Here is a 72,089-nt window from a genome sequence, read left to right as displayed (position 1 = left end):
GATATTCAATGGTGAAAAACTGAAAGTTTTTCCTCGAAGATTAGGTTCAATACAAAGATATTCACTTTCAACACTATTGTTGAGTATAGTATTGGAAGTCCTGCGCAGAGCAATTAGCCATCAGAAAGATATAAAATGAATTCAAACTGGGAAAGAAGCAAAACTATCACTAGAAGAGGAAAAATTAACATTGTTAAAACAGTTATATTACCTGAAGCAATATACAGATTCAATACAATCCCTGTCAAAATTTTAATGGGATTATTTAAACAAATAGAACAAACATTACTGAAATTAATTAGCTAAAGCAATCCTGACAAAAAAGATGAATAATGGTATACTCCCAGACTTCAAACTATATAGCAAAACTATTGAAATCAAAAACAGTATGGTATTTGACTAAAACTAGACACACAGACCATTGGAATAGAATTGAGAGCCCAGAAATAAACCCATACTTATACGATCAGGTAATCTAAGACAAAGAAGCCAGTAATATTTATTGGAGAAAGGGAAGTGTCTTCAACAAAACAGTGTTGGGCAACCTGGACAGTTATATGCCAAAGAATGAAACTAGACCACTATCTCACACCATATACATAAAATGACTTAAAATGGTTAAAAAACATGGAATTAGGACCTGAAACCCTAAAATAAATAGAAGAAAACAATGGCAAAACACCTCAAAACATTGACTTCATGCATGTCTTTGTTGACGTCACCCAACAGCAATGGAAACAAAAGCAAAAATAAATGAATGGGACTATTTCAAACTTAAAAGCTGCTGCACAGCAGAAGAAACTATCACTGAAATGAAAAGATACTTTATTGAATGGGAGAAAATATTTCACATTATACATCTAAGAAGGGGCTAATACACAATATCTACAAAAATCTATACAACTCAATAACCCAAAAACCATAATCATATACTGAGCAGAAGAGCTAAATAGATAATTCTCCAAAGAAGACATTTAGATGGCCAACAGGCACATGAAAAAAAATGCTCATCATCACTTATCATCAAGGAAATGAAAATCAAAACTATCAGGAGATACTACTGCATACATCTGAGTAGGGCCCATATCAAAAATGTCACAAGAAACAAGTGTTGGCAAGGGTATAGAGAAAAAGGAAAACTTTATACTCTTGGTTAGAATGTGGACTGGTTCAGCCCCTATGGAAAACAGTATTTATGTTTCTCAAAACAGTAAAAATAGATCTACTGTACACTTTAGCAATTCTACTCTTAGGTATCTACTCAAAGAACGTAAAACACTAACTCAAAGGGATATATGCACTTCTATGTTCACTGCAGCAATATTTATACTTGCCAACTTAAAAAAACAATCTAAGTGGGCCTCCCCAGTGGCGCAGCGGTTGAGCGCTGGGTTGCGAAGCTGCCCGCAGCCTCTGCAGCGCCGGTTTGATGCCCGGCTGTTCCCCGGCCACCAGAGGAGGGTCTCACATGGCGCGCAGAACTCTCCTGCCGCCCGCTGCTCCCCTCAGCAGTGTACTTCGGTCCTTCTGCCTGCTCTGCTCCCCGCCCTGGCTCTGGTGAATTCTCTCACCCTCCCGCGCTTCTGACTGTACCCAGTGCATGTATAAATAAATACATCTTTAAAAAAAGAACCAATCTAAGTATGCAAGGACCAATGAGTGGATTAAGAAGCCATGGTAAATACACAAAATGTCATAAGAAAATACCACACACTTAAAAGAAAAGATGAACTCTTGCTATTTTGGAATATCATGGATGGAACTCAAAGGGACTGTGCTAAGCAATGACTGAGGAGAAAGACAAATAATGGATGGTGTCACTCACATGTGGGATATTATAGAGGAACAAAACATGTGGGCTAAGGAGTCACACACAACAAAACCAAAACCAAACCCTAGAAATATGACTCTAAAATTCATGCTACCAGAGCAAGAGGTAAAGAGTGGAGAACAATGTGTGGAAGGGGCTAATGCACACTAGTGGAAAACCATGAGAACCTTGCTGTGGGTGCAGTTTGGTCTGAAGAGGTATGACCTATGGCTCTCAACATATACAGTATGATAAACCACTATTATTGTAAATAAATAAATTAAAAAAATATCCTTTATTTTATGTTGAGGAATGTAACTAAAAACTATACAAGTTACTTATGACAGGTTGTCACTGGTCATGAGCATCCATGAAAACATGAGCTTGTAAGGTCAGTTAATATACCCAATATTATTGCTGATAAGGAGCTGTAATGAATATTTGGTCTTCTGGGCTAATTTTTAAAGAAAACTTCAGAAAAATTTAAGTTTGGAATTATTACTGCCATTCTTCAAAGAATCAATATTAAATATGACAAGAGAAAGAGATATTTAAAAGATATGATATCTGGATAGGAAACTTGTTCAAAAGGAAGACATGGCCTTCAGTCACTGACCTATCTTCTGTCTACTAACCTCTCTAAGGACCCTTTGCTATAGCCCTCCCCCATCACCTAAGCAATGTGTGTTTGTTCTATGGTAATGGTTAATGGAAAGCTTTGTTTCCCAAGTATTTTAAATGTTATTTTCCTAATATTTTATGAGTGTACACTGTATCAGTGGCCACATCTTACAGTAAAGATAATTAATACATTCTGAAAACCATAATTTTAGACATTCCACAATGTCTGTAACTTCCTTTCTGCAGATACAATCAGTTCTGTGGGTAGCAAATAGTGTTTTGGTCATTAAGAGTATGAGAACCAAAAGAAAAAAAAGCGTGCTTAATTGAAGCCCAAGGTGTTAAGCCCATCAAAATATCATTCTGAAGCTCATTAAAATATCTAGAAAAATTTATTTCTCCAGAGGAAAATAACCAAATGAAATGCCCATTCTCCACACTATCCTGGGCATCTATTCGGGTAACCACAGATTGATTGCACAAGAAGGGGAAGTGCTAACAGTCCTGTAGAACTTTGTTGGTTAATCTGCATATCAGATGCCAAAAACTAGGAATGTTACATTAAAAATCAACTTCATGAATTTTATAAATTCATTTTAGAGAGTGTTTATGACAGGAAGCACCATCTCATGAATGTAAAGTATTTAGATAGGCAGAGGCAACAGAAACAATAATGACTGTGCTTAGAGGTGCAGATATAATTTTCTCATATATTCCTTTTTCTCATTGCCCAACCTCATTTTTTAAGATAAAATGACCCACAAGTCTGGGTAAAAACCAAGAAAATCAGGCAAAAAACTAAATAATGACTTACCCAAGTAGCCATACAGAGTTACAACTCACTCAGGAGAGTAACATATATTAATTTTTTCACCAATCACCCTGAACATTGGAGTTTTACATTCTTTCACTGCTGCAGGGAATATTTTGATTACTTTTTTCTGCATTTCAGCTGGAATACACTAAGACTCAGAGATATAAAATGACTTTCCTTTCTCACCATTCAGCACAGAGCTGGGTCCCAAACCCAGGTAGGTTAGTTCCCAAACCCATGCTTTCCCTGCCTTCAGCAATACCTATGTTGTGGAGGGGTATGACCCACTCATATCAAGCCACAGAAAGGAACACAAAGAGAAAAGACTGTGAGTTCCTCACTCTGACGACATATTTGACTATCAGTAGCCTGTTTTGAAGCAACCCCGAAACTAGCTTGAAGCATTCTTACAGGCTTTATATAGTGATATACCAACATGAAAAATGCTGTTACATATATCTGTAAAAAATGTATTGATTTCATCTGAAAGAATGCTTCAATTCCCATGTCACTTGTTGCTGACATATGCACCCCAGTGTGGATAAAGATTCTTTAGACTCCTTTGGTACCGGCTGTTCACTTCAAAGTGTACAGAAACCTTGTAACTCTCCCTTTCTCATGCAGCCACCTCTTGTATTTTTTATTTATTAAAATGCTTAAAATAGAGTATTCAAAAGAATCCCCCTCCTGCCCATGTTTGGAAACTTTGCTGAGTGTTCTCTGAACTTGGAATTTAGACTTTCGGAGACAGTTTCCAGGAGTATCATTGTTCTTTCATGCATTTTTCTAAAAGGTGTACAAATTGGTCCTCAAACACTCAACCAAAAGAATGAAGAGGTTTTCTAGGTGACTCCTTCAGCCCATTCCAAATTATTTTTTAGGGGAAGACATAATTCTTCTTTTCCTTGTAATAAATGCCAGCTATTGAATCATTGTTTCTAAACCATGATTAGAGCTGTCCCAAGAGCCTCATGCCAGGTTCTTTTGGTTTTCTACATTAGCATAGAGTTACATGGTTTCTTTTCTCCAAGAAAAAGTCCTGAGATAACTCTACTGTCAAAAAAATATGTTTTTCCCTAAGTGGGAGGTCAACGCCATCTCCACATCCCCGGCCGGGAAAAAGAAATGAGATGCCAAGTATGACGCCCACTAATCATCTGCCTTTCAGAGCTTGATTGGGTAATTTTCTCCAAGGATGAAGAAGCTGACAGAAATGCTTTCAAGATGGAAAGGGAGCTTGTAAACCTGCCTGACTTATTATTTTCTGCCTGAGAGCAATAAACATCTGTTTTCTTGATAAAGTAACCAGGTTCATATTTGAGGGGAACAAGGCTATTTAGTTGACCTCCAATTATTGATTCTTCTTAAGAACATTACCCTGAGGGCTCTATGCAGTGAAACAGTGAACATTACCCCAAGTCCTCTTGATTTCCTTATATAGTCCAAACTCCATGCTATGAGATATTTTTTTTTCATGCTATAAAAGGTTGGCAACTTTGGTGAGCAGAGAAAGTGGGTAATAGCCATTCACTTTGATTAAGATATTGAAATAGATCAAAGTTGAAGAAATATAATCTTTCTCACATAGGAAAAAGTTCCACTCTTGAATAGCCAGTCATTACTTTGGACTTAAATAATCAAATAGATCTAGAGATGGAATTCCTTTATCTCACCCCCACCCCGACACACACTCTGTGTGTGTGTGTTGTGTGTGTGTGTGTGTGTGTGTGTGAGAGAGAGAGAGAGAGAGAGAGAGAGACAGAGAGACAGAGAGTCAGAGATACAGAGAGAGAAAGAGACAGAGAGAGAGACAGAGAGACAGAGATATCTGAGTCTTATTACCAAGCTTACAATACTTAGCTTCTTGGTCTGGACTAACAAAAGTTTATTCTGTAACCTAGCATATGAAAACTATAACCAAAAAACTATCCTCTTATTCATTCACGTATTCAGCAAAACTTTTGGGTATATTTATGTGTCACACATTCTTTTAGGTACTTAAAACATGAGGAAACAAAAGACAATAATTTCTGTCTTCCTAGAAAATTATATTTCAGGCAACAAGAGGGGGCATGAACAGTGTAATGAAAATTAGAAAAGTCAGAATAAGGTAATATGTAAAAGCCCATTGCAATTCTTAAAAGCATGATCAGGGTAAGACTTACTGAAAAGGTGACATCTGAGTGAAAGCTTGACAGAGATGAGAAAGCTATCCATACATATGCTCAATGAAGAACATTCTATGGTGAAGGAAAGCCAGTAGAAGGATTAGAAGGCAAGATAATGCCTAGGAAGTTTAGAGAACATCAAGAAATCCAAAATGCCTGGAGAGGAATGATGGAACAGGAAGGAAGATGAATATAATTTTGGAGAAATAATATTAGAGAGCAAGAAGGAGGATGGATTATACAGACCCTTTTGAGTGTAGGTAAGGGTTTTGGCTCGCACTCAAGTTAAATGAAGTATTCTACAGGCTATTAAGCAATGAAGTCATAATCTGACTTGCATCCTATAAGGATCACTCTACTTGCTTTGTTGAAGGATACTGTGGATGTAGGGTAACAAGAAGGGTAACAATGAAGGAGTTGTTTCAGAGGACCATTGGAGAGCACCAAACAAGAAGCTCAGTGAAGGGTGGTAGAAGTAGAAGTGGTGAGAAGTCTGGGACTCTGAATATATTTTGAGGAGTCAATAGGATTTCATGTTATGTTGGATGTGGTTTAAAAATGGAACCAGCATAGTCTCTAGGCCCCAGGTGTACCTCGTAGATTTTTGATAATTATAGTCTATAATCTCATTGATGAAACAACTTAACCTTGTCCTAATGACCCTGTTTTATAACTTGTTATAGGAAAACATGATACAGAAAGACACATTGAGTCCCAATTCACAGATCTTTCTGGAATTCAAAGACCCACTGCACATGAACTACATGAAGAAGTCTACAAGACCAGCTATATTCATAAGTTCTTTTGTTCTCTACTGTAAGACATCTTTTTAAATAATCGACAATAGTTTTGATAACAGTAAGTTCTGGGATAACAGTATAATAAAATGAGCAGGCGAGGTTAACTGATAGGAAGAGTCCCATCAGGCAAAGATAGGTAGACAAAGGGTAATCTGGGTTGTGCTTTACAACTATTGGTTAACAATTAGACAATAACACTTAAAAGAATTTCCTATTCCAAAGATGGATATTTATTTATTTTTACCCAGAGGGGTGCTAAAATCAAAATTTATTTGGATTCCCAGTTGACTCTAAAGACATAGTAGATGGGAATATAAGCAGCATTAGAATAGATAATATGTCAGGCAGGGCTCATCTCTGGCATCAACCACTTTCCTCTGCAGTCATCCTGATCTACTCATGAGTCCAAATGATGTACTGAGGAAAGTAAGGAATGGGATTGGACACTTGGGTTGGGAGCAGAGCTAAGCTATCAATCAGAAGGAGCACAAGAACATTTTATCTTGGCTCCTACCTTCCGTCTTACTTCCTCTGACTCCATTTATTCATCTTGTCATTGTCTTACCAGAGGATTACATCAACTTATCACCTTTAAAATTTGTTGTAAATCATCAATTTTGGAGAATGTGCATCACTTTTGGAGAGATCATACTTCTTTAAAATAATCTCCTTATATGTCTGTTTGTTGAATGCAGGTTTCCCAGAGGTCTAATAAATTTCATTCCAAGACCTAGTTTCCAGACCTTATTGAGCAAATCATCTTAAAAGTGTTGGCATATCACTTTGTTGGAGGTTCTAGAGAAAAGAAAAGCCTTCTTGACTCACAAAAATACTTCCTTACTTTTGGAATCCAAACCCTATAACATGACTACGGGAAAGAGAAATTGTTCTCAAACTCTGCCATATCCAAAACTCCTTAGACTGCTTTCTCATCCAGATATTTTACTAAAGAGTGCATGAAGACTATGTCTCAGATCTGGTGATATTTATTTAACATGTGCTATAATCTCAGCTGACACTTCCTAATGAGTTTATTGCTGTTGTGGAGTTAAAGCTCCCACACTCAGTAAGCATAAACTGGAGTGTCAAAAATGAAATACTCAGTCCTGCTGCTAAAATGGCTTGTATTGATTCTGTGGCAATCTAACTGCTGGAGTCTGGTGCCAGTCCTCTAATTTGTGCCCTGAACTGTATGGCCTCACTTGATTTAGATGTCAGAAAAAGGCAGCACTTCAGTTTGAAAAATAAAACTGAAACATTCTAAAGATTGGTCTGGATATCTTCACCTTGCATTGTAAAAATCATTGTTCTCACATAAACTAGGAGATAAATAATATTCCCATAGACTTTTTTGAGTGTGTTTTATCAAAGGAAATGTCCTCAGAGTCAAAACTTGCTGTGTTTTGTACTTTATCTGTACAGCAAATTCCATTTAGAGAAATTTAATGCCAAAGCTGTAAGCTCTGCATTCCTAGAGAATGACTAGAGCATTGTCTTTGAATATGAAGTAAACACACACTCAGAGTGTTTGCATGAAACTTTCAATGGCCAAGACATGCTCACTATTCCTAGGAGTCAAAAAGACTCAGATCTTGAATATGCTGACCATAGCATATTCAGAGGCATATTCTCTGCTCAGAGAAATAACCTACCATTTCCAAAAGAGTCAAAGATGGTGGTTGAAGAACTAGCAGTGTGGATGTCGGCCAAATTTCTACTTATTGCTGGCAAAACACAAGAAAAGCTAATGATCGCCTTCAAACTTGAAGTGAACAATTTAAATACTTAAAGTTATGATCTAGACTTTAGGCACTTTTAAGAGCTAGAGCAAATTTAAAGATCAAGTACACTTTATAACAGTAGAAGAAAATTTTTTTTAAAAAGTGAGGTGATCTGTTCAAGTTACAGAGTTTGCCAAAAGATATGAAAAGCATTAGAATCCAAACCATATTCCCCCAAATTATTTCTCTGGTAGGCTGACTTTTTGCTAGAAGTGAGATTTACATTAATCTTATAATTTCCAAGGGAAGGGTCTTCACTTCCTTTCTGCTGAAGTTTGATATTACAGAGACAACCTTGATATTCTGAAAAAGTCATTAACAAAATAACTTCAGATTTCATGTCCTTAGAAAGCAATCTCTTCCAGTTTTTCAATCTACAGAATTTATTTAGCTTTTGCTAAGGCATGTGCTATTTGGATGACTGTTCTTCACTGAAATATTTTATCATATATAGTGGCATATAAATGCATTGTGTTACCGTCTTTTTTTATTGAGGTAACATTGATTTACAAAACTATATATGATTTAGGGGAATATTTTCACACCTCCTCAGAAGTGTATCATCACACCCCACCTACCACCAAAACACCCTTGTCACTTTTCTATAGACCACTAGACCCTCTCTCCTTGTTCCCCTGCCCCCTACAGTAGCCTCAATTCTGAAATCACAGTTCTAGAATTTGCTTTTGTTTAGTTTCATCAGTTCCTTGTCTTCCCCACATATTCCATATATGAGTTTAATTTTAATCCATGCTCTAGCTGTTGGAAAACATATCCAGAAAACCAGAGCTGCTACAATTTAGTGATCAATAGTAGATTTTTCTCAGAACTGAACAATAAGTATTAGAAATGAAGCTTCTTTGCTTAAAGCAATGGCTAATCAACTGGCTAAGTTATCAGAAATGCATTCTCTATGGTGAAATAAGTGGCTTTAAAATGGCTAAGCTAAAATATTTCAGAGATACTCCACACCTGTACAGGAATATTGTACAGGAAAAGGGTACAGGAATATTGCAGATTCTTCAAAATTTCCCTTAATAATAGCCCCTGGGGCTGCACTCCTAAATTGACCTGTGTCCAATCAATAGTCAGAGGATTAGACTCACAACATGTCAACTATAAGCTTGACTGCATCTCACTTCAGAATTCCTTCACTACTGTCATTAAATCTTTCATTTAGAGTATGGTAAGGACATCTGAACAAGAGACTATACTAGGATGACTGAAGTTCCTCATGTGCTCAGAAATGAAGGATTTTTTGAACTTGGGACTTTAGTGTTAAAACTGGAACAGATCTGAGCAAAATGGAACAGGTGACCACTCCATATACCCCACAATGCATTGAGTGTGATATACTTGCTTGCCAATAAATGATGACCTGAGTATAAAAAGTTGTTCTGAACATTTGTTTTAATTTTATAAATTATTGGACAACAAAGTTGTTATGGAAAACTCTGTAGTGTTCACCTATTCCTAATTGCTGGGGAATCAGTATTTTTTTAACTATAGATTTTATGGTTGAACTGGCTGAGATGTATATAGAACACATGGAGAGGAGTGGGAAAAAGATTTTTTTGGGGGGGTCATGTTAGTCTAGATATTTGTGTGTGTGTGTTTCACTAAATTTTGAGCATGGAATACTTAGTCCCACTGAATCACAGGACTTTTGCTTAAACTCAGTGCTATCAAATTATTATGGAAAAGATATCATGTTAAAACTGAAAGACAGCTGCATCTACTCTCCTTGCAAATTAAAATTCTAACAGTGAATTTCAATAAATTAGATGAATTTAGCTAATTGTCTCTACAGTTCATTACTGATGAGTCACATACATTGGCATATTTCTGGCAATTTCAGACACAAGGGTGTATCTTTAATGGGTACCTGCTGGGGCCAGACTTTATTTTCAGTCTCCTTTGCTAAGCAGATCATAACAATTCTTGGACAGACATCTTATTCTGGGACATCTTGTCCAACTATACTATGAAAAACAAAGTTAACACCTGAATCACTTATCTGATCTTTCTCTTTTTAATTTTAATAACTTCTTTCTTTTTTTTTTCTTTTTTGCTTTCTTTTTTTAAATTTTCTTTTCTTTTTTCATAGAGGTAACACTGGTTTACAACACTGTATAGATGGTATCACACCCCTCAGATGCATGTCACCACGCCTGCCACAAAAGCACCAAATCTTCTTCCTTTTAAGTATTGTATAATATATCCTTTATCATGAATTCAGCTTCACCATAAGGTCATAGTCTGAATTATGTACATGATCATCTAATTTTTTCAATCATTTGGGATTTAAAGAAGAAAAAAGCTATTCTGTGATTGTCAGAATTAGGCTCTTAGGATTTCTCATCTCAGAAAAAGCATGTAGGTTAAGAAATAAAATCAAGAATAAGTAGTCAGTGATTGAGTTGGAAAGCTTATTTTAAGATACAAATACCTGAGGCTATTAGAGATTTCTCACCCTGCAGAACAACAGTTTGACTACATTCTTAGTCTTGGTTTTCAGTGGCAAATCAGAGAAATAAACTCTGGCTTCTGCAGGACCAGAAAGTGGAAATTTAAAGTGACATGCAAAACGATAAATGGGAGGAAATTGACCCCACCACGCAGTTTCTGTTTCCCTCAACCTCCCAAATCCCGCAGCACAAGATGGAACTAGGACTATCCATTGCACAACTTTCTACCTCCTTTTCTATTTACACTACTCATGAGATTTATTTCCTCCTCCATCCCCATTAGTTGCCTGGGAAGTTCATTTTAACCAGATATTAATAGATTTTAAATATGGGATGAGACCTATCACTCCAGGTGACTTGCTTGGAACCCTTCGTCCAGATATGACCTTCTACATTTTGGATTTAACAAAAAAAACATTGAGCCACCCCATAAACATTTCAGAAAGATTATCTTATTCTTTATATTTGCGACTCCCTAAAACATACCAGGCCAAAAAATAAAAATAATAATAAAAAAAAAAGAATCCCCCATCAACTAAATAACTGCTTCTCATCAACTGAGTCTTTTCTCACTCTGGAGGACTTAGCTAAATTGAGAACCATATGTAAATACACTATCAGGTAGAAGCTCTGAGATCTAATTTAATAAAACTCAAATTTATTTTTGTGAATGAGCTGAGTTGAATAGTTCAGGGGTTACTTCAAGAATGCTTTCATTTTTTTTTTTTTTACGGTTACAAAAGATGGGTTTATTGTAGGACGTGCAGCCGTGACAGGGGTCCGGGTGGGACGGGAATGTCGCTCGCGATCAGCGTTCAGAGCCACAGCTGAGGACCTGCACTCACGAGGCTTTCTTTTGTTTTTTCTTTTCATTTTCTTCTTTCTCTTTTTCAATTTCAGCAACACACTTCTCAATCTCTTCAGGATTCAAAATCTTGAGCAGCTGATCCCGCCGCACCACAGCCAGCTCGATGTTCTTGCCTCCTGACTGGACCACTTCCAGGAGGGCCTTGATGACCAGTTTCACGGTCAGGTCGTCTGTTTCGATGGCCTCGTCAGTGTAATTCTTCTCAAGAAACTCCCGCACCGACTTGGCGCCCCTACCGATGGCATTGGCCTTCCAGGCGTGGTAGGTGCCCGAGGGATCAGTCTGATAGAGACGGGGGGGGTACCATCGAAGTCGAAGCCCACGATGAGGGCAGAGATGCCAAACGGCCGGCGCCCGTTGCTCTCCGTGTAGCGCTGCTTCAGGCTGGCGATGTAGCGGGTGATGTACTCCACGGTGACTGGGTCCTCCACAGTCAGCCGGTGGCTCTGGCACTCCACCCGGGCTCGGTTGATGACCATCCTGGCATCAGCAGTGAGGCCCGCAAAGGCCATGCAAACGTTGTCTTCCAGGGCACAGATCTTGCGCACCGTCCGCTCATCCTGTAGCTTGGCCACCCACTTCTTCTCTACCCTGAGGACGACGATGTCTCTTCCCCTCACGCCCACCGCGGTGGAGCCCTTCTTCACGGCCTCCTGCGCGTACCCCACTTGGAAGAGGTGGCCGTTGGGCGGGAAGATGGTGATTGCCCGGTTGTAGCTCATCGCCGCGGAGGCGCGCCCGCCCGAGCTCCCGCCGCCCTGCTTTCATTTTTTTAATTTGGTAAGATGTGTTTATTCAGGATTGATATCTAAAATATTTACAACTTACAATTATAACAGATTCAATCCTGCGTAAGCAAAGCTGCTCGCTTTAATTACCCAGCAGACTGCAGTGTGTTGGTCAGCAAATCAGTTCTGCCTCCTCTGTGAGGACTGTACTAGATCTGGGATACAGAAAACTTGACTCAGTTTTTATTCCATAATCTGATTCATCCTAACATGTTTGTTTTCCCATAGAGGAGTTAGAGAACACAGAGTCCTGTGGGGCTGTGGGTAGCTCCTATATTAGATGTCCCATAGACTGAGCTTTTATCTATAAACTGCCATGGATGACCTGGTTTCTTTTAGAGCGTCTGGGAGAGTGGAGATTGAAAATTTTCTTTTCAAAGTTCACTCAGTCTATTTTACAGATCCCACAAAAGTTAGATATTATGATACCCATTACATTGGTATATACCGTCCACAATAAAGATTGCTTCTTCACAGTTTGAAGAAGGTTCATGAAATACTATGACAAGCTCCAAGTCACTTTTGAGTCAGCTCCAGATATAAAAAGAAAAAAAAATACCCAAAATAAAACCCTTCTTTTTCGGAAACTGCCCTTCTCGGCTAGTAGTGAGAGACAATAGACAGGGAGCCTGCATTGACTATATTAAAGCATAAACCACCTCACCAAGCCACTGATACTTTTCCTTTGCCCAGTAGACACATTCCACGGAAAGTATGTAGCTAGTTCATCTCACTCCCCATCCTTTATTCTTAAAAATTCCATGGTCAGTACAATTGACCATTTTCTTTGCTCAGTTCGGAGGCTTTTCCTAAGAATATTACAAATGGAAGCAGGTGTATTCCCCCAGACTCTACAACATTTACAGAAAATAAAATATGCAAAAATGCAACAGATTAGTTAGGGAGTTGCTATTCATTGTTAAAAAGAGTTTCTTTACTTCTCAAGAAAGTCTGTACAGAGATTATTTTATGCATCCAGCTCCTCTGGTGTATTTTTTAAAACTTCACATTAAAAATTCAATTTTTATAAAGTGTTTAAAGAAAAGAGCTATTATTTATGTTGTGATATAGCTGGAATGACATATCTCTAAATTCATGGACTCAACCAAGTAATAATACAATCAGAATAAAGCAGAAGTTAAGTATTTTCTCATTTCTGAATTCTGCGCTTAGGTTAAATGTGACTCTCCCAGAATAAGGGAAGAATATTGATAAACATTACAGAATTAATGGATTGGCAAGCAATGCAACAGAGGCCAATGGAATGTTGACCAAATGGAGCAAAAAAAGAGAAAAATCTCTTTTAAAGAGTCTTTGATAAGTTTCCATGGAATCCTGAATACAAGCCTGGGCACAAAGATGCCAGAACAACACAGATTAACTCAAGGGAGTTAAAAGAAATAGGGACATATATGATTAGAAAGTGGGAGAGTGATTTATGGGCAAAGACCCACAGAACAAAATACTGTCCATATAGGTTACTCAAGCAGGAGACCAGGCTTGGATATGACAGCTCAGTAATTGAAGAATGCAGGAGGGAGAAGAATCTTTTAAGGGGGTAGAAAAAAAGGTTAAGTAGGGGCAGTGGAATGGAATAAAATGCCCTTGTTTATGTATTTAAAAGACCCTCAGAGAAAACCTTCTGAATTCCAAATTAGCTGAGTCATCACAGCGGTTCCGCAAACTTAAAAAGATCAAATACCTAGCCATAAACTCTTGAAATGATTGTGTTTGCAGCTCAGAGAGGAAAATGTGAAGAATAAAAATTCTGGTTAGATGTTGGGAAAGTCTTTCCCTTTCCAGATGGTGAGAAATATTAGATCATGAGGGAGATCCCTGAGGGAATTGACAGAAATCACTGTGAACCTCTTAAAAATCATACTCCCCAAAGCAATAGAAAATGCAGCAAGGAGAAAATGCCTGTATTAACAGAAAGATGAAAGCAGACGCAATATTATCCATCATCTCTCCCCTTTTCTAAACCATTAGCTCTCTGCTTTACTCTTACTGGTACCAACATGTCCCCAGAAACCAGGTTTTCTCTGAGATCAGCAGAATAGTTGCCTACTCCAGTTTCATGAAATTCTCTTTTTTTTTGGTCATTTTCTTCCCTCTTATTATTACTTTTTTCAGGTCATCCTGATTTCCTCTTCGCCCCCACATCTCACCTTCCTACCCATTTTTCATGTTATTATCAGACTTACTCTTCTTAAGTACAAATTTGATTGTTGATGTCATCTCCTCATTCAAAGTCTTTATCTTAATAGTAGTATTCCAGTTAATACATTATGAAAGTAATATAAAGCATCACTACTTTGTAATCCTTAATGAAATACCGGTATCTATACATTACTATTAGATAAAAATCAGAAAGGGAGCTTGGAGCTTAATAATGAAACTTGCAGACTGATATATGAACCCATTGATCAATTTTAACATCACAAAACAGACAGACAGCAAATCCTCCTGACAGAAGTACACAATTCAACTTAGGAAAAATTCTTGCCAAGAAGTCAAAGCAAAATCTAATCAAATATCTAACATGTCAAGTATCTACAGCTTACTAATGGTTAACGACAATATAGTAGACAGCCAACTGTGTTAAACAAATCAGCAAAATTTTAAATATAGAAAATTTTAAGAATCAATGACCCAGTTTCTTCAACAAACAAAAGGCAAGGGGGGAAAAAAAAAACAGAAAAAGATGAATCAATAGATTCAATGAAACTTCAGAGATGAAACAACCAAATAAAAGGTGTAGATATAGTTTAAATTCTGATGTAAGGAAAATATCGATAGAATATAGTAGTAAGCCAACTAGTGACTCTTAAAGCCTGTCTGGAAACTTGATAATATAAAGGGTTTCTAATAAACTATAGGGACAAGGATGACATTCAGTAATAGTGTTATGATTTTTTTTTTACCAATAAACATTGGGATATGAAATATTTAGAGAAAAAGAAATATCATATACAAGATTTACTGCAAAATAATCAAAAGGAAGGAAAAGTAGGTGTGATTTTAAATGTAAGAAATTGACATGAGTGACAGTTGTTAAAGTTCAGTGACAGTTACATGGATTTCATTATACTATTCTTTTTATATTGCATATGTTTAAAGTGCTCTGCCATGAAAACTTTTTAAAAAGTATTTTTAAAAAGACAAATACATTTAGTACACCAAATTTGTTGTGTGAAGATAACCAAAAAAAAACCTCTCTGGATAGAGTCAAATTAATGTACTGCTAGGAAAATGGGCTGTTTAAGCACAGAAAGTGAACTTTTTAGCTCCTTCCAGGTGGTAACAGATCTTTATATTTGTTGGTTCTCCAGATTTTCCCTCCACTTTCCATTAGTTTTGTGATTTTGTTTTTTTTCTTGACCACACACAACTGATAATCACTATTTGGTGGCAGTAGTGATGGAAATTTGGTTTTATGTTTGTTGTTTTATGTTCTAGCTATTTGGATGGAAGATACAGAGAGAAATATGAGAAATGACATGAAGTCCAATATGTTAGTGATTTCCTCTTTCCAAGGGGTTTGATAAATTAGAGTATAATGTATCTTAATTTAAAGGAATTCTATTTGCATTGATTTATAATGATAAGATTTCTAAAAGTTGCAGAAAATAAGGAATTGAACTTGTAAAGCTTTAATGTCCATACTTCAAGAAAAAAAACTCTTACAGAAATTATCAGATCAAAAGTATTTTTATATAAGAATACAATTTCAGCCAAGTAAGTTGTATCTTTGATTTAATAACTTGGGTTTTATAAAGAAAAAAATGCAGTTATATCTTATTCTCAAATTTTATCAGCATGGAAAACAAATACAAACTTAATTTTTCTAAGAGTATTTTCTCATAAAGAAACATCTGAGCACTCTAAATATTTTATATTGAATTACTTATCTAGAAAAAGCTAATGTTACTCCTACATAGTACTTAAGACTATGAAAATGTTGATTTGTGTTCAATTAATTGAGTTTTTATTCTGAAAATATTTTTAATTATAACTAATCATATTTTATAGTGTACCTGTTTAAACATAGTATACAAGACTCTTAGGTAACTTAAAATCTTGGGCTAATATTAAATTAAGTTAGCTAATGAATAATCACTGACTACCCGATAATGTTTAAATATGATTACATTTTAAAACAGATTATTAAGCATAATTTTAAGTGCACAAAACTTTGCTTCTATCTTTACATGCTATGTCACATTAACAAATGTATTTAATTCTTCCACCTTAAGAATGTGAGGACGTGAGTGGCTATAGGAAGTTATTTTATTTGTAAGTTTTGCTAGTCTGCTAAACTGCTTATATATGACAGATAGTTCTCATCATCTACCTCCCAGTTTTCTCTGTAAAGTAGAAGTAAGTTTCTTTGGCAAAGCTATAACTGCTGTGAGTTTTGATGCTATGCTGGAAACAATGGTGGCACAGAAGTATGAATATACAGTGAAAGAAATGAAATGTGATTTTGTTTAGCAAGATAAAAAGAGTTTTGTCTTAAATTGTCTGGTTGTTTTAGAACATCCAATCTGAAGAGGGTAGTGAAAAAACAAGTCCTTCAGGGATACAGACAGGTCCGTAAGTTTGCAGAAAGGAAGGATACTTATATTTCCTCTAGTTTCCAATGTTCAGTTTCAAAAACAAATAGTAAAATGTGCTAAATATTTATCAGAGTTGGTTTGTTTGGATGAGTTTAGTCATAGGAAAAAAATTCTGTGATCTTTAACATTAAATACTATGTTTATGAAACTTCAGAATTTTATTTTCTATTAAAATGATAAATTAGGGGCCTCCCTGCTGGCGCAATGGGTTAAGATGTGACCTATGAAGCTACCTCAGCCACTGCAACATGAGTGAGTCACGAGTGAGTTGGATTCCCCTGCCAAGCAGGGAGCTACTCACATGGCACAGCAGACCTCTCCTGACTCGCCCACTGCTCCCCTCAGCAGTGTATTTCAGTCAATCTGTCTGTTCTGTTCCCCACTCTGTCTCTGGTGAATCCTCTCACCCCCCACAACTCTGGTCTGTATCCCAGCTCTTGTATGCATAAATAAAAAAATCTTAAAAAAATAAAATGATAAATTAGTTTTAAATTTCTTTTTTTTTTTTTTTTTTTTTAAAGATTTATTTATTTATTTATACAAGCACTGGGTACAGTCAGAAGCACGGGAGGGTGAGAGAATTCACCAGAGCCAGAGCGGGGAGCAGAGCAGGCAGAAGGACCAAAGTACACTGCTGAGGGGAGCAGCGGGCGGCAGGAGAGGTCTACGCGCCATGTGGGACCCTCCTCTGGTGGCCGGGGAGCAGCCGGGGATCGAACTGGCGCTGCAAAGGCTGCGGGCAGCTTCGCAACCCAGCGCTCAACCGCTGCGCCACCGGGGAGGCCCAGTTTTAAATTTCTTAACAAGAGGCTAATCTTTGCTTTTTATGTGACCTCTCCACAGTGTAGATCCTGTATCTTACCAGAGTGTCTCCTTTGAATATATTTTGAAGATAGTTATTAAATGAGCTTTAGCTAAGTTCTACTCTTGTCTAGTTTTCATATTTGCATATCTTTGAACATTGATCCAGTACCACCAGTGCAAATACTTCTTAGATGGAAAATAAGAAATAAAAAACAAAAGAAAAATAGATTAGGAAACAAAAAAACAAAGGGGGGTAATAGGAAGGGAGAAATCGAAGCAATAATTACTAGCTTTGGGAAAGACATCTTAAAGAAAAATAATTATTATAATGGAAGAAAACACACTTGCAACTTGAAAGAGAGATTAAAAACAATAATATACTAAATCTGTATAATAGTCTGTTGTACTGACTACCTGATGCAAATTAAAGGCAAATTTCATTACAGACCAAGAAATATAAATGAAAAAGTTTTTTCATGGACATTAAATTAAAAATATACCAAATTTCTAAACAAACTCATCAGACTTAGTTACATGAAGGATGTTATGTCAATGTCACGGCCACTACTAGAAACACTTGTTTGATAAATTCAGCTATTTTACAATAATTTATTACGTTTGCCATAATAACCCCCCCACCTCCCGAATGACACATAAAGAACAAATAAGTTTTCTCTGGGAGCTCGAGAGATCTTGAAAATTCTCCTCAACCGCTCATTTTATAGAAAAGGAAAATGAAGCAAAGAAAATATAAGTGAGTTATATAAGGCCTTAGCTAGTTTTTAATAAACTTCAGTGCACTGTTCATTTCATCCAGCCAAAATATGGAAGTATGAATTATGCACGTTTTTGCATTTGGGAAAGACATTGTAAAGAAAATAATTATTTTATCCGGGCTGTTTAATCAAAAAACTTATTTTACTTTTTCCCTTTTGAGAAATTAAAAAGATTTGACATAATATAGCAATCATCTTTAGCCTCATACTTAGCAACTATCAACATGTTTTTCATATTTGCTTCCTGCATTTCTTTAATACAATTGAAGTTTACCAAAATAAAGATCCTGTTAAATACCCCAAATGCCACTTCCATCCCCTTTCCTAAAGGTTCCTGTGCCCTGGGCTGCGATGCAAACCTCTAGCCCAGCACTGTCCACCAGAAATGTGATGTGAGCCACAATTACAATTTTAAATGTCTACTGGCCACATTAAAAAAACAGGCAGAATTGATTTTTTTTCCAAAAACTGTTTTTTTTTTTTTTTTGTCCTGGTCAACTTTATATCCATATTCTATGTGAAAGAATAACTTATGACCTCTATGTGGTTGTTCTTACCTATTCAGTGGGATGTGCAGAAGGGAACTGCTGGATGGGGACCGATTTGTGACCTCAGGTTGAGTACTGTAAAGTCATTCATCCTGAGCTTCCTTCTTGATCACTACCTTTCCTTCAGCGGCCTGCTGTCCCTCTGCAGCTGCTAAACTCCAGGGACAACCTCTTCAGGGTCTCCTGAAGAGAGAGACCCTCCACCCTCAGTGGACGCGGAGACAGGCAGGACCTCCCGCGAGTGCTCACGGGAGATGGTGCCGCACATGCGCAGAACGTCGGCCAGCGTCCACGGCCTGTGCCGCTGAGCTCCCTGTTGTGTGGGGTGAGGACCCACTTAGTGCAAAGGAGAGCCCACCTCCGGCAGAGCAAAGGTAGGTAGGTTAACAGAAGACACCTCTGTGAGAGGCGGGTGGTCAGCCCCGGGGTTGGTGACGGGAATAGCAGCTCCTGGAAGGCCTGGACCTGATTAGTGGTGATTCCAGGAGTGAAGCGACCTCAACAGAGTGACCCCGGTGGCAGCAGCAAACTTCAGCATGGCTTGCCGGCCAGTATTCCTGGAGCATATCACTCTGACATCCATCAGGTTTTCAGTGGCAGCAATGCCACAAGCTGCCACAGCAGTTTTCCTAGGTTTTTTTTTTTTTTTTCATGTATAATGTAGATGCCAACACTTTCCATTTGGAGATGTTTTTCCAATTGGACATCAAGGGTAGTGCCTGCCCCCTAAGTGGGTTTCTGCTGCAAGGAATTTGAGAGCACCCTCCTCCTTCATTTGCAGGATATCCAGGTTTCAAAACTTGTGAAAGTTACCTTTTAAATTATGATGGGAACCCAGAACAATACCATGGACCCCTCTCCTGGTAGCAAGGAAAAAGTGTTGTATTTTGGAAGTATAGGATCCCCTCCTTCCAGGGCTGTTACCATAGCACTCCCACCACTAAAGCACCCTTAGTTAACCACCATAGTCCACTGTACTCCCTCCCCACTTGTGCTTTCCTATCCTGTCCCCTACTGAATGTCTCAGTCCTGTAGTCTGTTTTCAAGGGCTAAGTTTTGAATGTGGTTTTATCTGACTCTTTCTGATTTCTCTATATCAGTCTTTTTTTCTTAAGGATAAATATGCAATAAAGGGCTTCCCCCAGTGACTCAGCGGTTGAGTGCTGGGCTGCGAAGCTGCCCGCAGCCTCTGCAGTGCCGGTTCGATCCCCGGCCCCCAGCGAGGGTCCCACATGGCGCGCAGACCTCTCCTGCTGCACCCCCTGCTCCCCTCAGCAGTGTATTTCGTCAGTCTGCCTGTTCTGTTCCCCGCTCTGGCTCTAGTGAATCCTCTCACCCTCCCGTACTTCTGACTGTACCCAGTGCTTATATAAATAAATAAATAAATAAATCTTTAAAAAATATATGCAGTAGACATCATTGTACCTATCTACAACTTCCTAACTTTGCTAACTAGGAAAGAGATGCTTGGAGAAATTAAATAACTTCCCCATTATATGATTATATAATTGCTGACCTTAAGGCACTTACCAAGTAAATAAGTGATTTTCCCTTGGCAGATAGTATAATCAATATCACTTAAATAATTTTTCCAAATTATATAGCTCTGCCTTTCACACCTACCTCAACCCCTAAATCCCTTTACCATTTGAGATCTACTAGAAAGTGAGGGGGTAAGCAATGTTGTGCTGTATCTGAGCCCTGGAGGTTAACTGTGCCTTGTGCCCATGGATCCCTTTTGACTTACTGTCTATCCCTCCTCATAACGTTCTCACTTATTTGCTTCTATGAAACCCCAGATATTCCCCTCATCCTTCAGATGTTCATTAATGAATGCGTCCTACTGCAATAGCCTGAATTAAATCATCTCCTTAATTTTCCAGTACTTTGATCTTTCAGTGTGGATAGTGTGATGTGGATAGGCTAACACAGGGTTTTCAGACTCCACTACTGCACCCAGGCTGCAATGTCTCTTGGCACTCTCTGAGTTCTGCTCCTGATGGGCAGTCTGGTTTGCAGCAGGGAGCTTGAATCCTCTTTGGCAAGCTTGCACTCTCTCCATGTCCAGCATGGTAAGTGTTTGACTTCAATTCCTTTGGTGTACTCTCTTCATTGGTCCTGTTTTCTTTTGGTTTCATGGATTGGCCATTTGGTGATCTCTACAAAATAAATTAATGATTTATAGCCATCTTTCTTTTAAATGGGAGACAATGCAGTTTGTTAGTCTTTCCTGTTTGGCTACTTATCTAATCTATATTGAACTCAAATAAGCCAATGATTCATACCCACTGTGAAGATTATGGCTACTGGATATAGATGTGAGTTTTGTAATTATGTATTTTTACTTGACTATGGCTGGAATTTCAGAACTGAAACTTCAAGACCTCTCTGCCTGCATGATTGTGCAGCTCTGTTTCAAAAAGACATGAACCTCACATTGTATATGCAATATTTCTCTATCTCAAGATGGGATCATTAAATTAGATTATGAAATTTCTTAAAGGAACTGTAATCTGATGGCTTAATGATAAATTAGCACTTATATAAATTGAATATTCCTAAAATTGCCAAAAATTGAATATCAGATATTTTCAGTGTGCTAGACTGAAACATTATCTTTATAGGAACCAACTTGGTTATGTTTTAGGAATTTAAGTCCACATAATTTAAATAAAGCTTTAGCAAAAAAGCCAGTTTAATGTTTTTGGTTTTATAAAAAGCAATCATGTCTTCTATGATTAATAGTAAGAATAATATATTCATAGATTTTTATTCCACTTGGGAATTTTCTGTGCAAACTTTTTTGATTGATTAAGCTAGTATTGCTGTTACAGAGACATCATCTTAAAAGTGGGAGGTACCATGTTCCCCACCTCAGTTAATGACAGGAGGACTGAAGAAGCCAGGTGAAGCTCTATAACAGAAAAGGTAGGTGGCCTTGGGGGCATGCGAGAATGCTTGTTGCTGTGACCTGACTTCTATCTTAATACTGCTGGAAAGGAGACATGAACGAGAGACATGTAGAAGAGACTCATATAGAGACACTTGGAAGAGACAAATGGGTGAGAGACACAGGGGAGGCTGAAAATGGCAGCTGTTATCTTGATTTGTTCTTTGATTTTGCTCCTTTTGTCCCAGTTTTCTGGGACCTGTTTCAGAACCTCTTTCCTATAGTTCCCTGCCAGAAGGTGCATTATACTCATGGCAAGCTTTCAGGCCTCAGCAGTCCTGCTTTCAGCCAACTCTGGTTGGTTGGGCATTTGCCCATGAGTGGATGGGTAATCTGGGCATTTTGTTGGGAATAGTTTTTCTTCTTCTCTCTCTATGCACATTAATTATATTAACGTTCTTTGACACTACAGTCTGTCCTTGTCTTTATGCAGTAGATGACAGATCCTTTTAGAGTATGCAAGTTTAGGGGTCCCGGGGTACCCTTTGGTCATGTGTTAACTAATGTTTAAGACTATTAATGCTTAAATTATGAAAAATATAAATTTGTGTCTTATCAAATGAAGCTATGCTGGCAAACTATTACAATAGTAATTATGTTTTGTACCATGTCAGCATGGAAATAATTATCAAGATCTTTTAGGAAACTTAAATTCTTAGATTTATTTTAAATTGAGTTAGTTAATAGGTATTAATTGAATACCTAGATCATTTCAAAGTCAGATGGATTACTGAAATATTCATAAATAAACATAGTTTTAAGTTTATGTACTTTTTGCCTCATTTATGTTACATGGAAATTATCTGAGTCTGTCAGTGAGCATGTTCATTTTTCCCACATTGACAAGTTGCACTATAGAGATGTGTATGGCTGCAGGAAGCTGTGAGCTGTGTATTCATGAACTCAACTTGTCTGCTGAAAGTATTGGTGTGTGACAGACAGTTCACAGTTATCTGCCTCCTGGTTTTCTCTGTGAAATGTAAGTTACTGAGGTCATATTTAATCATATTTAAACATAAGTTACTGAGGTCATATTTAACATACCTGTCTTTAATATAGATGTGTGAGGCTCTATCAGCAATAATCCAGGGAGAAGGGTGGTATAGCTTTGTGTGCCTGACATGCAGGATGTGTTTCTGTTTAAAAAGAAAGTAGTTTTGTCATAAGATAAAATGAATTGGTTATGGTTTTTAGGGCAAAAGCTGAATGAATACAGAAAGTTAATGGAAAAGGAAATTTCATTTACCATCTTTAAACTTAGCTAAGGTTTGGTGTGTTTATAATATTTTCGAGAAGAGTTTTTGTTTATATTTATCTGCTTTACTAAGAGCTTGTAAAAGATTTCTCTAATTTTGCTAAATTCTGTATGATCTGATAGAATGAAGAAGAATGATATTCTTCTTGAACAAAATTGGGACTGACATTGTTGAACTTGAATCCTCTACCTTTTATGTTCTGGGAAGTAGTTAACGACAAAGGACAATCCTACTCTTGTCCTCAACCTCCAAGATAAAATGGGCTCTACCTCCTCTTCAACCCCATAAGACTCACTGCCCATCCTTCATAACTTTTTTCTTAACTTAGCCCTATAAATCTCATATTTTCTCCTTCTTTTTTGAGATGATCTTCATTAATGAATGGTCTTCCTAATGTGAACCTGAATAAAATCACCTCCTTAATCATCCAGTGCCTTTCACAAAGCTACAATCCTTAAATTAAGTAATCTTGACTAATAAATGTAGTAAACAATGCACATTTTTAAAAAATATGACAAAATGGTCTATTTTGTGATGACTTTTATGGAAATGAGCCTTAGAAAAAGATATGATGGGGAGGAGGAGGATAAGGAAAAGTTTAACCAATGAACAGTTCCCCAAGAAAACTGAAACCATCTTCTTTATGCCTATCCTCATGGGTGGTAAAAAACAGAAAGAAACACAGAAATTATTACTGAATTTCCAACACATTCTTCTGTTGTAAGAGCTAAAATTTTTGCTAGAGAAAAGGCCTGATAGCCAAGGTGGACTCATAGCAGGGTGTTTATGTCATCAATCATAGAGTAATTAATTAACTCTAATAATTCAAGAGCAGTTTCCTGCTCTCAAGAGACAAATGCTCACCCAAAAAGTAGGAAGACAGAATCCAGAGATCTGAAATAATCGGTTGGTACCTTAATTCAATCTGCAGTTAGGATAGATTATATAAACACTGAGAAAAGCCCTAGGTCTTATAGGTAAGAGAAGATATGTTGCCTTGTCTATCAGGTTGTAGCCTAAGACACTGTGGTCTCAATAAGGAGTCTCAAGTTCAACAGAAACTGAGAGAGATACTGGAGTTAGGGCATCGATGTGAGCCCCCGTTATAATTGGAAAAGGCAAGTAAGAATTCTCCAAACATAGGAGGAGCACAGAAATGACTGACTGATTTTGTTATTGAGCTGTGGGGATGCAGAATGTCCTTAGAGGTCCAGGCTGGGGTCTCACATATACTCAGATGTAGCAGGCCTAGAAATGGATGCCAAAACCTTGTGAGTTTAAACCTCAGTATAATCAAAGAGGAACAGCATACTGGGTGAGCCAGACAGCCACACCCCTCCTACCAGGACAAAAAGTCACAAAAGGTCTGCAATGTTGGAATTTTGAAATTTACATAGCCTCCAGGAAGGATAGCAGTGAAACTTTTGGATCAATTCAGTAGACACAGAAAGATATGTTTTGTTTTTTTCTTTTAACCTGAAAATGAATCAATGACTTTGAATTTATTTATATGATTGGGGTTTTTGTTTTTGTTTTTTCCTACCTGGTGGAAATGGGTTCTTAAGCTACATAAGTTCAATGTTTTAAAAAATCACGTCTTTGCATTTCTGGCATTTTGATTGCAAAATGTTATACCTAGTGTGAACTAACTAGAGGTAGGATGAAAATAGCAAACTAATAGAAAGGTGATACTGTTTTTAATTGAAAAAAGATTGATCATAGTTTAGGAATAAGTATCAGGTCTTTCTGGAACATGACCTAGGAAAATATCAAGGACAAAGGAATTTGATTTTAAGAAAAAATATGACACAATCTTCATAGAACTCTTCCAGGAGAGAAAGCAAAGAAGTTAATAGGTTGATGGATTAACTAGACCATATCTTAATAGAGAATATTTCCTTTTCCCTGACTCCAGAATTGCCAGACATGTCTCTGCATGTAGTATGCCTTTCTAAGTAGATAACTAACAGGATTGTCCTCAGGGAAGAGTTGGCATGTCCAGATATTATAGACCAAGGATCTGAACGTGCAGTTGTTAGAGAACAGAGGGAAATTACCCTACCACTCTGTATTCTTCTCAGATTGGTCTAGTAATAAAAATAGCACCAGAGATGTTGGTAGAAGAAAAGAATTAATTTAATGCTGTGTACACGGGATTCTACATAGATGATGAGAATTCCAGTCTCAGAATGGGAGAAGAGGGCTTACATCCTGTACTAAAGGGTGGGATAAAACCCTGGGGTGCCAAGAGGAGAGGGAAGGTACATCATATGACTAGGAGGTAACTGATATTTACTCTGCAAATATAATAGGTTTCTCAAATAGAGAAGACATTTTTTACAGATAATCTTATTTCTGTTTTTAAAAGATTTATTTATTTATGGATACAAGAACTGGGGTACAGGTCAGAGGTATGGGGGCTGAAAGGATTCACGAGAGACAGAGTGGGGAACAGAACAGGCAGACTGACTGAAATACACTGCTGAGGGGAGCAGCAGGTAAGGCAGGAGAGTTCTGCTGCACCATGTGGGTCACCTCCCTGGCCTGCCCAGGATCGAATTCATGCTGTAGTGGCTGCAGACAGCTTCATAGCAGTGTGCTTAACCCCTTGCACCACCAGGGAGACCCAGCTAATCTTATTTCTTTATAATACTTCCAATCTTCATTTCTAGTTAGCTAAGAAAATAGTAATTATTTCTTAAAATATGGGAGGAAGAATAGCTTTTTCTTAGCCACTAGGGCTTCAGTTGATCTCACCTAAAAATAATCTGCATTCCAGAGTGGTGGGTCAGTTCTAAGAATCTCGGGGAGACATGTTGTGGGTATCTTCATACCCACCATCCATACTCAGATGGATATGAGTTTATCTGTGGGGAAATAGTGATGGGAAATTTGAAATTCCATGTAAGCCTTAAGAATCTAGGCTTTCCAATGATTAAATGCATGTGGGTAAGAAATCACAGCTCTTTTGTCAAGTACTTCTCCCTCAGACTGTCTCCTGAATCCTTGGTTTACATGAATTTATTTACTAAAATTATCATTTTTGTTAGTTTTAGTGGTTTGGGTTTTTTGGGATCATTTTAAAGACTATCTGAACACAGACACAAATGCACACACACAATGCTCTATACATAGTAGTAGCTTCTTCATTGACCTCAAGCCTATCATGTTTTCTGGCTCATCTATTAAAACTGTGCTTGAAAAAATCCTTTATACTGAAGTGCAAATTGCTTACAGTTTGAAATGAATCTCTCTCAACAACACAAAATCTGAAACTGAAGGAAGAAATGCTAATAATGAAATAGCAGGCTGCATCCAAGTGAGGGAAATATCTAGGGACTATAACCTTTCTGGACCTGCCTGAAATCATACTACCTAATTGGTAACTTCATATATTCATGTTAACCTTATTGGGACCAATAAATATTTGTCTGGTGAGGGATCAAACGTAAGTTTGTTGGAAATGAAAAGGGTAATACTTTTGATGGAAGGTTAGAAATGAATACCATAGAGTACTTTAAAATGTCAACTGATATTTTTGATCATATCCTAAACAGAAACAGAAATTTAAGAAACAATTTTTTTTATGAAAAAAAACCAGGATACATTGGAAGGAACTTGGGTTGATGACAGACAACCTAAAAATAGTACATTCTTTATGGTGCACCTCTAGACTCAGCATGAGTCAAGTTCCTCAGTGCAAATAAGACAGCCTCTTGCTAACATAAATGTCCATTGCTATGTTCTCTTGCCTAAGATAGCTTAGCTACAAGTATGGAAACTTCTGTGAGAATCTTGATGTAAATAACTTATATTTCTCTTGAAAAAGAAAATTCCACTGCCTCAGCAACAACCCTGGTGGCATAGGACAATAATATGATGACAGGCCCAAGTCCTCTCCTAACAGGTAAAAAGCTATCAAATGAAACTTTCATGGATTAGGGAGATGGATACCATTCTATCATCAGAACTTGATGCTAACACCTGTGGTACTTTCATCTGAGCTTTCTGCCTTTCTTTCTCTTATTGAATTACTTTTGGAGTCCAGTTTCATTAAAATACATTCAATCTGAGCAGCCTCTGACAAAGATGTATGGCTCTTCACACAGGCTAATAATTTAACATCCTGAGCAAGCTAATATACTTGCCCCTTCAAACTTGTATTCCTGGATCATTTGTTCACATTTACTTGGAAGAGAGTAGGGATCTGCCTGGGGGAAGGACAGGGAAAGAACCTGGCAGCAGGCAGCTATGCATAGTGAGTTCTGGTCCCAGACTTGTACATATCCTCAGGCAGGAAAAAACATTACCATTCCCCCGAGCTGACCCATCTTAATAAGAAGCAAAACACTGCAGGATGTGAAGTGGAGGTTTCAAACGCCTCTTTAAGAGATTTTTGAGCCTCTTAGAAAAAGTAAGTCTCCTCTAATATCTATAGTTTCTCCTTATGAGATACAGGATCTGATATTTCCTAGCTGTGTGATTTTGGATAATTATTTAACCTCTCTGTGCCTCAATTTAGAAATATGTAAAATGGGAATAATAGAAGTGCCTACATCTTAAGGTTGTTATGTGATATAAAGAAAACAATACAGTTAGTGCATTTAGAATAGTGGCTGGCATAGATTTAGCAGCATTTAGGTGTTTGCTATTATTAGTATTGTGGGAAGAGAAATTGGGGTAATTACAATTCTCATTTCATTTTCAAAAATCTTCAGTTACCCCAGTAATATTTGTTGTTCCACAAAGACTAGCATCCTAGACATCTGCTTGGTAAACTAAGCACATAATTGGGCCCTACATCCACAATAGATAACCATGCTGAAGTGTAATGTAAGAATTATGTTGTTGGGCCTCCCTGGTGGCCCAGCGGTTGAGCGCTGGGTTGCGAAGCTGCCCGCAGCCTCTGAGGTGCCTGTTAGATCCCCAGCTCCTCCCCGGCCACCGGAGGAGGGTCCCACATGGCGCGCAGACCTCTCCTACCGCCCGCTGCTCCCCTCAGCAGTGTGCTTCTGCCTGCTCTGCTCCCCGCTCTGGCTCTGGTGAATTCTCTCACCCTCCCACGCTTCTGACTGTACCCAGTGCTTGTATATATAAATAAATAAATAAATCTTAAAAAAAAAAGAATTATGTAGTTAATTAAGTTAGACAGATGGTGCACCATCTTCTCAGACCAGGGGATGTGGAGATGGATATCCAAAGCCAGTAACCTTTTCATGGATGCAGGAAGAATAGGGACAAAATCATAGGTGAAGGCAGAGTAAAGGTGGAAAGTCTAAGGTTTATTAAGAGAAAATAAATTCAATATCTGGGGGAAATAAAATCACTATCTCAAAGAGATATTTGTACGCCCATGTTCAGGGCACATTATTTACAATAACCAAGATATAGCCTAAGTGTCCACTGAGAGATGAATGAATAAAGAATATGTGATATGTATATATAATGGAAATTACTCAGTCAGAGAGAGAAGGAAACCCTGCCATTTGCAATAACATGAATGTATCTTAAGGATATTTATAGATGAAATAAGTCTGACAAAGAAAGACAAATACTGTATAACCTCACTTTTATGCAGAATCTAAAAGAGTCAAACTCTTAGAGTTGAGAGGTGGTGGAATTGGGAGCTGGCAGTCAAAGTATAAATTTTGAGTTATATAAGGTGAAAAGTTATGTGGCTATAATGTGCAAGAGCATGGTGACTATAGTTAACAAAATTATATTGTATGCTTGAAAATTGCTAAGAGAATAGATCTTAAATATTTTTCTGACAAACAAAAATTGTAGCTATGTGAAGTGATGGTTGTGTTACCTAACCTTACTGTGATAGTGATTTCACAATATGTGTGTGTATCAAATCATCATTTGTACAACCTTAAATGCATACAATGTTATATGTCAATTAAAATATATCTCATGTTTGGGGGATGAGGAAGGTAAACTATAACCAAGCCTGCATGTTCAGATACTGATTTACTGTTTGTCCTTCTTGAGCTGTTACATACCTTTTTCAGTGATGCTGTAATATTTGAAAACAATTTTGAAAATATGGAGATTTTCAGAAAGCCAAATTAGAAAATAAAAGAAATCAGTTTTATTTTTCACTCCAATCTCTGGTGGTCAGTGGAGCTGTCCACTGTACTTGCTGGACATGTTGTTTGATATCTTTGGTCTACTCCTATAACGCCAAAGGGTGAGTAAGAGACTTCTACTATGGAGGCTGTCCAAATCTCAATTCTGAAAGTGGCAGCAGCAAAGTCATTTAATTTGTCTTTTAGATTGTGATATAGACCTTTTAGAATACCTGTTAAGGAAATAAACCATGTTTTTTACAGTCCTTTTATCAATCATGTGTCTTATGAAATCACTGTATTTTCGAGGTAAATCAAACAATACATTATGATCTTGCCTAGAAAAAGGAACAAAATGCAATTAACCAAGTACTTATTTCACAACAGCAGTTTAAGTTTTAATGAGAATATTTAAGTACTTCTGAGCTCTTACTGTGTGGCTGCAAATCATCAGTATTACAATCAGCAAATAACACAGCTGCCTGTGAGGGAGGCAGGCAAGGTAAAGGTTTTAAGCAACTGCTTTAAGGAAGTGTTTAAGGAGCTATTTCTATTCTCTCCCTTTTAGGGGCTAATTTATCCTTTGTACTACATTCCTTGACAGAAATGGAAATGTGGTACTCTGGGAACGCTGACTGCATTACGGTGAAGTCATTTGTGACTGCTAAATGGCTTGTGTCCTAGTAAGACGGAGAGGTATCAAAATTGCATTTGCCCACACATTTCCACCACAGAGACTCTGCTCAATGGACTTTTTTGTATTTAACATTACAGTGTTCACCTCTGACCTACCCAGAATTTGCCTTCAAATTCCAAGTGGCATACAGAAGTAGTGCACACATATTGAGATGTCAGGCCTTAGGAAAAAGATAAGGAATAATCATAGCTTCTCATGCCTGATGCCTAGACTAACTCTGAAAAGTGTTGAGAACATGCATCCACCTACTGACTGCTTGCACAAGCATCTGCCTGTCCTCTAGAAATGCTGAGCACTAGACATAAAGGAGAAGACATTGCACAAAGCTGAAACTTGGCCAGTATTACAGCTGAATGTGAGAAGTGCTGTCAGTCAGTTTCAGCAGCAAATATCACGTTGGTCAATTTGATTAAGAAAAGCAAATCCAATTGAGAGGATGTTGTCAGTTAGATGTTGACTAGACACAGGCTGGTGGGCTTGGTGAGATATATAAAGTTGCTAAGGTACGAAACTGTACTTCTGAAACCTATACGGTATTATAAACTAATGTTACCTCAATTTTAAAAAATGGTGCTTTGTGAAAAATAATATTATATTTGAGGTAGAACATCTTTTCTTGTATAATTTGGTCATTAGGTCTTTCTCTTCCTTGAAATTCCTATTTATATGATTTGCCCACTTTATCTAATGAGCTTTTTGCTCTTTTCTTATTGCTTTGTTGCAGTTCTTTATTTATTGTTGTCACCCTATTTTTTGCTAAACATATTACAAATATATTCCTGTTAACAAGAAAAGGAAAAATGAAAGTTTTTAATATTAAAATTCTTAAACATAAAACCTCCTGTTTTGTAAGATTAATAGTTTCAGAAGACTCACTTTGCCAGTAAATCAGGACAACCATAAGAAAGTACAGGAGAATGTTAGCCTTACTCACTCCATTAACAACTATGACTGAGCACTTACTGTGTGTGAGATACCATAATAGCCCCAGAGAGACCAAGGTGAATTAACTTGACAATAGCCTTTGAAAGGTTTAACTGTTTCAAGAGATAGATAAATTACAACCTTATACTAATGTGAAGAACATCCTCTGGATTTGAGGGTGGTAACTGACCACGTGGGTGGATTACAAACCTTCACAAAAGGATTTACATTTGAGTTTGCCTTAAAGGTAGAGAATTCACTATAAAGGGGTAAAAGAACAGTGTAGAATACCATCCCCTGAGGTTGAATATATCAAAACTCTGGCTTAGTAGGTGATGTTCTAGTTTGAACTGTTCCCATGTCCCCCTCACCCACCATCCTCAAGTCAATTAGTAATTGACTCATTACATATGCAATTAGTTAAGTTAGAATTAAGTCATGCTGGGGGTCGGACTTTATAAAAAGAAGGAAACTAAGTTTTGTCTTTCCCGGTTACTCATGGATTATGAATATGCAAAATATGGGCTCACTATTAATAGTGAATTAAATTATTATAACCTCCTCATACTGCTTTCCTTAATTTCCTCAAGTTATTAGATTTATAGCCATAATAATACTATTTTTAGATTGAACTTAAAAGCTTCAGGGAAAACTGTTTTTCAAGTTGTCACTTTATTCAATTAAATGTTAATTTTAAAAAACAGTCACCGATTGCTTTGCTATACAGCAATCTGCTGCCAAGAACACAAAAACTTCGTATCAGTATTAAGAATATAATGTGAACTTTCAGTGAATATTATATATTTCTTTTCCTAAAAAGTGACACATATAAATTATACAAATTTTTGAAAACATAAATAAGAAAAAAATATAAGCATAGTATTGAAAGTCCTAGCTGAGTAACTAGGCAAGAAAAAGAAATAGGACATACAAATCAGAAAGGAAGAAGTCAAACTGTTCCTATATCCAGATGACATTATATACAGAAAAAGCCTAGGCTTTACCAAAAAAAATGTTAGAACTAATACATTCAGTAAATTTGCAAGTTACAAAATTAATGTGTTTCTATATGCAGACAATGAAACATCAGAAAAATAAATTAAGATAACAATTGCACTTGCAATCGCATCAAAAAAATATAATACCTAGGAATAAAGTTAACCAGGGAGATGGAACATGTATGCACTGATATTGGAGAAAAATATTGAAGGCAATAAATAAATTTAGTAAATAAATTCAACTAAATGGAAGGATATTTTATGGTCATGGATTGGCAAAATTTATACTGTTAAAATGTCCAGAATATCTAAAGCAATCTGCAGGTTCAACTGCAATCCTTATCAAAAGTCCAATGACATTTTTCAAAGACATAGAACTAACAATCCTAAAATTTGTATGGAACCATTAAAAACACCAAATAGCCAAAACAGCCTTGAAAATAAAAACACAACTGGAGACATCATACTCCCTTACTTAAAACTACATTATAAAACTAGAGTAATCAAAACAGTGTGATATTAGCATAAAACAGACACATAGATCAATGGAACAAAATAGAGAGTCCTGAAACAAACGCATTCATATATGGCCAGTTGATGTACAACAAAGGAACCAAGAATTTGCACTGGGAAAAAGGCAATCTTCAATAAAATGTGTTGGAAAACTGGCAGTCTCATGCAAAAGAATGAAACTGGGCAACTATATTACACCATGCACTATTTTACACCACAACTCAAAAAAAAAAACTTGAATATTAAACAAAATTTTCATATAAGAAACCATAAAACTGAAACCATAAAACTAGAAGAAAACAAGCAGTAAGCTCCTTCACATTAGTCTTAGTGATAATGTTTTTTCATTAGACACTGAAAGCAAAGGTAACAAAAGCAAAAACATCCAGGTGGTACTATATAAACTAAAAAGCAAGTACAACAAAGGAAATCATCAAAAAAATGAAAACACAACCTACTGAGTGGGAAATATTTGCAAATCAGATATCTGATAAGGGGTTGGTTGGTTAACCAACCAAACAAATAATAATCAGATTTTTATGTATTTATTTTTTAAAAAGATTTATTTATTTATGATTACAAGAACTGGGGTACATCCAGAGGTGTAGGAGGTGAGAGGATTAACCAGAGACAGCAGGGAACAGAACAGGCAGATAGACCGAAGTACACTGCTGAGGGGAGCAGCGGGCAAGTCGGGAGAGGTCTGCAGTGCCATGTGGGTAGCTCCCTGGCCAGGGATTGCACTCACTGCAGAGGCTGCGGACAGCTTCACAGCACTGCGCTCAACACCTTGTGCCACCAGGGATGCCCTAATCTGGGCAGAACTGAAGAGACATTTTTTCATACTGATGGCCAGCAGGTACATTTCCCTCATTAATAATCAGGGAAATGCAAATCAAAACCACAACACCTGTTAGAATAGTTATTATCAAAGAAAGACAAGAAACAACAAGTGTTAATGAAGATGTGGTGAAAAGGGTACCATTGGATACTGTTGGTGGGAATGTAAATAAGTGCAGTCATAATGAACATTATAGAGATCCCTCAAAAACAATAATTGCACACGTGGGTATTATCTGAAGAAAGTGAAAACACTAACTCAAAAAGACATATATACCCTACTACACACACACATACGTACACACTGACACAAGCACACACTGCAGCTTTATTTGTAATAGACAAGACATGAAAACAACCTCAGTGTCACTAGATGAATGGATAAAGACAATATGACATTTGAATATTATTCAGCCATAAAAAAGAAAGAAATCTTGCCATTTGTCCAACATAGATAGACCCTGAGGGCATTGTGCTAAGTGAAATGTCAGACAGAGAAAGACAAATACCATATGATCTCACTTACATTTAGAATCTTAAAAAAAAAACAACAAAAAACAGAATAAAACAAAACACTGAGCTCATAGATCAGAGGGTAGATTGATGGTTGCCAGAAGCAGAAGGTGAGGGGTGGGTAAAATGAGTGAAGAAGGTCAAGAGCTACAGATGTCCAATTACAAAATAAATAAGTCATGGATTATAATAGATAGCATGGTGAGTATAATTAATAATATGATATGCATATTTAAAAGTTATTGAGAAAGAAGATCTGAAAAGGTCTCATTATGAGAAAAATAATATTGTAACTATATATGGCGATGGATGTGAACTAAACTTACTACTCATTTTACATTGTATAAAGCAAATCATTATGTTGTATAAATAGCGTGAATGTAAAATTGTCAATTTTATGTCTATAAAAATAAATTAATAAAAATAAGAAAAAGATAATAAATTATAAGTTAATCCAAGAGATAATAACAACAATAAACACTCTTGTAGTAGTGATGTCTTAGGTATAAGTGTTTCTCAATGTGTGGGTTCCAGATCAGTGGTGGCAGCAGTACCTGGAAATTAGTTGCAAAGGCAAACACTCTCCTCACCTGGACATACTGACTAAGACTCTGGGGTTGGGACCTAGTAATCTGGTTATGCTAGTTCCTCTGAGTGATTCTGCTGCATGTTAAAGTTTGAGAACCACTGGTGTACATCATGATTTTTTTCTACAGCATAAGTACATAAGAGTGATATTATTTCTTCAAATATTTTTTAAACTAAACCATATAGTTCATTTAGATTGCATTAGTTTTTGCATTAATGACATTTTCTGTTCCAGAATCCAGTTTAGCTTTCCATGTTGCATTTAATTGTCTTATCCCCTTTGCCTTCTCATCTAGGACAATTGCTTAGACTTGATTTACAAGATCTTGATAAGTTTCAAGGAGATATGTGTAGTATTGTGTTGAATGTCTCTGATGTGAGGTTTGCTTCATTTTACTCATAATCAGACTGGGGTATGAGATAGGAGAAGCCCAGAGTGGTTCCCTTCTTGCCCTGTCATATCAGAGGGTACATGCTATTGTCAGGATTTACCACTGGTGATGTTAACCATGACCATGTGGTTAGAGTGATATCTGCCAGATTTCACCATTTTTACTACTAAAAATGTTTCCTTTCCCCACTCCAATCTTCGAAAACAAGTCAAAATCCAGTGCGCACCCAAGGAGAGGGACACTTAGTTCCACCTCCTAAAAGAGGGAGTATATGAATGTATTGCTTGAAATTGTTCTCTCCCCCATTGATTGATTGATAACAGTATAAATTCATGGACATTTTTTACTTTTTGGGTTATAATCCAATGTAATTATTATTTGTTTCTCATATTATAGTTTTGGACAACTCTTTCTGATTGTCTCCAATGGTGGCTTTTTTTTTTTTAACAGCTTTATTTATTTTTTTAAAAGATTATTTATTTATAAAAGCACTGGTACAGTTTTAACAGCTTTATTGATGTATAGAGAACACATAGGATTTAATGTACTTAAAGTAAACAATGTGATAATTGGATATAAACACACATTGTGAAAGTTTCCTGCTATCAGATTAACATACCCATCCTTCACATATTTAACCCTTTTCTGGGGGTATGCTTAACATCTCTCATTTCAAATTTCAATTATATATGTTATAATTTCAATTATATAATAAGATGCTCAGAACCTAACCCTCTTATACTGGAAAGTTTGCGCTTTTTTTTTTTTTTTTTACCAACTTCTTCCCATTTTTCTCCCTACATTCCACACAGAGGTGCAACCATGCAGCATTTGACTTCTCTGTCTGACCCCTATTTGTTTATCCTTTCTTAGGCACTGCAGGATGCACTAGGCTTCTTATCTTGTATTGTGCATGCACATCCCTATAATCAATCACTTCTCTAAGGACCCTTGATTCCTTTAACTGGAGAATCGTATTTAGTAACCAAGATCTGGGAATTGTGTGTGTTCACTGCTAAAGCATATTACCAATAATACGTGTGCTTTTACTAAGTAGAGCTAGGAAATAGGAACACTTTTAAAGATTCCAATATATATTGTCAAATTGCCCTCTAACTTTCTTTTTTATTTTATATAAACCACTAATATATGATTGAGCAAGTTTTCTTATGTCTTTGTCAAAAAGGATCATTTTAATATAGTTTAACTTTACCAATTTGGCAATTTTTAAAAATGATATACCCATGCAATTTTTATTACTGTTCCAATTAAACATTTTCCATTTACTTACTCCTTTCGTAAATCTTTTTGTGGAATCGCACATTCATTTTTCTACTACTGTTCATTTTCCAATTACAGTAGAAGAAACTATTTAAACATGCTATTCAGATATTAAGATGGCAGAAAATGAATATACTAATAGTTGTGTCTACTAAACCTATGGTTTAATTATAATCATGGAATGAAAGAACAGTCATTCAGTTATCTTTTTGACCCGAATCTCACCTGAAAAGACAATTGTTAGAACAAACTCCAGAGTAGAATGAATTATTTGAGATATCTCAGGTTGACCTCCCCCTGCACTGGTAGCTAACAGCAATCACTAATGTCCTATGAGTTTGTATGAAGTATGGGGTGATTTTAAGTTCTCCCTTCTTGGAGAAAAAAAATCAGGATTTTTTTTCATGTCTATGGTTTGACTTAAAAGCATTGGCAAGCTGTACAAACTCTTTTCTCAGAACCTAATGGGGCACATGAATTTTGCTATACCTGCAAAGAAAAGTTAAGATGGAGTTCAAAGTTTAAAAGTCAGGCACGGAGGATTAAAATCAGGACATCTCATTTAAGGTATAGTTAATTAAGTATAGATATTCAAAGGAAGTCCTACAATTTGGCCTGGACTTGAAAAAAAGGGAATGGGCTATGAGATATAATACTAGACGTGGTGTCTAGAATAATGTTATAAGGTTCTCAAACCCTGAAAAATCTTGCACTACTGTCCACTCTACTTCATTTATCATTCTTTACTCTAATCACACTGAGCTAATTGCTATCAGTAGACCATGCAGACATGCTTCTGCCTTAGGGCCTTTACATATGCTACTTCCTCTCCTATACCATTCTTTCTCCTTGTGCTTTAGAACAACAAAGGTTTATATCTGGTTCTTATTACATGTCAACTGGGGGCTTCATTCTATTTGCCAATGTCTATGTGGGGGGCCCAGGTTGATAGATTAATCCCTATTGGGTATGTTGGTCATTGTGGCTAAAAGAAACAGCTCCGGAGGGTCTTACCTTACACGTGAAATGTTATGCTTGAAAGTGATATATGTCACTTCCACTTAAACTCACCAGCTACAACTAGTCATATGGTCAATCCCCAAATAGGAAGAATTTAAATATTTGGCAAACAGGTAAATATTGTAACCTGTAAGGGTATACAGTCTCTGTCAGAACTACTCAGTTCAGCTATTGTAACATGAAGCATCATAGAACATGCTTAATGAGTGTGGCTGAGCTAATCAAACTGTATTTAAAAAAAAAAAAAAGGACAAGGTTTGACCCATAGGCTGTAATTTATTGATCTTAATCCAAAGGAAGAAACAAATATGTGTACATATTTTAAACAATTAGGGTTTTTTTTTTTTCCTTTCATTCTCCATTAGAAAGTTTATTAAAGAGAAGTCAGAGACTTTGGTTCTAATCAGTTATGTCAGCAACTAGGCACTCTTGAAGATTCCCACATTCATAAAAGAAAAAATCTGGCGAAGACTATTATTTCAACCTTTTCATTTCTTAGTAAGCTGAGTGATGAATTTACTTAGAAAAGAAAGTGCCAAAGATAAATTTTATGGATAACAAAGGTACTTAACAAAGGCAAATGGATTTTGTTTTTTGCCAAACACAGATCTCCTGCTGACCTGCAGCTCAGTGCAGAGTGAGCCATTATCCAATGTTTAAAATGTACCTTTTAAAAAATTATGTCTGGAATTTAGAAACCAAACTTCTATGGAAAGAAAAGGATTTTGAGCTTTATCGGCTTTATTTAAACAAAAAAAGCCAACCTAGATCTATTTCTTTTTGGAAGTTTATGAAAAACCTGTGGAGGAGTATGTTTGGGTAGTGACCACCAATGTCTTTGGGAAATGAATCCAGAGCCAGGAGCCACAGCACCAGAGAGTTGCCTCAGGTACACCTTTAAACATAACAATAGATAGCACTTGTTGAGAGGGTGCCACAATTTCTGTTATGACTCTGCTAAGAGCTTTATATTCATTTTCTCTTACTTAACATTCCCAACAATATAGCGCTATTTCCCCCAGTTTTATGGATTGGGAATAGGGATAAAGATTGATTAATTTGTTCAAATAAACATGATTAACATTATAGAACCTATTTTGAAGCCAGGCACTCTATCGCAGACTCTCTTCTCAGAACTAAGCCATATTGTCGCTCAATTTGGAACTCCACTAGATGAGCTCAGTGACCCTGCATGGGACTGCCTGAAACTATCACAAAAAACTAGTGTCCTAACCACTTGATCAAAATGATTTTCCTTGATTTCAGAGAACCCTCACACAAGAGAAATAAACAGGGACTAAAACTACATTATGGCAAATAGCTGGAGAGAAGGGAAGACTTATTCTCTATACTCTCAGGCAGACATCCCTAACAGCCTTATTAGACAACAATGATGGAGTACCATTTGGCCAAGATTGTTTAAGTGGCAGTATGTTTGCTGACTTGGCAATTCTGGAAATAACTCATTATGCAGCACATGCAGCCCACAAAGTAAGGGACAGCGATACAGTGAGGAGGATTCCCCTAGCTGCCTTATGCTTTAGCCGAAACTAGCGCAGGCTATTGGAGCAGATGATATTTTCTGCCCTAGTTTATTAGTAAATGACTGTGAGAACTGCTGAGAACCCTAACTCTTAGCTTTACTATATAACAGAAAACTTTAGAAAGAGCATAAACAGAAACTCTATGACTACTTAATCCTTAGTCAATAGATATACTTGGGAAGTCCTTTTTCTTTTCTTTTTTCTTTCAAATCAAAATAAAAGTAAATTTCTGTCAGTGACTATATGGAATTCTCAAGCTTCTTACCTCCAGACAAAGCAAAGAAGGTATCTGGAATGTGGCCTGATGTGAGCCCAAGGAAAGCACACTCAGAAGTTCCTTTGTAGCCCTGTACCTTTTACCAGTGCCAATAGCAACTCACAAACCAGAGACAAAGATGGGTATAATGATTGGGTGGAACCATGGTGAGACAAGGGATGCAGAAGTTATTACATACCCAAAGGATACCCAAAAGTTGGGGGCAGGGGAAAGATTAAAGTAGAAAGAGTGTCAGAAGATCTATGAAAAGGTCAGAGTAGAACAAGCCAGGTCAGAAGTTGGAGGTGGCTACAGATATGAAGAACAAGTTCTAGATATAAGGGTGTATTAACCTGGAAACAGGAAGATTTGGCACAGAATCAAATCAATAGTTGTTTGGAGGACCTGAGAGCATGTTACCACACTAAGTGGTTTCTAATCACATACCTTTTCTATGCTGCTGCACCTATGTATCCTTCGATGCCTCTATTTTCATTCCCAAATTCACACTCACTATAGACTAATTAAAAATTATAGTTTAGCCAAAAGCAGGAAAAAAATGACCATGATATAGTTCCTTAGAAATTCTAATAATCTTTGATACAGTCATTCAGATTTTTGTATGTTTTTTATATATTTCCAAAACAGATCATATTATACATAATAGTCTATGAATTACTTTTCTCCCTAGGTATTATTTTGGGCCAAAACATCTCGGAAAAAATAATCCTTATGTTACACAAACCATTCCAAAGCACAAAAATTGACAAACAGCTGCCCAACTATAGGCCAGTGTCACTAATCAGCACTATTATACAAAATACTAATGTATTTACAAATTAAATCTAGTGATATGCCATGACAAAGAAAATAAAAAGATTCCAGTATTGGGAAATTAATACATGTAATTCCTTATATCAAAATATTAAAGGAGAAAGACATGATCATTTCAATAATAAAAGTGATCCGTTACAGATTAAAAAAAAAATCCCTAGTCTCTAAGACCAGAAAAAAAATCCTATAGCCTTACTGGGTATATCACAGAAACAACACACTTTGTATAAAATATTGGTAGTATTCACAGTAAAAGGGGAGAGAGAGAGCGAGAGAGCGAGAGAATTCCATATCAATGTTATACTTCATTATTTTCTTATTTTCCTTAACAGTCTAATTAATACAAGATGTATAAACAACAAATGAGAATAATAAGTATTCAAAAAGAAGAGCTACGATTGTCATTTTCTGACAACACTGTATATCTAGACATACCAGAGCATAGTCACTTTCCACTGCCAAGGAGATTAAAAAAGATAAAAGGTTTCAACAAGGTAATTTATTATTCAAGATTAACCTACAAAATCAGTCACTTTCCTGAACACTGCCAATAATTTAAATACATGAAAAAAATAGAGCACAGGTAAAATAGTAACCATCACTATAAAATATCTAGTTATAAATGTAGTAATAAATGTAGTAATAAATGTATGAGATGTTTATGAAGAAGATCACTAAGATATTTTTGAAAATATAAGATCTAAAATATGCTCTCAAAAGATAGAATCTTCTAATGTTCTTATAAGGGGAAAATATAGAGATCCTTTTACTTTTGAATTAAACTAGAAAGTTGATGTTTAATGGGGGTAATCTTTTTTAAACATGTGATATGCTTTTACTTTTTTTCATTTCCTTCTCTGTGGCCTACTCATCTAAAAACTTCCACTGAAATTTTAAAATTTAGTATTTTAAAGCAGAAATGCAAAGAAAAAAGAAAGAACTAATATTCAAACTTTGACTTCAAAAACAGAACTTGGTATTCCACAGCAAAGAAGTTGTCTTGAAATTCAAAGTTTGTGAGTGAGGAAGACAGTGTCTAAGTTTCACAATCTCTCCTTTATATTTCAAGAGATATATCAACCTAGATCATAGCATTTTACTATTATCAATAGTATATAAAGAATGTAAACTAGTATGTCATGTAAAGAAAGTTCTCATAAATTGAGGGAGGGGGGAATAAAACCCCTTCATTGGGAGGAAGTATCTGGAAGTATCTGGTGGAAAGTATCTGGATTCCTAAAGGGGATATAAGGAGCATTACAATAGCAAAAAAAAAAAAAAGAGAGAGAAAAAAGAAGGAAACAATTGATATGTGTATATGTTGACATATGTAGGATATAGTACATATTAATAAATTATAATACTTGTAGACTTTTCAAGGAACAAAAAAATAAATCACAGAACTGCATGTATAATAAAATCAAAATAGTGTGTTTTCACATACACTAGTGCCTGACACATGACATTAGATTTTATTAATTTCCCTCTTAGAGCACAAATGAATACATGAATTTTAATGAAATGAGAGTAATTAATTTATTTGTTGTATACTACATAAGAGAGCATATGTGTTGGCTAAATCCCAAGAATGGGTCTTAAGTTCTGAGGCACTTTCCAGGGACACTCCTTCTCCACTACCAACTTCCCATATGAATTTGAGCAAATGTATCTTCCTGAGATGCATTTTTCTCTGTCATAAGGAAATGTGTTCTGAATCAAAAGGTCTTGACTTAAGGTGAATTTTGTACAAATGTATGTTTTTCCAGAATTTAGGTCTCTAGTGTCAACAGATTTTCTAAGAGATTGGTGATATATTAATGGTTAATGATAGTCTAAAATCTTCAAGATCTCAAAAATTTCATTCATATCTAACACTCTCTTCATCAAGCTCATAATAAACTCTTTCTTTTGGTTCACTATTATTCATTAATATGTTATGAAGCAACATGTTATTTTAGGGTGATTTTCAGCCAAAATTTGTAGGTTTTTCTTGGCCTCCAAGGCACCCTGCAGTTTTCTCACTGCCTCTGGGAAAAATGGCGTGGTCCTAGTGTTGCTACACCAAGGGTTCTGATTACCCAAGTGGTTTCCTAGACTTATTATCCTCCTCATCTTTCTTAGTTCCTTTAAAAAAAATGTTCTCTCTCTTGGCTAATTCACTGGAGTACAGATTTAATTAATAGGTGGCAACATATTGCAACTCTCACTGCCAAGATACATGATTAAGAAGAGAGCCTGTAGGCTTCCAGATCTTTTGATTGTTTTTAATTCAAGTCTCTTGAAATATACAAGATCATATTGAGAACAATGTCAGATTATAACCTCACCATGATAACTATGAGTATCTGTGAATATGAAAATTAAACTGAAGAAAAAGTGCTAAATGTAAATCATTGTGTTAAGCTGTGTATTTACTTTCAATGAAAATTACAGTGTTAAATAATTGCATCATGGAACTCAGAGAAGTAAAATATTCTGTTAATATTTATAAAGAGTCAACAATGTAGTATGAAATAGATTTAAAGGACAGTGTAGAACTTAAGTACTTCCTTCAGGAAAATAATTTATCCATACATGCATGATATGCTATATAGATACAAAAATAGCTATAATATAGGGTTTAAGTGTTAAATTCCGCCTCAGTACTGATAGATGACCTGCTTAAGATACCCACTGATCAGGAGAAAACTTTAAAATGAGAGTAAGAAAGATCTGAAAGAGAAGTTAGTCATTAAACTGAATTTTGAGTTTCAAGAAGAGTTCAAACACAAAATATTGCTATAGACATTCAAACAGGCAATGGCAAAAAGCCAAAAGAGGAATCTGAAAGGTTTGCAGTCTCTTCAGGATATGCATTTACTTCAGCTATTGGAAATATTTTGTAACTTCTTGAAAGTAGGGTACATAAATGGGAGTAGAAAGAAATTAAGAGAACAAGTTTGGTACTGAATTGGGGAGGCCCTTGAATGAAAGAAGTTTTTATTTCATTCTATAGACTCTGAGGAAACACAGAAGGTTTTCAAGCAAAAAAATGATTTGATCTGAGTTTATCTTAGGAAGATTAATTTCTGGCAGTATGTATGTGATAACCGACTGGGAAAACAGACTAAGCAAAGATAATGATGTCAGCATTCCAAAGAGTGAGAAGAGATTGGGGAGAGAAACTGAGGGTCAATGCATTAATCTTCTCATCTAACAATATGGTGAATCAGAAGGAAGGGCAAAAAGAGAACTTTAGATTGGAATATAAGAATCTGGGAGGATAATGGGTCTACAAAAATAAGACATTCAAAATTAGTAAAGAGAATAGGACATGCTCAAATTAATTACTATTGATGTTTTTTTGAGAACAATATGATAGAAATGGCATATAGCTACCAAGGTGCCAAACATTTTTTCTGCTTTACGTATTTTATATGTGGGTAAGTAACAAGATGGTTTCTTCCTCAACATTGCGCCATCTCAAAATATTTATAACATGTGGACTTTACAAAGGATAAGAAAAACAACAAAAATTATTGCTTCATTTCTATCTTTGTGCCACTGTTCACCAATTGCATCATCTATATTTTTGTGCCACTTGTAACATCTTGCATTTTTCTACAACACTGACATTGTTTTTGGAATATTGCATAATATACTGTCATTTTAAGTTTTTGTTTATTTTTTATTCATATTATAAAGACTGTGATCATTTAGCCAGCAATACCCACTATTAGTCATTTATATTAGTATAAATCTGAGTCTCTGATCATAAAGATATATGAGAGTATATCAGGCTTTGTAATTTAGTGAAAATAGCCTGGTGGAAATAGGAAACTTGAGAATAAATATTCAACCTAAAACCGGCACTTACAACTCAAATTCAGTCACTGCATCCTGAGAAAAGTAACTTCTAGAACCTTCTATTTTTCAAATACAGATTTTTATGTAAATCTAAAACTTTGCTATACCATGAAGATAAAATCACCACTTCAGTCATGACTGAGTGAATGCTATAGGACCTGCCTTTTCACCATAATAACTAAACTATTGGGCAAACTATATGAAATAGCTCTTTTTAGATATGTGATAACAAGAAGTTGAGAGCTGTGATTCATGAAAAAATGTAAATAAATGAGGTGATGAGGTGAACCCTACAACTGACTTGGATTTTTTTATACCTGGAGGCAGATTCCAAACAATGTCTCAGAAGAGAAATTCCAAGCAAAGAATGAGGTTGTCCCTAAATTGAGAAGATAAATGCTGAAGTTACGGGAAGACCATGGTCCTGTCTCACTCTGGGCTTCTCAGGATTTCATCAGCGCTCTCTCCAGGGAAGACAGTAATAGAGTTGGTGAGAAATGAGGTTGAAGGAATAGCAGTTCTAACCTGAAGGCAAAAGAAGAGAGACCAGGATGCAGAAAAGAGTCCTTTTTCTAAGGGAATTTTGAAAGCCAGCGTAACCTAAACCTGGATAGATTCTAAAAGCCTAACCTCCAGACAGGGACTAAAACAGCTTCGAGGTCTGAGAGGGCAATAGGGAAGCCTCTGTCTATTTGCCACTAAGTGAGACATGGCTGGAATGTCCCTCAGGCACTGGTGGGATCCTTTCAGTGGTGGTGTGAACAGTTTGTGTGAGGACCAGCAGCGGGAGGACAACCGAAGGAAGAGATGTTGTCTATGGCTGAGAATGCAAGGTCTCTGCCCTGGAGTCCACTCTTCCTGTTAATTCTGGAAAGGCAGGAGTGAAAAGTTAAAGAGACCAGTGACAATGGGAAACTTGCTGGGTTTTTTATTTTTGTTTTTATATAGCAACCTTCTGAACCTTCACTTTCTGCCCTGGGCATTTTCCCTCATTCACATTACCATATTGGCTTCTATTGGCATTTGAGGTTATAGCAGCAATACAAAGACGTGTAACATCTAAATGGGTGGATTCAAAGGGAAAAACTTCATGGAATGGGTGGGGCTTGAGCTAGAACTTGATGGTCAGAGACAGAGAAGAATGTGTGTGTTTGAAGGTGCAAAGACTGATTAAAAGGCCTCAATCCAAGGGATCCCAGAGTAACTTCAGCATCGTGGAGCCCTTACCCTAAGAGGAATCTTGGGATTATGCTGCTAGGTGGAGTAGTCGCTGCTATACCAGCAGTGGGATGAGTATATGGAGAATTCTGAGGAAAAAGGGTGATTTGGGAAGAGAGCGATGGGCTAGGAACCCTGATTCCTACTGTTATTTTATTAAGTTGCTATGTCTCTGGGCAATTTGCTGATACTCTGGACTTCCACTTCTTTATTAGTAAAATTGAGGGGTTGGACTAAGTAATCCAATAATTCCATAGGCCCAAAGACCTATGATTATAAGAAAGGAAACCATGACTAGGCACCTATATATCCCGTTGGAGGCTGGAGTGAGTGATGTTGTCTTTGGGGAACTGCCAAACACAGGGAGTCAGAGACTTACTCAGCAAATATTTACAGAGCTCCTACTATGCGTGGCAGCTATTTTAGGAACTATAGCTAAGTGGCAAGCAAAACAAATAAAATATTCCTGCCATCACTGAGCTTAGATTACACCATGAGGGGACAGAAATAAGTTAAAAAAACAATAAATAGTATGTGGTAGTGCCTAGAACTGAAGAAGGCCATGTGTGAGAAATGGAGAGGACTGAGTAAAAATTAACACAAAACAGAATAAAGAACAAAAATTTTCTTTCTATCCATATTCTGTGTAGCTTCTGGCATCTTTTATAAGTTCTGTATACCTAACAATATGTGTACTTTGACAATACAAACTTCCTACATACAGTGTGCCAGGACCCATGGCAAAAATCAAAGCAAGCAGACAGTTTTCTGTTTGTCTGACAGTGTGACATCAAGAAGAACAACTGTCAGAGACCAATGTGGTCCTCGCTTGACACTGGCAGCCTCTGCTGACTGCAAACTGTTTTGTTTTCCCCTTGCTTAGCATTTCTGTTTTTTTCCCTTTCTTTTTTGCCACCTGGATTTTTTTTTAATTAATGGTTTCATAGTTGTTGTTTTTTTTTTTATTTCAACTGGGTACATGTCAAAGCTTAAACTCTCATATTGCAGGTCCATTTTCTAGATTAATTTGATTGGAAGGTCTAGGAAAGACATAATCTTATATCAAAGAAAGGAAATCAGCATCCTCCAGTATCTGAAGAAAATTACGTTTTCTTAAAAGAACTTGGATCTTATCTGATTGCCAGAAGATACCCCTCTTTTTTCTAGACAACCAAACAGAATTGGTTGATCCCCTTTAAAAGCTAACTCAAATGTTAAAGAAGGAGGTTAGAGTTTAAGTCAAGTAAAACAACCTGAAAAACACTTATCACCCAGGTTATCCTAATCTGAACAGACAGGAAATATATGAACATATCATTTCAACTCAAATAGTAGAACTGAAGGCCAATATTTAGAAATACATAATTTCTTGGGTAAAAGTCAAAGCTCAAATTTCCAGCTAAATTGTACTGCACATGTCATGATTTGTTATGGAGTTGAGGGGGGAATAGGAGGTGGGGGTGCTAATAAAGACCCACAGCTTCGTTGGAAGGGACCTTGTGCCATGGAGAGTGAGGAGCAAAGATAATAAATGAAGTTGTGATGCTTGGCTGTGGGCTTCCTTGTGTTGATATTTAAGATGCCTGCTGGCTGAGTCCGAGTGGAGAGTGACAGCTAGCAACTTGATTGGGTGGCGGTGGTGGGGGGGAGAGGGCTGTTGCAATGCAAGCGGAAGCAAAGAAGAAGAAAAAAGAGGCACAGACTCTAGAACAGATGTGAGCTGCTGGATCAGCCCCATGCAATCCTACAGGGGCCTGACCACCCTCATTACTAACCTGCTCTCCATGGTGTAGGGAAAAGCAGGCTTTGGTCTTGTTTTACTTACTCTGTTCTTTTTTCTCCTCTGCGCGTTAGAACTTTCCCACAGACCTATTTCGCATGTGTGTTACACTGAAAGCTTAGGGGCATTTATATGAATCCTAATGAATTGTGGTAGTGACATAATTATCACAATATTAGAAGCAAATTGTTACGTTTTGCCCACTATTTTCTGGTCACCGTTCTAATTATATATATATGTGAATGCATCTAATTCTCACAGATACACCTTGAGGTCAATACCATTTTATCCCCATTTTTCAGACAAGGAAACTTGATCCTCAGAGGCATTTAGAGACTTATTCAAGGGCACATAACAAGAGTAAAGGCAGCTGTGGAAAACAGGGTCATAAGAATGTATAACCCCTGTCTTCCCAACTGTCCACTCAGTTTTCCCTCATGGTCCAAGTGGGTGCAGGGGAGGCTTGAAGATAGGCTGAGTAACTGAGATGTCATCCAGGGCATGTCACACACCTGCCCTTACCCATCCTAACACCATTTTCAGTCTCTAGGGTCAAATGGTGACACCAGGAGGGGAAATACCAGGGCCGAGAGAGAAAGCTCATCAGGGCGTGTGAACAGGAGAGCAGAAGTGGAGGTTGGGCCACCAACGACAAAGGGAAAACCAGGGCTATTGCCTGGTGCTGGGAGAACAGAAACACATGCCGGGAGAACACCGCAATCTAGCATTCCCATGGAGATCCTATATTTGTAAGCCCCAGATCAGGATATATGACTTGAAACAAAGTCTGAAAAGAGAATAGAATGTTTAGAATTGGAACCTATACCAAAAACTTAAGGAGCAACGATTGCTATAAGAACCGATCTGTGTGTGTATTTTTGTGCGCGTGCGCGTGTGCGTGTGTGTGTGTGTGTGTGTGTGTGTGTGTGTGTGTTTGGGAAGGGGATGAAATCCACGTAATTCACTGATGTATTAGATACTGAAGTTGCTTCTAAGTTCACTGTTGCATGTTTCACAACATTCAGCAGAGGAAAAGGGACACCTTGTAAAGGTGTGTGTATGCATGTGAAACCTGAAGCTCCAAGGGGCTGTGCAGCTACCAAACAGACAAACAATAAGTTAATAACACTTGTTGAGAACTGTGGATAGACCAGAGCATGGCTGTCACACAGTGGTCTTCATTTGATATCATAGATTATCTGGCATCATCCTTCTGCTGTCCCTATTATATCTCCACACACACATTACACAGAGAGAGACAAAACAAAAACCCAAAGCCAAAAATTTGCCTCAAATTCATGGTGTGCATTTCTCTTTCTGGAACCTTCTGAGGGATCTTTAATTAATTGCAACAGAACAATATTTCTGACTACCTCCTTCCCCTACAACTGCCCGAGGCTTCCGCAAACTGCTTTCTGGGTGGCATTGTCTTCCGATAATAAGAGACACTTCAAAAGAAATGTCCTCTTCTGACATGGAGAAGAGCCAGGGGAAATTCCCTTCAGACTATCTCCCATAAATGCTTCCATTTCCTGAAACAGGAACAGGAGGCCACAAAAATGAGCTCTCGGATGGGTCACTATTATGGCATTTGTCACAATGTATTATAATCATTTATTGTGGCTTTCTGTTTTGCCTACAAGGGGCTCTGCTTTAGCCAGTACTTTGCAGAGTAGATGCTATAGATGCTCTAAATTGTTATTGAAAGAGATGAATGAATTCACTGCTTCTGAAATGAAGAAGCAACTTTAAGCTCAAGTGAAACACACACTTACCTCCCTCCCAAAGAACAAAACCCAAATATATCTATTTCATTCATTATAAAGAAAATCAAATTTATAGACACACTAATTCTCATAGTTATGACAATAATTCTTTCTGCAGTCTCTTCTCCCTCCAGTTTCTCAAACCTAACTGATAGCTTTTCATTTTTAAATTTTTTTTAAAGATTAATTTATTTATACAAGCACTGGGTACAGTCAGAAGCACGGGAGGGTGAGAGAATTCACCAGAGTCAGAGCAAAGAGCAGAGCAGGCAGACTGACGAAGTACACTGCTGAGGGGAGCAGTGGGCACCAGGAGAGGTCTGTGCGCCATGTGGGACCCTCACCCGGTGGCCAGGGATCGAACCAGCGCTGCAGAGGCTGCGGGCAGCTTTGCAACCCGGTGCTCAACCGCTTTGCCACCAGGAAGGCCCTAACTGATAGTTTTTTAAATTGTCCTTTACTATCAATAAAATACTTCTCCCAGAAAAGCTACAGTATCTCTTCTTCCTTAAGGATAGTAAACTTGCAGTGGATGTTAACCAATGACAGGCCAATCCCTATAAAGAAGGCATGATTATCTGATTCAGAGGATGAGTAACTAGATCTAGGAGAGATAACACTTGTTCTCTCTCACTCAGGTATTTACTATAGGCTTGTGATTCAAGCCCCAAGGTCTTGCTTTTACCACTACAAGTGACATCCTCACCAGTTTCATAACTTTTCTTGTTTAACCTCAGAGAAAAGTGAATAAGGATATTCAGGTAACTGGGAAGGGGAGGAGTCAAGGAGTAATCAGGAGCAAGAAAACTGTCTTGGGAGGAACTTAGCCTTAATAGGAAATGTAGTGTATAGTGAGACCTCAAGAGCTAGAGGCAAAGGAACACTTATGGAAATGACAAGAAGTCATTTTGGACAGAGTGAGTTTAAAACCTAATCATAAGGATAATGATGTTGGGATCATTTGCTCCAGCAGAGCAAGAGATGACAATAGACAGCAAGACTGAGCTCCAAGCTTGGTAATATGAGCACAGTTAGGGAATTGAGGCTGTTTGTGGACTTTCAGACTGAGAACCACAAGAACTAATGTCTGAAAGCTGAAAAATCCTTCTGAAGGGCAAGGTGCATAAGAAAAATCTTCCATGAGACAGAATAACTACAGTGATTTCAAAGATGGTAGCATATAAAAACTTTGCACTTCTTAAAAACCACAGGTTGTCAGGGTCTCATGTGGCAGTGATTTCTGACTTGGTTGGTTTGACCCTACTGCTGTTGGACAGGGGCAAGGATGGGGCTAATTCTAGTATTATTTTAGGCATGCCAATTGTCAGTCCCCCAAATCTACCCCTCCCTAAAGCCCACCATAGCATCAAAAAGTCCTCCATTAGAATCACTGCATTTAGACATAGAATGCTGTAAACTCCTATTGACTTTGAAATTCTCAACAATTGTAAATAGTTTGCATAGTAGTATATGGGTCCCCAAGCAAAAAGTAAGTTGCTGTAGTGATTGACCAAGACAGGAAATTTCTGAAAAAAGAAAATATCCAGAGTAGAGAGCACACACCTGTATCCTAGATGGCAGGAGGCAGGGCACAGAAGGTGGAATGAGAAGTGTCTTGATGCAAGCCACGTTCCATGACCAAATATGTTTGTCTATGTGTCAAACATTCCTCGAGGGACTGAATAATCATAATAAAACAGGAACAAACTCAGGCTCTCATGTAACTGATGGTCAAGGTAAAAATATAGATACGTCTTTGTGTCACCCTGATCCATTCATTTTGTTTGGCTGAACCAAGACCATGAGCCAGAGTCCTTGACAGAGAGTCCCAGTAATAATAGAGAGCTCATAAACCTAATCCTGCCTAAGCCAGCAGTAGTAGTAGCAGCTTAAGCCTGCTTAAGCCAGCTCTTATCCACAGTTCACCAAAGAAAAAACCAAGGTTGAAGCCTTCAGGAAGATTGCACAGCTAGCAGAAATGGAACTGAAATTACATACCAGGATTTGGTGACTGGAGAGGCAGCCCGGTGTAGAACATGAACTTTAAAGTCAGAAGGTCTGGATCTGAATTCTAGCTCTCTTACTGTTGTGACCTTTGACAACTTATGCATTTTTTCTTCACTCTGTATCCTTGCTCTGCATAGTTGAGATGATAAAACCCACTTCAAATGATTGAGGCAAAGTTGAAATGGAAAACATAAGTGAAATACTTAATAATACCTGGCATGTAATAGGTGCTCACTAAATAATAGTTACCATAGCAATTAATTCATGTTCTTTTCCTTTTCCATTACCTTACACTTGTCACCTGAGTTGAACATCCACCTGAGGCTGCATGATCCTCAGTACCCCTATCCCCCGTGGTCTCTCTCTGCTCTTGTCAACTGTAGACCCATGAGCAAATTCAAAGTAATCCCAGCCATGGAGGCTCCTCACTCCCACTCCACAGGCAGAGGAATTAAACAACATCGGCTGATCCGACGTGCTTTTCTGTAGGCCATTTTTGAAAGCCTGTCCCTTTGAACACACAGAAGTCAAGAAATGCAAAATTAAGGTTCCCAGAGTAACCATAACTCACTCACAATGCACATCAAGGCATAAATTTCACTGGAAGTACAATAACATAAAACACCGAGCAAACCAGAGTGGGAGAAGTTAAAACTGTTGCTAAAGTCATAAATCTGAGTTTCCTGACTTGGGTGCATTTGCATTGTCACCCATGATAGTGCATGAACATAGCATTTACACTAGAAACTGCAACATAATTCAGAGGTCATTGTGCCTGCGACTGAGTTTCTTTTCTCTATAGGGACCTCTTCTCAAACATTCACAAGGATTTCAAGAAAAGAACCCTGAGAAGAAATATTAGTCCCCTGGGAAGTGCAGCTAAATCTACCCAGCATGAAAAGATTTAGCTACATTTATTTTCTAACGAGTTCTGGAAGCAAGCAACCTCTATCATTTCAAGGACTGCATCTATGAGAGAAGGTGGTGTACCCAAACCCTGCCGTTATTTAAATCTCCTACATGAATTCTGAGGAAGTATGATCTATAGATGCCTTGTCTCCTCATCTGGGATGAGAAAGATCAAATAAATGGGAGTCAAATAAACCAGTGCATGCAAGTTAATAATATATGTTTACAGTAGAAATGGAGTCAATATTTCTGCCAGATATAGAAGTCAGAATGAGAACTATGCCCACTGCTCCTCACAGTTCACAAACTTTGGCAGAGACCTCCAGCACCGAGAGATCTAAGTCAAGTCACCACCTCAGACCCAGCTTTCCTTCTACCTGTGCCTGGTTGCCTTGTAAAAAAGAATATTTTATCTTCATAGAGAAGGAGATCACAGGAACTCTTGTGATTTTATACATTCTGTGTTCAAGTATTCTTTGATCATAAAGTCTAATCTTAGACTTGCACAGTTTATATTCCAAGTCACTACGTCCCCTAAATTTTAAAAATTCTTTATCTTGAGGATTCTCTTTATCTCAGAGAAGACACAAGCTTTCTGCACAGGGAGGTAAGCTTATTTTTCTCTGGAAAGGAGCTTTTCCACAGACTATCCAAGGGAATGAATAGCTTTTTCACTTGATCTCCATTATACTTACGTTTCATTATTCCTGTTAGAGTTATTGTAAAGTTTATCCTAAGATATGTATAGAAAGGGCCCAACACACAGTAGAGGCGCAACAAATGTCAATTTCACTTAAGTTGCGTATACCAGGTAATTAGTGTCTACTCTGCAAAAGGAGCATTTCCTTGTTTCCTCTTCTCTATCCTCCCGTCCCCATAAAGAGAATGGACAGAGTATTGCATATTATCCCTTGAACTTCCTCTGCTCAGGATATAAGCTAATCCTTGAGATGCTTCTAGAATCTAATTCTGTAACAGTCAGTTCAGCCCCTTTTGGAGACACGCCCTCTTTCATTTCATTAACCAGAGCACAAAATCCAATCAAGAACTTCCTTGCTCTGTATTCTGTGAGGTGTGCATCATCTGTTTTTATATTCTCTTCCATGCTAGCTGACATCTGTACTTCTCATGTAATAAAAAGATATGACAACTGAAGGCTAATCTTTTGTCCAAGTTGTACCTACATGAGGACTGGGATAGCTAAGTACACTACAAAGTCAAGGAGAGTTCAATCTCTGATATCTCAGCCTTCAGGCATCTTGGGTAATCCTCCTTCTCCAGTGTTTCTCCACTTCCCACCACTTCCCTCCCATTTCTAGTGCTCTTTCCTGAGACTAATCATAATAAACCTGCACTTGACATTTCCCCAATCTTTTCACATATAATATGTGACTCAAAATGCTCTTCCCTAAACTTTATTTTTATTTATTTTATTTATTTTAAATTAGTCTGCCACTTGACTTTCAGATACATCCTTTACCTTGTTCAATATATATGTTGCATCTCTTCCAGGCATGTTATAATTTTTGTCTTATGAAACCTTTCCAAAGAATTTGAACTGCGGCTGACTCCCACCATTTCAAATTTCCTTCCGTTGACACCTGTCACTGTGCACGTGCCCACATGTCCGTATGCTTCTGTGACTCTTTATTCTCATCCCTCTGCCTCCACTTTATAAGCTTGTGCTACTCAAAGGTCCTCTTATTATTCAAAATTAGTTCTGATCATAAATGAAGAAAGTTTAAATTTTAAGGTTGTAGAATCTGTGAACTTTCATAGCTGTATCACTGAAGCATTGCATATATAAACAAAATTTGGCTTTGCTAAAGTCAGAAAAAAAGGCTTCCTGAAATGAATGGTAGTTCTGGCCTACTTCCTACTTACACCATTCAAACTATAGGCTGTTTTTTTTTTTTTTTTTTTTGAAAGATTTATTTATACAAGCACTGGGTACAGTCAGACACATAGGAGGGTAAGAGAATTCACCAGAGCCAGAGCGGGGAGCAAAGCAGGCAGAAGGACCGAAGTACACTGCTGAGGGGAGCAGCGGGCGGCAGGAGAGGTCTGTGTGCCATGTGGGACCCTCCTCCGGTGGCCGGGGAGCAGCCGAGGATCGAACCGGCGCTGCAGAGGCTGCAGGCAGCTTCGCAACCCAGCTCTCAACCGCTGCGCCACCGGGGAGGCCCTAAACTATAAGCTGTTGACTTCCAAACTTATATATTCCTTCAAGACTTCTTATACTTTAAACACTTAAATTGATTGCCTTAAACTATGGTGATTGACTACTGTCTAATTAGTAAAATATTTTATGTATATTATTTTGAGATTATTTCCAGCATCTTCCAGATCTTAGCACAGGGTCTGTACCTTAGGCCACAGAGAATTATTGTAATCCTTATCTGAAATGATAGCCCTCCCCACATATGAAGATGGCTTTGACAAACCCCACTGCTTTGGTCTCTCCCTTTAAAATGAGTGTCTTCACTTTTTGGGGGGTGGGGGCCGGGAGGGGAGGGATTGGGGTCAGAATGGGGCATGTGCAGTTGTATGGGGGAATATAAAAATAAAATTTATTATTTAAAAAAAAATAAAATGAGTGTCTTCAGATTCTTCATCTGACATTGACTGACTTGTCAATGTCCCTCTTAAAATCAGGCCCTACAACTCATCACAACATGCAGATAGATTTGAAAGTGTTAAATCTAGTGTCACTCTGTCATCTCTTGTGTCAGACACACAAGGTCTTAAAATTACCCTGATTTTTCCCACTTGTCATTCATATTAAGATGTTAACTAAAATGCCAAAGTCTTTTCACAATTATTGCTATTAAAACATGTTGCTCACATCCCATATATTCATCGTATGAATCTTTCAAAATTCATCTTGATGGCTTCACCTAGTCTTCTAACAGCCAAATTATTCTGGAGTTTTTAATTCAGTCATCCAGGCCAGTGCCTGTGACATGCTGTCAGAAACTCCTACATATTGGTAGCGCCACTGATCTCAGATACTAGCAGTGAGCTCCTCTAACACTACAGTAAAAAATCAAATTTTCAAAAGAGACATGATGAAAGAATGTTTCAGATTGCTGGGGGAGAAATATATATACTATAGACAGAGCCCTGGGTATATTGTTCAAGAAATTATCTCCAAAAAAGAGAAATGACCTAGCTTATTCCTCATATCCTACTATCAGTTTTCACATATACTCAAACCTTGATCAACTATTTCTAGAATTTAATAGGAAATCTATTAAAAACTCAACAAGTAAGTGGCTGACATTACCTTACCCCCACTTTTGATGATTCTAAAGTTATTTATCATCTCTCAGTTTTTTGGTGCCACTTTTCTCATCCTCTGTAAATTCTCATTAAATGTACTATTTCACTAGTGTTTTTTAAATCTTTGATCATTTAGGGAAGCTTGTGCCCAGATGCTCCCTGTACATTTCTTTGCATCTCCCTTTGAATTGATAATCATCTCAAAATAATATTTTTTTAAAGATTTATTTATTTATTTATACAAGCACTAGGTACAGTCAGAAGCGCGGGAGGGTGAGAGAATTCACTAGAGCCAGGGCGGGGAACAGAACAGGCAGACTGATGAAATACACTGCTGAGGGGAGTAGCGGGCGTGGCAGGAGAGGTCCGTTGTGCCATGTGGGACCCTCAATGGTGGCCGGGGATCGAACGGGCACTGCCAAGGCTGCAGGCAGCTTCACAGCCCGGCGCTCAACCGCTGCACCACCAGGGGAGGCCCCTCAAAATAATATTTTTAAAGAAGTCCCGTCTATGAAAGTCTCTCAGTTAACCTGGGATACAATGTAGCTGAATCTAAAAGTTTAATGTAGTATAAATGTTAAACACCTTTTGATATTGTTTACCTCTGTTGGAATTCAGTTTCTCTTACTCTTTCTATTATAGTTTAAAGACAGTTTCCTTTATTAGAGAAGAGAAAAACCCCTTGGGAGTAGGACAGTTCAAGCCCCCTTCTGCTATCCATTCTCAATGCACAGTACTTGTCCTTCTCTTATTGTCTGTGACCTGATCATCACTAAGCCAGTGTCCCATTTTCTAACAGCGGGTTTCTTCCTCTGTGTGATCCTCTTGATTCTGTTCTTACCCAGCTCCATGTCATCCCTTTACATTTGGTCTTCACTATGTTCTCTGCTCACTACTTTTATCTATAGACCTTAAAAATTTGACTTCATCTGAGACCTCCTTGATGCTAACTACACTGTGACATGATTTTCTGTTGCTGTGACCTGTTACACCAACATTATTAATGTAGAAGAAAATTGCTTTTCTTTTATTACCATTTCAGTAACTTGTGACAGGGGTTTTCTTTTATTGTCTTTTGAGTTAAATTATTTATATACAAGAAAATTGCTCTGGTTTAAATAGAGAAAGTAGATTTTAATGTTTTGTTTTTTTTTTTCCCCAGTGGGTCAAGATTTAAGACCTTGTGAAAATGTTATCTGGGTAATTGCTACTCTAAACCTTCAAACTGTTTTATCTAGACTCTCTAAGAGTCCCCTCCCTTTGAATTAAACATTTTCATGTGGATATGCTTATGACTGCATCATTCTCTCTCATTAGAAGCCTGGGAAGCGCAGCTGGGAGGTTTTCAAATAATTTCCCACTTGAAGTTGGGTGTATCCTGTTAGAAAGGAATCCATCACCCCATCGCTGAGACCCACATGGAATTTCATAGACTACTTTTAGGCCAAACTTCCCCTGCTATTCTTGCTTTAAAGCAATATCTCCCAAACAGTCAACTGAAATCCTTTGCTTTCATCCATGTCACTGTTAGGATACTGCCTTCCTTGTACAATACACTGAGTAGAGTGTTAAAGGAGAGTTTCTGATAGGCCTTTATCTGAACTCCTTAAGAGGGTGATACTAGAAAAGTACATATTAACACGTAGCAAGAAATACATTCAGTCAAATATAATCCCATCTATACCTGCCAAAATCTTCCTTCCACTTTACCAACATCCTTGTAATAACATTGTAAAAGGGTTCTGACACTTCTTAGATAAGCACTTCATTCAGCTCCCTGTCTCCTTTTCAGAAGGAAACAGGAAAATTCCAAATACAGTCAACTCGGTTATCAAGGTCTTCTTATCCAGTATGTGAAGTATCCAGGCCCTTTGTTTCTCTTCCTTCTCCCTCTGACTACCACATTTGGGATGCATTAGTTTCACTCTGTACCAACACTTCAGGGTATGTTGAGAAAAAACAGTTAGAGATTGCCAGAAATGTTTTTATTTTACTTTTTATTGGCATGCTTAATAAAAAGTTGGGTGAGCATGTCTAATAAAGAGTTGGAACCAATGAGCAAAATGAAGCTTGATGGTTCCAAGTTAATGTGACTTTGAAACACTTAGTTCCAACATATTCTGACTTAGCAACAATAAATAGCTATCCCCAAAAGGGCCTCCTTCCTATAGAAGTTGCTAGAAATTTCCCTTTTTCTTTCTCTGCTGAGCCATTTTCCTAGCTATTTTCTCTGTCAGAAAAGACAAATTGTGCACAATGAAGCAACATCAGTTATAATAACTAAGCTGTGCCATTGGTCTCTAAAATCCTGGAAAATATTCAGAAACCTCAATCAAGACATCCACCAAATTTTCAACTATATTTAATTCTCTTCGAATTAAGGGATAAGTGGAAAAGTGAAAAGAGGATGAATGAAAAAAGAAATTACGTCTGATCCCTCCCACCGTTCTACCCCAATTTTGTGTGATTATGTGACTATTCTCTAGTTTTTGTGTAGTGGAGGGGATTTGACCTGTGTATGGTTTAAATAGACTTTGGAGGGTTATGCAAGCCAGGGAGCCCAAGTATGTCTACCTCTCTTTCTTTATAGAAAACATGTTAAGGTTTCCAAAGAAATGATTCACAGCAAACTTTGGAACACAATGCCTATAATGTGGAGCCTACCTAGGTCCCTGGACTTCCCTTACTGTAGCCGCCCCTGCTAACAGAGAGTCTAGGGCTTCAACAGTCCCAGTAGAACTGACTCTGAAATGTTTTACAGAGAAGTTAGAAATTGATGTAGGCAGTTAGTTTGAGCAGGCAGGCTAGGACGTTGCTAGAAGTTGTTTTACTTCCTATGGCACCTGGGACTGAGTTACTTTAAGTGCATAAATCAGTCTTCTGAGAAATATTATTCAGTTTCCTGAGCTTAGTTTAAGCTGAATTACAAGTGACCCTATAGAATTATTTTATTCCCCTTTTGCCTGAATTCCTGTTGCAAAGGATTAAAAAACCACATTGTCTGTTTTTATTGGCATGTTTCCTCTTACCCCACCCCATTTTAATAACTTCGGCTCTTTAAATCTATATTCTCTGCACAGGGCTTTATAGAAAGTTGCCAAAGGTAAAAATGCCCAAAGTTAACTAGGTCCTCACTGCTGCCACAACCACTGGTGCATACATCAAAAATGTGATGATCCTTTAGTTACCAATAATTTCATGGCGACTTAAAATGAGAGTCCCTGCTTTTTCCAGATCTCTGGTGCTTTATGACATCACCGGGCATTTTGTGACACAAAATGTTAACAAACAGACCTTGGCTCTAGCTAGAGTAGAGGTAAAGGTGCATGTTTATTGATAGAAGACGTAGAGAGAGGAATGGAGTTTGAAAGGGAAAGTTCCAAATTACCTGGTGGAATTATCTTGAGTTAAAACAAGATCCAGGCATTTCTGAACAGGAGAAGAAGCAGGAAGAGTAAGGATGGTTGGGGATTAGGCAACACTGAGTTGGAATCACATAATTTTGAAAATCCCAATGTGAGGCATTTTTTTTTTTCATTTTAAATTACAAGATAAACATGAAAATTTCTGATGTTTCACTATCTCAGATTCTAAATGAAGCAATAAAGGAGAGATTTGGCAGTAAAATACCAACATACAAAACCAAATTGAATGTGGTCCTTTCTCAAATCTTCCTTCTTACCCCGCCCCCCCGCCATTCCTTCTAGATTCCCTGACCTTGGAGTTAGGGTGGCAATGCTTTACAGATGGAACTTCTGGCTTCTTGGGGCATCCTGGCCCTCAACAACACTGGTATCTCCTTCATTCTAAACTAATTAAAGTTGGAAATATCTAAAGGAGCATTTACTAGAAAAAATACTCACAAATTTACAAGTACAATGCACAAAGAGAAAATACAAAATAAAAGTTTGTAAAGTATTCATTTCTAGGTATAGTTTCGTGATATGTAGCCAAAAATAAGCATAAGACCCATAAAGGGTACCTGAGCTGTGGAGTCTTTTCCATAATCCAGACAAAACTGAGATAAACACTAAACCAAAATTTCCACCTTTTCTCCTTTTTTTTTTAATCTAAAGGCATGTTACAGTTAAGTATTTAATCCTACTTTCATGAAAATATCTGTTTCTCTCATCACATTTTAGATGTGGTTCTAGATTGTGTTACTAAGCTACTCTGGGAGCTGCTGCCACAGAGAACTCTGAACTGCAGAGACGGGGCATCTGACCACTGTGCTATTTCTAAGACTGTCTGTGTAATAAAGACGGAGCTTCCAAATTCCTTGATTAGACTCAGATTTTTGCCATCTCTGAGTCCACAACCGAAAATAGGTACATTCGAAAAGCTGAAAAACACAATCATCAAAACCTTCATGCATAACCAATCCTCATTCACACATACTCCTTAAACCCACTTTACTAAGTAAATCCAAAATGTCTTCAGTTCTTGAGCCACAGAGAGATCCATCTTCCTTGCATTCAGACAGCAGGTGTGGAGGCCTCCCTTTCCCCTTGGTTGTGCATTAATTCCCCTCTTACCGATTCATCACTAAGAGGATTGGGCTTCTTGGTAGAAAAATAGTGGAAAGAGGAGAAAAAAAAAAACACAGATCCTTTCAGTTACTATCATGAGAATTTGCAATCCCATTGCTTTTCTCCCCTGAAATTAAAATAAACCTGAGATGCAGATAAATGAAGTAAAATGATGATGACACTCATCTTGGTAGATTACCTTCAGGGAATAATGAAATTCACACTGGAGAATTTTACGATGTACAATTTCCATTTAGGAAAATCTTTATACTCCATGGAACAACTAGTTTAGGGTTTGTTTGGAGTTTTTCCCCTTATTGGAGGGGCCTCAATGTGGGCCTAACAGCAACATTATAAAATCCTGGAAAATACATAAAGTCTAAGAATGATAGCAATTAGAGATGGAGGAGACCCATTATATCATCCCTTAGGCCCCAGGGAATCAATAGAAAATGTTCCCTAGAATAGATTTTCTACTTCCCTTATCCTGTTGACTTTCAAATTACTCTAGGGAAGGAGTTTCCACATTTCCTTTACTATATCTTTCCCGCATCTTATAATTCTCATCATAATTTTTCAGGGTACTTAATTCAATATGTTCATTTTCTGAAGATGACAGTGGTTCTCTTTTACTCAAAGTTGTAGACATCTGTTAAAATTAGCACTTCACTCTTTCAAAGCTGTAACTACCTCTTCATTTTTTTCTTTATTAGAACTTATCTCCTTTTCTCTGATTCTCTATTTTCATACTGCAGGTGGGGCAGGGAGCACATACAAGAAATCTTGGCAATTTGAACAATGGAGTTTTAACAGTTTGAGACATAACATTTCAGAATTCCAACAACAGAGCTCCTCTCCTGTTTTGAGCACTTGCAGTGTGAAGCTGATGTCCCCTTTCAAGTCACATGTGTACTGGCCAATTCACATGGTCACCCCTAGACTGTGCACTGCGTAACCTCAACAAATGTTCACAATCCTATAAAAAAATACCCTTCTTTCATTTTCTTCAATGTCCCCTTCAAATTAAACTTGATGTGAATATATGTTGGTTCATATATGTACCTGTATGTGTTATGGTTATAAATTATTTTAGGCATATTTTCCTTATGAATACTAATAGAGTATAGGACTGAGAGCCATGTGAAAAATCATAAACCCATGTTTTCCAGATAGAGCTAGAAAAGGTAGATGTTATGGGCCTAGAGATAATTAACTCAGACAACAAAATCAGATAAGAACCCAGACTTCCTCTCAAGAGCTATTACTCATACTCAGTGTTTGTTCTGAAGATCCACTCACCATGCCTATGAGAATGTCCTTCACTTTTTATGGACTTCAATTTTTCTAACTCTAGCAGAAAGAAGTTCGCCATATAAGAGGTGGCACACTTGTAATCATGGAATGACTTTGACAGGAGTGTTTACTTTTTTTTAAGTGTCAATTCAAGATAATTTTAATACAACGATATGGATGTCTAAGCTTTAGGGAATGTCTATTTGCTGACTCTTCACATCCTTTCCTACATTTCCTCCATTTTCTCAGCCTACAGCTCCTGCTTTCCACTCAGAGATAAGTGACTCCTCTTTGAGCTGGCTTTCTACTCCTTGTTGCTGACACCCTCCAGTCACTGATTTCCTTTGACAGACAAGAAGATCTGACAACCCTTGACAAAAACTAGTTCACAGCAACAATTAGCTGGAACCCAGCATAGCTGCTCCTTTTCAGTGGGCCATGTTGTGTCCTCCAAGTTCACACCCCCTCCCTCATGTGGCTCCCACTTTGCGCTCTGTATTTTAGTATGTGACCTTCAGGTAAAATATTATTATCTGTTACATTCTTTTACATAATTTATGGGTATATCACAGGTGCATGGTGACATGGGATGGTTATATCATGATTCAATTATGTCAAATAGAGTGTTTTTATTGACATGACCAGGGTCTTCTTTAAACTGACCAAACAGGCTGGTGGTTTTGGCATTGTGTGAATGCTGCCTCAGTGAGGCTCTACTGAACTTCGAGTAGAAATATGTGCCAAATTATATGCAAATTTGTATTTTTCATGGGAGCTAAGAGTTCTGGCACTTAATTTTGATTTTTTATAGCTAAGAATGTAGCATTGGCCAAGTTCTGCATGTTTAATCCTTTTAATCATTCAACATAAATCATGCTCTCAGTCCCTTAATCATTCTTGTTATTCTTCTTTGAACTTCCTCCAGTTTCCTTACATCCTTCACTGCATAAAGAAGAGTTGTTTTTTTTTTTTTCTTTTTAAACAGTCCTGTTTTCCTTCCAAGAATCCATTCTGTGATTCATTCACTGGGGGCTCAGATGATCTGCTGCCATGAGATACTCCAAAAGAAATGCAAGTTTTGGTCCTTGAAAAGCCAAGGATATTCACAGGGACTTACAGGATACCTGGCTCACTTGTCTGCCACATCTGACCCAGAAAGATGATTTTAGGTCCTTTTTTGCTTAAGTAATTCAGAGAAAGATTTATATGATGCCTTGGTAGCATACTCTACATTCTTTGGTCATTCATTCATTCACTCATTCAACATCTACTACATGAATGAGACAGTTCTTGCTCATCTCATGTTAAGTCTAGGAAGAGAAATAGTAAGTGAAATACAATTGTCACATCACTTAGAATCAGAGATTTATCTATTATCTATCTCCTTTAAACTGATTATGGTAGTAATAGAGAATATGTCTCAGAGAAACTCATGGAGGTGGGGAGACCCTAGAGGAAGTGTCAACATATATTCACAGGTTCCTCCCTAGCTCCAGGAAAATGCCAGCTCAAGCTGAACTTTGTCTTTCTCATTACTCTGCCCCAACACTATAGAGTCTGCCATGAAGTAGGTACTCAGCAAATGTTCTAAAAAATAACCAACCTATCATTTCACTCTTTCATAAGGATAATTGATACTTCTTGACTTTCTTAAACATTATACAAAACATAGCTTTAAGCCAATTATTAAAGCTTCCCATACCCTCCAATGTACCTTTCAAATTGGATTGGTGGCCAAAGATCCTAGTCCAGAGAAATTTAGAGTCACTATTGCTTAAAGCCATTTAGTTCAACTGATGCATGAATTCCCTTCATTGGGCATCTTGCCAGTTATCATTCAGCCTTTGCTTGAATACATCTAGAAACAGAGAGCTCACTTTCTCTCAGGGCAGTTGTCCCTGTGCAGTATAACTATTAGAAATTTTTTACTTAATATTAACTATTCTGTTTTTCCTATGGACTCTAACCATTCTCTTGGTAGTCAGAAGCAAACTAATTTTTCTTTCCACTGAGCGATCTTTAGGGTATTTTGAGATTTTCATATGTTCTTCCTCAACTTTTTCTACTGCATATTAAATCTCTTTGGTGCCTTTCTACACCTAAAAACATAGTGCAGAAATTCCAGCTCGGGAGCCTTGCATATATTCACTGTGATGATTCAAATGTGAATAACGGGAAGGAACCAGCCGAGGTGTCTACTTATGTTAAGAACTAAAGAGTTCCTTAAGAAACTCTTAAGGAAACCAGTAAGTAGCTAGCTAACCAACTACAAGTCATCTTTCAAGAAGCAGGAGAAATCAAGGACCTGAGCTCAGCTAATTCTACAGATCCAGATTTCTCTTAAACTTGCACCAGTGGAGGACAGGGAATAGTGAGACCCAAAGACCAAGAGCCCAGAAATCTTTGATCAACACTGAAAACACAAGTTAATGCTATTTTGAAGCTTGAGTAATGTATACCACATGAGATGAAAAAGTGGGGGAAGAATACAATATCATATTAGAGCAGAAAAGACAATATTAGCTCTATAGCAAAGAAGGAGCGAAGATGGAGAAGTGATGAAGAAAATATCATCAGAATGGCGGGTGGTGTTTAAGAAAATGTTAGAGTAGGAAGGGGAATGAGGTAGTTGAGAGATAGTTGAGAGAAAAGAGTTCTGCATCTGACAAACGTGAGACATCTCTGGGTCAGATTTGAGGAGGACTGGCATTCTTATAAATAGGCTAAGAGAAACACTTATTTTCCCCCATTTGGTTTCGAAACACATTCAGGAAAATTGTTGCATAAACAAAAATGATAACAAAAGCTTCTATCTCCATTGAGTTCACCTTATGAACCAGGCACTGAATTAACAACTCATTTAGACCTCATACTAATCCAAAATCACATTCTCTTTTACAGATAAGAAAATCAAGACAGAGAAACTATTTTATCCAAAATCCACAACTAGTAATGGCAGAAAAAAACGAATATTTGTATCTAACTTTTATACCTGAGTTCAGAAGTGATGATACTATTTTGCATCTTAATGTAATTTCCTGATGTCATAATTCAAACTTCAATAATAAAGCATTTATGGGCCTCCCTGGTGGAGCAAGGGGTTAAGTACAGCAATGTGAAGCTATCCAAAGCCTCTGCAGCATGAGTTCCATCCTCAGCTGTCCAGGGAGCTACCCACATTGTGCAGCAGACCTCTCCTGTCTCACCTGCTGCTCCCCTCAGCAGTGTATTTCAGTCAGTCTGCCTGTTCTGTTCTCCACTGTGTCACGGGTGAATCCTCTCACTCCCCGCACCTCTGGCCTGTATCCCAGTTCTTGTATGCATATATAAATAAAATATTTTAAAAAATAAAGCATTTACATTTCAGTTGAATATGTTTGGTGCCTTAGTCAATGCTTTTTTAAAAAAGTTGCCAAAACTGAGTGTATATAAAACATCAAACGAAAGTTTATGCATATGTGCATGGAAGTAAAGTGAGTCGGTTTCTTCAGGAACTGTAGTTATCAATAGTGTCTACAGCATTATCCATCACCTGTTGTTGAGCAAGAGGTAGGTTACAATTAGTCCTGCTGAGTGAAGCCAGCTCTTGCAGAACTAGCACATCCCAAGGGGTCGTCTGTCTGAAGTAGCATCTTCCTATCACTACCAGGTCAAAAGTAACGAGAGAGGTGATGTATATTGTCCCAGACCTCATGTGTTCATCACTGTCTTCTATGCCCCTCAATATACCCTCAACAGAGAGCTTTCAGCTCTGGTGCAAGTGAACCCAATCCTCTCATGTGTCATTCTGGGGCATTCTGCTTTATAAAAGACCTTTTAGTGAACCATAAAATACCTCACCCCATTACCTTTGAAAAGCTGGCCTTAAGAATGAAAGCAAACTTAGCTGCACTGAGCAGAACAAGGTGAGCCAATTGTTATTTCTCCTGAATAGAGCCCATCTTACTTCCTTCTTGGACTGAGTGCATTTAGCAAAAGAAAACAATGGTTTAATTGCCTGCTCCTCTTCACAGCACACAGATCTCATGTTATAAGCCAGAAGCAGAATCCAGTATGGAGAGCAAAGCATTCTAGACATGCTGATACTTTATGTGCCCGAGAACTGACATTTACAACCCAGAGGTACTTTACTACTAATGATCTTTGAAGTTAACAAGGTTTGTGAATGCTTCTCAGCATTATTATTACTATCTGTATTAATAGCATTAGTGATCTCCTTTATTCTTCCAACACTTCGTGCTACTAATTGGCATCAGTATAAACAGAGGTATTAATGCTATCAGGCAATGCAAGCAGAGTCAACTCTGGCAGCTTTGTGGGTTTAATATGGAAATGTTTGCTATTTAATGAGGACACAAAATGTTAATCTGCAGAACAAATTGTATTTATAGTGAAACTAATTTTCATATGCAAATGTGACACACATCACTTGGAAAATTCCTGTTGCTGCTGGCCAGCCCTCTGTGACCTTTCTGAAATGCAGCACTTTGAAGCAGTAGCTAATGGTTTCATGCACAGAGGCTGATTACTTTCATTTTCATACAGAAATTAGTCAAATCGGAATGACTCTGACTTCAAATTGACACAACAGAGTCATCATTTGCTTAGCCATAACCTATACTCTCTTGATTTCTTATCTGTTCCTTCAATTCAGAATTCCTTTGCAGCTTTTGCTATACATGAAAAATTATATAACAGATGACTGAAGAATGTTTTAATTTCACTAATAGAAGAGTTGTTAAATCATAAATTATAAATATAATCCTATTGGATGAAGTCTATTTTGATGATGTTTTATAATTATTTATTTTTCCTTCACTGAATAAGGAACAAATATATGGCACATCATTAAACCTAGTAAATTTGGTGTTAATTCGTTTTTTGGGTACTCTTCCTACTCTTTCAAATGCATGAGTTCTCTAATCTGAAGCCTCATGGAAGTATAAAATGCTAGGATTCAAATGGCCTTAGAGATTATCTGCCAAGTCCAAATATTTGCATGTACAGAAGAGCGAAGTGTGGCTCAGTATGGTGAAATGGCAAGCGGGAAAGCTGTAGAAGAGATTAAAAGTCAGGTGCTCTTCCAAGATGCTTATAAAATAAAAATTAAAATAAAACACCTTTACTGTAGTGTTGCTGACTATAGAGTTAGATAAATGACTTTTCAAACTTTGTATAAAAGATGTTGCCAGCATGTATCAGGTTTTGGTTGGACATGACAAAAAGAAAGGAGTGAAGTGAACAACTTACCAAGAATAAAAATTAGTAAGAAAAAAAAAAAAACTTTGTTAGACAAAGGGGAGGGCCCAGTATAAGACCTGAGGGACTGTGGTGGAGGACTGCGGGCACTTTAGTGTGGGTGTCATGTGGTAACATACACCTGAAGAGGTATGAACCTATTTCTCTGAATAATATAAAGTGTTGTAAACCAACATTACCTCAACAAAAAGGGCCTTCCTGGTGGCGCAGGCGGTTGGGCACAGAGCTGTGGAGCTGTCCACAGCCTCTGTAGTGCGGGTTCAATCCGGGCCAGCCAGGAGATATCCACATGGCCCAGCAGACCTCTCCTGTCTTGCCCACTGCTCCCCTCAGCAGTGTACTTCAGTCTATCTGCCTGTTCTGTTCCCCACTCTGTCTCTGGTGAATCCTCTCACCCCACACACATCTGGCCTGTACCCCGGTTCTTCTTGTATGCATGAATAAATAAATTTAAAAAAAAAAGAGTTACAGAAAAATATAAAGTAGAAAATGAAATAAAAAAGTTTTCTTAGAATGAATGAATGAAATATAGAGATGTTTTAAGGCTTTAGAAAGTAAGGCATTTAACTCTATTTGAAAGTGGTGATTATTTGTGAGAGGCAAAGGAGTAATATTCCTAATACACAAAAACTTCTCATAAAGTAACAAAGCAAGAATCCTTGACCAAGAATTGTGCAAAACATTGGCATTAATAGTTGAGCAACAAAAAAACAAATGGTCAACAGCTTATTGAAGTGTTTGATTCAAATTTGTAATTAAAGAATAATGATCATAGTTATCATTTAAAATATCTTTATTTGCAAGCATTATTCTAATTATTTTCTAATTCTTATAAAACACACAACACTGCAGGGTAGGTCTTACTATAAGCTTGATATACACAGAGAAGTTAAGTTAGTTCCCAAAGGTCATAAAGTGACCCAGTTCTACTCACGTAGTCTGTCTGGGCTCTAACCATCATGCTTAACTGCTTTGAAAACAAACTGAGAATAATTGTTAAAATAATAAATAATGTTGAGAATTTCAGAAAATAGATACTTTTCTCAACTATTGATAAAAACAAATTATTAAACCTTCTTATAGATAATAAAAGAAAATTTTAAGGTAAAATACTGGCAATAGGTATCTAAAATCTTTTTTGAAGTATATCATCTTGACTGTAGCTTTTTTTTAAAGATTTATTTATTTATGCATATAAGAGCTGGGGTACGGTCAGACCTCCAGGGGGTGAGAGGGTTCACCAGAGACAGACTGGGGAAGAGAACAGGCAGACTGACTGAAATACACTGCTGAGGGGAGCAGAGGGCAAGTCAGAAGAGGTCTGCACCATGTGGGTTGCTCCCTGGCCGGCTGAGGATCGAACTTGTGCTGCAGAGGCTGCAGATTTGCATCATAGTACTGTGCTTAACCCCTTGGGCCACTAGGGAGGCCTGACTGTAGCTTTTCTTTCATGTTATTTTATCACAGTAAAGATAGTATGTGTGTACAAAATTTACCTCTTAGAATAAATTACTCATAATAGCAAAATTATCATTTTAATTATAATTAAAATTATAATTATAATTTTGTTGGAAGCAATATATATGTTATATATATATTATACAATATATAAAAATATATTATTAAATATATAATATATTATTAAATATATAATATATTATTAAATATATATAAATAAACCAAACTATGTTATTAAATATACTATATAAAATAAATATACTATATATTTTATGATATATAATATATTATTAAATATATAGATTAAATATAATAGATTTGAAATGTGGAGAATTATAGGTGATTATCACATTTGTTAGTAAATTTTTATTCAATAGGCATCATATAACGATAATGTCAGATTTAAATAAGTGTTCTTCAAAATCTTTTCATAATACAGTCTAGGGTTGGGTTGATGTTTTGTAAATTGTCTGTGTGGATAATCTTATATTGTGACATTAACATTGAACTTGGAGTCTTCTGATCTGTCTTCTGGTTACTACCTCCAGAAAATTAGAACTAGGAGAAATTTTAGAAATGAAACAATTCAACGCCTTTGTTTTACAGATGAAAATGAGAGGCCACGGAGAACAGATGGCTTGCCCAAGATCACCACCCAATGTGGGACAATCCAGGAGTGGAAGGCAGGTCACCTACCCAAGGTTGCTAGTTCTTTCTCACTACAATGTCTTCCTGTAATTGCTTGCCAGTCATTGTGAAATTGGAGGACTGGACCAGTAATTTCTCAATGCAGAGTACAATGATTGCAAACATAGAACATGATGTCAAATAGCCACGGTCAACACCAAATTTTCTCTTTTATTTTAATTGTAGTGGAAGCACCAAAGCAGAGCTTACATAAATTATTTTGTACCTCATAAAACATACAATGCTACAGGGCAGGCCTTATAGAATTCTCATAAGGTCTCTTAATGTTAAGAAACCTTAAAAAGAGAATTTTTTTGAGACTCATTTTTTTAATTACAAAATAGTGAATCTGATAATGTCCATATCCTAGGCTGCAGTGAGAAATTTAAAATACAGCAATTTTTTTTTAAAGTTTAGTACAACAAAAGACAAATGATTACCACTCTGCTTTGTCTCTTTGGACATGGCATTTTGTACTGACCCCCCCACCCCCACCCCTGTTGTGCTGTCCTTTGGCAGAGGGGAGGTACTGGGAAGATGATTGACCATAACCACTGTCCCATTTTCCCCTCTTTGCAGATGACTAAAAGCCATCTTTTTTTTTTTTTTTTTTTAAGATTTATTTATTTATTTGTACAAGCACTGGGTATAGTCAGAAGCACAGGAGGGTGAGAGAATTCACCAGAGCCAGAGTGGGGAACAGAACAGGCAGACTTATGAAACACACTGCTGAGGGGAGCAGCGGGCAGCAGGAGAGGTCTGTGCGCCATGTGGGACCCTCACCTGGCAGCCAGGGATCGAACCGGCATTGCAGAGGCTGCGGGAAGCTTTGCAGCCCAGTGCTCAAATGCTGCGCCACCAGGGAGGCCCTAAAAGCCATCTTTTTCTGATGAAGGAGGAGTTACTTTTCTTTCTACTGCCTGGCCTCTAGGGAAATCACTTCTGCACCATCTCCAGACTAGTAAGTTATCCAAGTTTATAAGAAAGGAACATAGTTTATGAGCTAAGAAATGTCAGCTCTCTGTATTGGATAGTAGAGCAATGGCAAGTTTGCTACTGTGCAGGCTGCTTTCATGTGGGAGTTACAACTTGTAGTGCCCAAGCACATGAAAAAATGGATAAAGATTCACACTCTAATCGACCTTCACCACATTCACTCCTGGCTTGTGCAAAATCAAAGAAGTAACCAGTAATTGGTGTTAGGGTTACAAAGGATGGGGGAAAGGGTCAAAGAAACAAGTATGACACTAGATCAGTGGGTGAAATCTTGCACCAGTTCACCCTGCTACTACCTTGTTCTGCTCTATGCTGTTGGGCAGATCTTGTAATTTAAAGATGAAGGAATTGAATCAAATGGCTTAGAGGTATATTTGCATCTGACAATTTATAAAGATAAAATTCAGAGTCCAGATTCCTGCTCTAGTCCAGTCAGGATATTTACTCATACAAGAAGGTAAAACCTCAATTTCTATAAGATGCTAGAACAGACTTATAGAGGAAAACTCCCTCCCTCCCTGTCCAACCTTTCCTGGCAATGATCCAAAGCTGTATTTCCACAGAGAAGCTAGTAGAATTTATCAGGGATCTTGGACTCCTTAATCCCATTAGCAATCTGCCTAAAGATTTGGCCTCATTCACTCATCACTCCCTTTACAATATTTAAATGCAATTAGGATACATTTGGTTGAATATTGAGGAGCTATTTTTAAATGGTGATAAAAAGAACTCATCACATTTGGCTAAACCAAGTTGCAAATATTCCAACTGTTCATCTGCATCTCTTATTGGTGTTCAGAGAAGCCATGAGCTCACTTCTTCTCTGTAATGTACCCCCTGACATGAGAACAAGAACATTGCTGTCCTGAACATGCAGGGCACTTATTTCCCAATGACTTCCAGAGGCTTCAGTTTACTAGAGCAATTCTAGTTAAAATTTCAATGTCTCACAAAAATGCTGTTTTCTATTGTCATTTGAAGTTTAAGATAAATTGACAGTTGAATACTTTCTTGCTTTGCAGGTAGCAGAGAAGAGTACTCATCAATAATGCCCTTTTCCTTAGCCTTCAGAAAATATCTACAAATGCACCACCACTGAAAGGTGACAAGCTTTTATAGATTCATAGTGACTTACAACCAGCGTGGCTGCAGAAAGGAAAAGACGATCAGTTTTCACATGTCATGTAGCAGAGCAAAAGGGAAAATGAGAAATGCTACTAAAAATGCTGAAATGCTAATAGGTGCGAAGTCTCTAATAAATCCTTCTGTCAATTCCATGTCCAAATTACAAAGAACCTGGAGACATAGGTTCTGATGAAAGCGTTCCTATTCAGGTGAGGGGAAGCAGAAAATCAGTCTCCAGACTGGCTTAGCTATCTAAATGTTCTAATTAAATAAAACAATTAGGAGTTGGCTTCTGTCCTGCAAGTTATTCTCCTTCTGATGAAATCCCAAAGAATGGCACAAAGCCAAAATTGCTCAAGTGACTTCTTGTTTAACTCAACAATTTAAGTGCTCATCAAGTGTTAAATTTAAATGTGTGTAGAGATTATTACCTCCCTTCCCCCCCCCCCCAAAAAAAAAAAAGAATCAGAGAAAAAGTGTGAATATGCATACACAGGGCCACACATTTTAGGTCAAGAGGGAAATAGCTTCAGGGTTATTTAGAGATTTAGCTTTTAGCAAAAGTCATTTTTCTCTCTCCAGTAAGCCTGTGAGCTTTTAATAGCCACTTTCCTTGATTGCTTTCTAGATCATCCTCTGCTGCCAAGTGCCCCAATATGAACACACAGACGCTAGGCCTTGAGGGGGAAGGGACTTCTGAGAGGATTCTGAAACGAGAATTCTAAAAGCTTTCCCAGGCTGAGTCAACCATGTTGCTCACCTAAATTATGTAATATCATAAAGTCCCAAGCTCAGATTTCAAGAATCATTCTTTTTAGTTTGAATATTGTTTCTTTTAGAGTAGTAAGATGGTTGGAGAAATGCCTTTCTCAGAATTCCTTACATTTTTCTGAAAATATTATGATGAACCTTGCAGTTAAGATGTTTTAGTACTATCAGATGCCTAAAGGGTGATACCAACTTGTTATTTATTTCCTTGGTATTTTTTGGTTAAAAACTACTGACACTTCAGTAGGTTTTTTCTTAACAGGTTAAGTTTTTACTCCTTTAAATTTACTCCAGATTTTCAGAGTAGAGAAACTGGCATAGTCTATTTCGATACAAAACCAACCAATAAGGAGGCAGAGGATATAACCAAGATCAAAGACACAAGGAGTGCCTCCCTGGTGGTGCAAGGGGTTAAGACACACCTATGAAGCTGTCAGCAGTCACTGCAGCACGAGTTCGATCCCCAGCCAGGGAGCTACCCACATGGCACAGAAGACCTCTCCTGATTTGCCCACTGCTCCCCTCAGTAGTGTATTTCAATCAGTCTGCCTGTTCTGTTCCCCACTCTGTCTCTGGTGAATCCTCGCACCTCTGACCTGTACCCCAGTTCTTGTGTGCATAAATAAATAAATCTTTAAAAGAAAAGACACAAGGAAGTGAACACAAGTGCCAAATACTTCCTCCCTCATTTTCACCTTACCTGTTTACCAGGTGAGAAGCCTCCTGTGTCTCAAGACTGTCTGGCATTTATACCATTTTGCCTGCTCATGGTCTCGGTAAATTCTTCAGTCAAAACTCAGTCAAATAAGAACTTTCTTGATGTGCTACTAATTATGTACTTACTCTGTTTTATTTTGTACCAAGACTTTGGGAATAAAGAAAATTTCCACCTAGCAAGTTGAATCACACTCACCACTGTGGTGAATTACTAATGATCTTTGAAGAGTGCACGCTTCTTTTTGAAAAGCTTGCCCATACTAATTTCTCATAACATTTGCATAATAGAAATAGTTAAAAGTTCTGAAAAGGAAGTTATTATTCTAGCCTATATCTTAAATACCACATTTACTAAATGTTTACAAAATACCCAGCACTTGAACAGATACTGAGTTTCCTTCTAAAACACATTGAAAATAAGAGACATTACCTTGAGTAGAGATTGGAAGACGAGTGTAGGATGAGTTAATCAGGCTTTTTACGCCACTAGTCTCTATGACTATCACCTGTGGCCTTGATCGTGTTAATGTAGAAGGCGTGAGGGTGTGGGGCACACTTGCCTGATTGTGGACATGTGGAGTATGTGCATGCTTATGTGCAAGTTTGCATACTAAAGCTTTGCAGTGGGGATAAAACCAGCAGCAGCAGCAGCAGCAGTGAAAGGACAAGCGATGTGACTACAGAGAGGGCGAGACCACCAAATGACACAAGACAGAAGGAGAGAATGCCAGAGAGAGCGCAGAGAAAGAGTGTGAAGATTCGTGGGGGGCTAGGAGGTTCAGTTGCCTGCCTGCCTCCCAGCATCCCCTGACCAGCCTGCATGCCAGCCATCCTTGCCTGGTGTGCTTGGTTCCCTGAGAGAGCATTAAAGCCTGAAAAATCCACTGAGGCCTCTGAGACCCTCCTT

General features: G+C 37.5%; 1 protein-coding gene and 1 long non-coding RNA gene across 3 annotated transcripts; one reads left to right on the top strand and one right to left on the bottom strand.

Annotated features, from left to right (window-relative positions):
* Positions 1-11,271: 11,271 nt before the first annotated feature.
* Positions 11,272-12,052, bottom strand: LOC119257794 (proteasome subunit alpha type-7-like). The gene is given in 2 exon segments (XM_037526023.2): positions 11,272-11,627; positions 11,630-12,052. Coding segments are annotated over 2 exon segments (747 nt in total). The 3' UTR covers positions 11,272-11,303.
* A 7,089-nt stretch (positions 12,053-19,141) lies between these two features.
* Positions 19,142-69,967, top strand: LOC119257795 (uncharacterized). 2 transcript variants are annotated; one of them, XR_005128121.2, is made up of 5 exons: positions 19,142-19,239; positions 21,700-21,793; positions 64,186-64,294; positions 67,496-67,590; positions 69,595-69,967. It is a non-coding gene; the product is annotated as an uncharacterized LOC119257795 (long non-coding RNA). The 2 variants fall into 2 exon arrangements; XR_005128122.2 differs by having other exon boundaries at positions 64,186-64,329.
* Positions 69,968-72,089: the final 2,122 nt, after the last annotated feature.

This window comes from Talpa occidentalis, unplaced genomic scaffold (assembly GCF_014898055.3).
Source record: "Talpa occidentalis isolate TD23 unplaced genomic scaffold, MPIMG_talOcc4v2.1 talOcc4.4, whole genome shotgun sequence".
NCBI lineage: Eukaryota > Metazoa > Chordata > Mammalia > Eulipotyphla > Talpidae > Talpa > Talpa occidentalis.
The sequence above is the reverse complement of the archived record's forward strand: the minus strand, read 5'-3'. Positions and strand labels throughout refer to the sequence as shown.